Raw genomic sequence first — 64,250 nt, 5'->3', positions numbered from 1 at the left:
TGCCTGGATGTGTGTGAAATTTTTTTTGGCAGTATGGAAGCTTTTTGGTGCCAATATGGCAAGCCAAACATGCCTAAATCTGCAGAAGTTTTTCCTCTCTCACTACCCCTGCACTTTCACTGCACGTGGGGAGTTCTGACTCGGGGTGGAGCTGCGCTTAGTGACTGACCGTGATTAGTCACAACGCTGGCCCTCGGTCAGGCGATGTCCACACTGGTGGTCCAGAAGCGCCTCAAAACCAGCCCGCTCAGAGTCCGTTTCCCCCCAGCAAAAGGAAGGGAAATGACCCTGAGAGAAGCGACCCAGAGTATGTGACGTTCTGCTCTTCGGGAGTGCGTGTCATCACCACTCCTTCCCCCGGGAGGGCCGGGTGGAGAATTTTGTTTCTGTTCCGCCGCTGGTCATCCAGTCAGCGGTACCCAAAGTTTGAGCAGTCCACTTCCTCTAAGTCGCTCACGGGCCCCAGCGCTCAGATGGCAGTGAAGCCTTCGGCCTCGTCACTCTCGTCTCTCGCTGGGTGAGGCGGAAACCAGGACTCGATGCCCCCGGGCCTCGCTCCTCGTTTCCCCTCACGGTCGAGACTGGCAGTAAAATAAGACCAGTCTCCTCCGTCCGAGAGGGTCAGAATGGCAGTGCGCGCCGCCCCCGAGCTGCGCCGCTCTCGTTCCCCTCTCCCCAGCTCTCAGATAGCAGTGGCGCCACCCCGGTCACGTCACTCCTGTCTGCCGCTGGGCGGGAAGGTACGGAGACCAGCAGTCTTCACCCGTGTGCGTCCAGTGGATGCTCCTATCTTGTGGAAAGAGATCGACGCCCTGCTGGCGAAGGACGCGATCGAGCCGGGCCCTCCAGCCGATATGAGGTCAGGGTTTTACAGCCCTTACTTCATTGTACCTAAGAAAGGCGGTGGGTTATGGTCAATCCTGGACCTGCGAGTATTGAATCGGGCCCTGCACAAGCTCCCGTTCAAAATGCTCACGCAGAAACGCATTTTCGAATGCATTCGTCCCCGGGATTGGTTTGCAGCGATCGACCTGAAGGACGCGTACTTTCATGTCTCGATTCTTCCCCGACACAGACCATTTCTTCGGTTTGCTTTCGAGGGTCGAGCATATCAGTACAAGGTCCTACCCTTCGGGCTGGCTCTGTTGCCCGTGTCTTCACGAAAGTCGCGGAGGCGGCCATTGTTCCCATGAGAGAACAAGGCATTCGCATTCTCAACTATCTCGACGACTGGCTCGTTCTGGCGCACTCGCGAGATGTGTTGTGCGATCACATGGACATGGTGCTCCGGCACCTCAGTCAGTTGGGGCTTCAGGTCAACTGGGACAAGAGCAAACTCTCCCCTGTGCAGAGGATCTCTTATCTCGGTATGGAACTGGACTCGGTCACCCAGACTGCGCGCCTCACGGAGGAACACGTCCAGTCAGTGCTCAACTGCCTCAAATCTTTTCGAGGCAAGTTAGTGGTCCCACTGAAACAGTTTCAGAGGCTCCTGGGCCATATGGCAGCCACAGCCGCAGTAACGCCGCTCGGCCTGTTGCATTTGAGACCGCTCCAGCACTGGCTTCACGATCGAGTCCCGAGGTGGGTGTGGCAGAGCGGCACATTCCGGGTCAAAGTCACCCTGCACTGTCGCCAAACCTTCACCCCTTGGTCGGATCCTGTGTTTCTACGGGCCGGAGTGCCCCTAGTCCAGGTTTCCAGGCATGCTGTGGTATTCACAGATGCTTCTACAAAGGGCTGGGGGGCCACGTACAAAGGGCATGCAGTCTCGGGTCTGTGGACGGGGCCCCAACTGCATTGGCACATCAACTGCCTAGAGTTGCAAGCAGTACGCTTAGCCTTGTGTCGCCTCAAGGGCCTTCTCAAACACAAGCACGTACTGGACAGCACTGCGACCGTTGCGTACATCAACCGACAAGGTGGTCTACGCTCCCGTCGTATGTCGCGACTCGCCTCCCACCTTCTCTTATGGAGTCAGAAGCATCTGAGGTCGCTTCGTGCCGTTCATGTCCCTGGGGAGCTCAATCATGTGGCCGACGAGCTTTCACGTCAGCCTCCCCTTCCGGGAGAATGGCGACTCCATCCCCAGGTGGTTCAGCTGATTTGGTGAATCTTCGGAGCCGCACAGGTAGACCTGTTTGCCTCTCCGGACACGACCCATTGCCAGTGGTATTACTCCCTGACCAAAGGAACTCTCGGCACGGATGCCCTGGCACACAGCTGGCCCCGGGACCTACGCAAATATGCGTTTCCCCCAGTGAGCCTTCTTGCACAGAACCTGTGCAAGGTCAGGGAGGACGAGGAGCAGGTCCTTTTGGTGGCCCCGTATTGGCCAACCCGGACTTGGTTCCCAGAACTCATGCTCCTCGCGACAGCCCCTCCTTGGCCGATTCCTCTGAGGAGGGACTTACTTTCTCAGAGAAGGGGCACCCTAGTGCACCCGCGTCCAGACCTTTGGAAACTCCATATCTGGTCCCTGGACGGGACGCGGAGGTTCTAGATGGCCTGCCACAGGCAGTGGTAGATACCATCTCTTCAGCTAGAGCCCCCTCTACGAGGCGCCTCTACGCTCTGAAGTGGAACCTGTTCGTCGGCTGGTGTTCTTCCCACGGGGAGAACCCACGAACTTGCCCGGTCAGAGTCGTGCTCTCCTTCCTACAAGAGGGGTTGGAGCGAAGGCTGTCTCCCTCCACTCTCAAAGTGTATGTTGCCGTAATAGCCGCACATCATGATGTAGTTGACGGTAAGTCCGTGGGGAAGCACGACCTGGTCATCAGATTCCTCCAATTCCAGATTTGCACCCTGTACCCTCTTGGGGCGTAACTTTAGTGCTTAGAGCGCTCCAAAGTCCTCCTTTTGAGCCTTTGACGACGGTTGAGCTTAATATCCTGTCCATTAAGACAGCGCTCCTGTTAGCATTGGTTTCTTTCAAGAGGGTAGGGGATCTGCAGGCTTTTTCGGTCGACGAATCGTGCCTAGAGTTCGGGCCTGGCCTTTCTCATGTTATAATGAGACCCCGGCTCGGATATGTGCCCAAGGTTCCTACCACTCCCTTCGCGGACCAGGTAGTGAACCTGCAAGCGCTGCCCCAGTTTAAAGGGAGAAGGTTACATAATAAACATACTTTTTAACATCAGACAATACATTTAGATGTTAAACCCACTATTGTTTTATACAGAATTTGTTCTAGTTTATACCAGTGGTTCTTATGGAATTAGTTTCACTCAACACTAAGCAGGATAATGCACCCTGCCACACTGCTGTAATGGTTATGTTCTGTTTAGTTCAGTTTCTGTCATGTCTGTATTAGTCGTTAGTTACTATGGTGTCTGATTGGTTTATCTATGTCTAGCTGTGCCTGCTTAGTGTCCACATTTGATATGTGCATTATACTCCCTGTTCTGTTCAGTCCTTGTCGGTTATTGTTTGTGTTGAACGTGTTTGTGACACACATTTGAGTTTGCTACTTCATTAAAGACTGTATTTCAAATCATCTTCTTCGTCATGCGCGTTCTACAGCCACAGATGTGTGACAACTGCAAAAATTGTTCAGGAATGGTCAACATAAATCAATGTATGTGGCATGTAATGCAGAAAAGCTAAAAGAAAATCCAGCAAAAAAATAAAAAAAATCTTTTTAAAAGGGTCATAACCAAACACATAAACCCCTTTGTTTCGAATTGTACCATCTGGATGAAAATTTTTAGCATGGTAATGGATATGACAAAGTTAATGTCTTTTGTTTAGGCAGAGCTGCTACACTGCTGCTGTTGATTATTTCTGTTGTTGGTGCTTATTGCTGCTGCTGCTGCAGAGCAAGCACAGGAACTTGGCTACTGCCAACAAACATGGACATGCTGCTGCAGCACAAATACCATATATAAAATTACTCATTGTAGATCTATATTGGTGGAGCAGAGAAACAGTATTTTAATTCAGTTAGAACACATTACACAAGCCATTTGTGAAACTTGAAATGTGTATTTTCATTTCAGCCTTATAGTATATAATGTATAAAAATGATATAAAAACTTGATTAAACACATGTACAGTATATTTATGTGAAGGTATATCCCATATATGATTATGTGATATATATCATGTATATATATATAAAATCAGATGAAAAAACAACAAAACAAATATAGCACATTTTACATAAATTGTGCCAAAAACAAAATGTGATAATGTGCGTTCAAAAATGACCAAAGAGCTTGTTATAAACGCATCACAGTAGAAGAAAAAAGCACCACAACAACATATTTTTTTTTCTTATATATAGACATACTTGGCTCTTTGTCTACACTAAGTAATGAGTTCATATTACACTACTCAGATTTTCACATTGTTAGCATATAAAATGTGTAAAGTACAACTGAGTGCTCACAAACAAAGTATATAAACTCAAAGGAAAAGCAAGGAAAATATTTTAGGCTTACTGCCAGAGATAATACAGAAACAATAACATGTGTTTTAAAGTGGACTTTGTTTCTTATCATTATTATCATGAATGATCACAGCTGTTTGTAGAAATGAGTGTGTTCACAGTCTGGTGTCGTCTTGTGTCAGAAACTTGGCCTGTTTGAGTAGTTGCATTATGGCAATCTGAGAATCTCCACATTTACTCGGTATTCACCTTCTGTCTTTACTCTCTAAGGACCATTTGTGTGTTGCAGGGTCCACTTGAGTTGCTAACCATCTGTTTGGCATCTTTCATTTCTTGGGAACTTTCACTTTTGATCTGGTTGTTCATTTTCTCATTCTGTTTCTGGGTTGATTTTATCCTACGAAGCACCATAAAAGACAGGAAGAAACAGACGAAGCCACCGAATATAAAGAATATCTGGAGTCCCAGGAATCTGTGAACCAAAAAGTATTAACAATTGTAAGTTTACCTTGCTAAAAAAACAGCTTAAGTTGGTGTGATGATATATTAACCGAATAAGGCTGGTCTAGTTTAATGGGGCACAAACTGGGCAGGCAGATAGACAATTGTCCAGCCTCAGCCAGACTGGGAGTCTAGATAGACCAGCACAAACTTTATATAAATATAAATATATATATATATAAATAAAATAAAAGCCATACTAATAACTACAGTATCAGGCTCATTACTTTTCATAGCAGTGTAATTGTAAATTTTACCTGTGTCTGAAAAGGTCTAAATCGTAGTAATGACATGATGTTGTCTTATTGCATTTATTTCCCCACAGAATGCACGCGGTATCGATTGCGCGGCCATACAAAACTGGTGCTGGGAGAAATGCTGTCAGGAAATAAAATTTAATTGTTAATATATACTTGCAATTAATATAACAGTATATAATAAATAATCAAATATAATCACTGTGACAGTCTTTACCATACACACATTCATGACTAAAAAACTAAAATATTGTCTTAACACACCTCTTCCTGTTAATGATATGTTGGCTGTTGAGTTATTAGGCTACACTTTTTTTTTTTAAGATATCACTGCAACTTTCACAATACTGGGAAAACTTGTTATATAAACAAAGACAGATAACACTAAGCTAAACAGGGCAGGTCTGAATATGCCCATAAAAAATGTATGTCGAAAAACATCACTTTTTATGTTATCATAGTAGATAGTGTTTGTGCAGTCCAGACTTAAACCTGTATTAACTTCATAAGCACAATGGCTTAACACACTTGTGAACTGCTGCACCAAGGCTCTGATTACTACTTGTTGCTTTTGTTCACTTAAACTCAGAGCGCCATAACAAAAAATATGACATGTCTGTTCTGCATGATTGACTTTTCTTTCTTACCGAGTACTCTAAACAGCATGAATTGAATTCCCAAGGCAAAAGACTTGTCTTCGGGAGTCACAGTCCTGAACAAAAGCCAACAAACCATATTTAGTCAAAACATCAGTTAATAACACTTTATTTAATTAGTCCACTTCAGAAATCCTACTTACTTTGCAACTACAGTACATGTCAACTTGCAGTCATTACAATTAGTAGTAAGTATTAGTAGACTGTCTGCTTAATATCTGCCAACACTTTATTTTGATGGTCCCCAAATGGACATTCACGAGTTCACACTTACAAATAAGTCAGATAAAATAACAGGTATATGTATTTGGCATGCTGTCCGAGGAGAGGGCTCTGAACTCGGTATTTGGCCCAAACCCAGAGTACTCCCCCCGAATATCCTGGCTGTGGTAGAAGCTTCGTCCCATGCGGATAGACGTGGTAATTAGTGATGATGAGTTGATTGGATAGATTATTTGAACAAGCTCCTCCCGAACTTTGTTAATGAAACATCATTTATATTGACTATAAGCAACTTTGCTAGAACATACATTTATTCTACTAAGAATTACAAAACCCTCCATAAGGATTACAATTTAGCATTGTAAGACTAATCGTCATTGAGTCCTTTGATCTCCAAGATTTACTAACAGCTTGCGCCAGTGCAAACCCTCTTTTTGCAGTAAAAACTACTGTCAGGATTTACTAAAAACATGCAGTGAAAAATTTGCATTAAAAAGGCGGCGACAGGGTTATTTTTGCAGCTGACTTTATTGCATATGCATTTGTTTTCCTTGTATTTGCGACATTATTTACTGCCCCAAAAAAGCATGTCTTAAACCAGACGCTAATTTGTGCTGCTCTTGGTAGATTGTGTTGTTCATTATGGAAATAATTCGGCTGCATCTGTGTTCTTTAATTTGTGGGTCTTTAGTAGATCACATGCAGAACATTCCAGTCCCATCTGTGCTTTTTTGGAATTGCGCTCCCACGCTAGTTTGCCGTTTAGTAAATATGGCCGCAAAATCTGAGTGGGACTAAAAAGTGTTTGAACAAAAACATCTGGGTCTAACCTCTAGAGTGGTTACAGAATCCCTCAAATAGTCTGCGATGTAAAACCAGGGTGCCGGCTGACGGAGTCCCTGGACAAGGCAAATGGCCTTTTTGAAAAAAGACAGTAATAATTCCTAATGGCTGTACACCTCTTTAACTCTCATGTTCCTTACCCTAGGCCCAAGGCCCAGATAGGTTAATCTTCTAGACAGGCGGTATGATATAGTCATGCGTCGGAATCTGCCCTTTCCTTTGACTCCCTACTTCAAACTTCTCTAGATGGGTTCTAGGTTGGGGGAGCTGTTGTAATTTTCCCAAACCTAACCTAACAGTCTAAAGGGAGTTAGTTGACATGTAGTTACCAATTAATGAGAGTAAGTTGACATGTTGTTGCAAGTTACTTATAGTTAGTCGAATGTCTAAAGTGGACTACTGAATTAAAGTGTAACCCATCAGTTTATACATAAATTTACAACATTTTGCATATGAATATGTGACCCTGGATCACAAAACCAGTCACAAGTCGCACGGGTATATTTGTGGCAATTGCCAACAATACATTGTATGGGTCAAAATGATCATGTTCCATGAAGATATTTTGTAAATTTCCTACCGTAAATATATAAAACATTTATTTTTGTGAGTGAATGCAGCACAATCGAGCACATAAATGGACAACTTTAAAGACGATTTTTTTAATGTTTTGATTTTTTTGCACCCTCAGATTCCAGATCTTTAAATAATTGTATCTCGGCCAAATATTGTCCTTTCCTAACAAACCATATATCAATTGAAAGCTTATTTATTCAGCTTTCAGATTATGGATACATCTCAATTTAAAAAAAAATAACCCATGTTTGTGGTCCAGGGTCACATATGACGTCACTTCCATTTCATGAATACCAGAGTATGAGCTATTTGAAATCTTCTTTAACATATCCATTGAGGCTTTTTCTGAAAGTAAGGGCTGTTAAAGAGCCTGAAGTCTGTTACTACGCTGATGGCAGTTTTTCGTGATGCTGGCAGGGCCTGCACAGGCAGGTTTTCACTATGCTAGAATGATACTATGACGTATTATAGCTGAAGGGCAGAGGTGCATGATAAATGATGTATCTGCCTTTAAAAAACAAAATTAATGAACACATTAGTCATTGCAGAGATTAAAAGGTCAAACAAAGTTTTGATTAAGTGCTCACAACTTCATTTTGATTGAAAAGATTCTGTATTTTAGAAACTTACACTATTCTTACAGTTTTTTTTTTTTTGCAATGAAAAACAACAACAACAACAACTTCAGTTAATGTGAATTGCAATTTTGATTTCATGCATAATTATTGCACTAAATGAAATAATGTTAATAAATTGCAGTTAATGGAGTTCATTGCTCTAATAGAATTTCAATAAAAGCATTACTAGCTTTATAGAATATTTTTTTTTTAGTATGCCGTAGCCTGTAGGTAGCAACTATGCAAGTATTGCACTACAACAAGCTACAACCTGTTAAGCGAGTTCACCTCGTCACTCTTCCTTTTAAACAAAACATGTGCCACCATGTATGTTGCCATTCATTTTTGAAAGTAGCAACATTAATTCCATTAATGTTCCTCACATAAATGTATTTTTATTTGATTTTCTAAATTTAAATGACATGACATTATCACTCACTACACCTAAAACTACCTGTCTTAAGACTATATTGCAATTCTTCATGAAGAGTATCAATATAAAACATATTATACTTAAACATACATATAAAACAATATAAAACATATCAGTACAATGTTATAACCAAACACTCTTGGAAAGTCAGACCTGATTCTCATATTTTAAATAATTTTAAGTAATTGTCCTCATATTTTTTGTAACACACCATTGATATGTCAACAAAAATGTTTTGGATTTTTAGACATTTTTTCTCACTATGTCTTTGTCAGATATTGATGATGCATATAGGTTAATCCTATTTTTCAACCCTTTTTTTATAATCATGAAGATTCACCTCTTTTTCAAATAAGCAAATATTTCAACATAAAGTGATGCTAGATGTTAACTTTCAATACTGATCATATTTACATGCTTACATGAAAATAAAGGGAAATACCTGAGGATCATCATAAAGGATGTAGTATGTGAAAGTGAAGCCACAAAGCATGTGATGGAGGACAGGATCATGAAGGGAATTAGGCGATTAATACAACTATTTTCACATGGTCCTGGCAACGCAAAGCCTGGAGGACCAGTTGCTGCCACACATCCACAATCTGTGTAGTTCTGTGGGAGATATTAGAAGATTCAATGTCAGATATTGAAAAGTGAAATTTAGTAGTTTTACTAGGTTACTGATGCCATTGATTTAGAACTATTGTAACCATTTCTGTTATTCTCATATTTGCAGGGAACTTTGGAACAAAGTTAGTTAGTAAAGTCATAAAGTAATAAACAGGCAGCTTTGTTTCTGCTGCATTATAAATGTGACACAGATGTTAAACAGATTTCAACCTATAAATCCAGCAACACTATCAAAGGAGGTTTGCCGTAAAACATTTATCTAAAGCCTATATCCAGGCTTGTGAGTTATCAGGAGGAAACTTTGTTTGTTTTGAGAGCAATTAAAAGGAGAACGTATGCAGGAAGTGTTTGGGCTTTTTCATTCTATTTAAAAAAATATGTCATGAAACTCTTTGCCACACACATTCTTAAAGGGATACTTCACCTCTGGGAAGATGAATGTGTATTTAAAATAGGTCATTTAAGTAGAAGAAATGTGAAGAAATTTTTGAATTTGGAGCTTTCTAGACTGAGAAAAGCCAGAAAATGTATTTTTGGCTTATGTGGATGAAAGACAACAACTCCCAGAATGCACTTGCTTTGCTGCCTTAGGAGGCCACGCCTACCGGTAAGAGTGCGTCAGTGCGGCGAGTGCGCAGTTGAAAACAACAAGGCTAGCTAGCCTACGTGAGGAGTTTGCCAGGGATTTACATATCGCCCAAAATGTCCGGGATTCGGCTTTTGCGTTCTACAGTCGCCATTCTTTCATTATGTTTACTGTGGCGAGCAGGACGAGGCTGACGGCCGCGGGAGAACGGCGCGAAGCCGGTGGCGTCATCACTGAGACGCGCTGGGTCTCCCATCTCTCACGGAGGAGCGGGAATTTTCTTAGCAATGGTAAAACACACATCAACCGATCACTTGTTTAGCGTTCATGTAAACACTACATTCAGATTCACCAATCAGAATGAATTCAGTTAGATTGTAACAAAAGGTGTGCATGTAAACAATGAATGGCGACCGCAGAAAGCAAATCCCGAATCCCGGACATTTTGAACGGTCTCGCCCGCCAGACAAGTCCGGGAAAAGGAGGACGGATACTTACTCAGCTTTCTCCTAATATTCAGCCTTTTCCATAGAACAAGAGCCTGCTAGCTTAGCTTCCAAAGAAAGACGGCTGACACTGTGTACATTCTGTGAGTGAGATCCCACCCTCTATGGGCGGGCTGAAAACATGCGGAACAACGCCATCTACTGGCTGTAGTCTTTAGCCTCTGGACAGAAAATCCTCCGAAGACGCAAAATGACGATTTTTGCGTCATCGGAGGATTTTTTCCAGACAAAAAATACATAAATCTCTTGTCTCAGGGGGATATGAGGGTGGAAAGCATGGTAATTCGAAAATACTACAGGTTTTCTACTAATACAAAGCTTAATGCTAAATCCTGAAGTATCCCTTTAAGTAAACATTTTACAGATTGAAAATGTCCAACAATTTGATCCAAACATGATATTTTTGAGACACAGAGGTAGATTGTTTAAGGATTCTTCTGTGTTTTCCAAAAGCAAAACACGAATATAATCTAATGGTGTGTACGCTAATATTAGTCTCTCTGTTTATCCCGAAGTTTCCCGCTGTTTGCGCAGAGAGAACTTAAGGGTTTTCTGTTAGAACGGTGTCATGTTAGCGTTCCCTAAGTTAATAGCTAATGATTGTTGCGACGGAAGTGAATCAATCAAAACTAACTTTAGCTGGACAATACCTTTATTCTAGAGCTGCTTTAAAGCCAAAACAATCTCTGTTACTTTAATTTTCTATTCTCACTGTAATCTATATTGTTAAAAGCGCTATATAAATGAAGGTGACTTGACTTGACTAATGACCATCCTGTTATGATCTGGACACATATTCCTATATAAACACTGTCCCTTTTTCTGGCTGCTACTGTCACGATCCCACACACGAGAAACAGGGAGATCCAATAACGGTAAGTATTTATTAAAGGGAAATCCAAAATCCGTAGTCAAGTCCAGGCATGGGTCAAAATCCGAATAGGCAATCCAAAACGAGACACAAACAAGAACAGGCAGGAAACAGAATACCGAAGTGGCTGTGAAAAATACAAGGACTCCGTGACACATACTAAAACAGACAGGGTTATATACACAGGGAAACTAACAATGAAACAGGGAACAGCTGAAACAATGATGACGGAGAGCTGAGTGTAATTAACAGTGATTGGTACAGACAAGGATTGTGGGGAATGTAGTTCAATATGTGGATGACACCGTGGGGAAGAGGACCTCAAGTGGATACCAGAAAAACACAAACCAGACACTGTGACATAACCCCCACTCTACGGAGCGGCTACCAGACGCTCCAAGACAAAAAAGACAAAACAAGAGTCCAGGCGGGAGGTGGAATGGTGGAGGCTCAGGGGGAGGGATGGGGGGCCAGGTCCATGAAGGGGAACAGGAACAGTGAGTGACAGTTTAACCGACAACCAGAGTGAAACAGACAGTCCATCGGGCGGCCAGGGCGGAGCAGACAGTCCATCGGGAGGCCAGGGTGGAGACCTCCCCTCAGGTGGCCACGGCAGAGACGACCCCTCGGGCAGCCAGGGCGGAGACTTTCCCTCGGGCGGCCACGGCGGAGACGACCCTTCGGGCGGCCACGGCGGAGACGACCCTTCGGGCGGCCTCGGCGGAGACGACCCCTCGGGCGGCCTCGGCGGAGACGACCCCTCGGGCGGCCTCGGCGGAGACGACCCCTCGGGCGGCCACGCCGGTGAAAACCCCTCGGGCGGCCACGGCGGAGAAGACCCTTCGGGCGGCCACGGCGGAGACGACCCTTCGGCCTGCCACGGCGGAGACGACCCTTCGGGCGGCCACGGCGGAGACGACCCTTCGGGCGGCCACGGCGGAGAAGACCCCTCGGGCGGCCATGGCACAGGAACAGACACCGACTCAGGAACTGGAACAGACTTCACCGGCTCAGGAACAGAAACAGACACCACCGGCTCTGGAGCAGGCACCACCGGCTCAGGAACACACTCCACCGGCTCAGGAACAGAAACAGACACCACCGGCTCTGGAACTGGAGCAGGCACCACCGGTTCAGACACCACCGGCTCAGGAACACACTCCACCGGCTCAGGAACACACTCCACCGGCTCAGGAACAGACACCACCGGCTCAGGAACAGACACCACCGGCTCAGGAACAGACACCACCGGCTCAGGAACAGACACCACCGGCTCAGGAACAGACACCACCGGCTCAGGAACAGACACCACCGGCTCAGGAACTGGCTCCACCGGATCAGGAACTGGCTCCACCGGATCAGGAACTGGCTCCACCGGATCAGGAACTGGCTCCACCGGATCAGGAACTGGCTCCACCGGCTCAGGAACAGACTCCACCGGCTCAGACACCACCGGCTCAGGAACACACTCCACCGGCTCAGGAACAGACACCACCGGCTCAGGAACTGGCTCCACCGGCTCAGGAACAGACACCACCGGCTCAGGAACAGACACCACCGGCTCAGGAACAGACTCCACCGGCTCAGCGGTGGCCATCTTGTCCGAACACACAGGTTTGGCAGACGTGACGTGAACAGACTCGGCGATGACCATTTTATCCGCAGACTCTGGATCCGTCTCGGCGGTGGCCATCCTGTCCGAAGACAAAGGCTCGGCAGACGTGACGTGAACAGGCTCGGCGGCAGGAATCTTGTCCAAAGACACAGGTTCGGCAGACATGACGTGAACAGTCTCTGTGGCGGCCATCTTGTCTGAAGACACAGGCTCGGCAGACGTGACGTGAAGATTCCTGGGTGTTTCTAGGATGTTAAATAGCGTTGAAAAATAATCAAACAACGTTTTAGTGGCCATCTCTTCAGGGGACACAGGCTCTGCGGCGGCCATCTTGTCCGAAGACACAGGCTCGGCAGACGTGACATGACCGGTCTCTGGATCGGCAGACGTGACGCGAACAGTCTCTGGATCGGCAGACGTGTTCTTCCTCCCCCTTCTCCGTCCGTGACGGTGAGATGGTGGTTCCGGTCCGTCCCTCACGAGCCCAGGGTCGAATGGGGGCCATGGTGGAGAGTGATGTTGGGCCTCCACTCGACCACCTCCTCCTCTGCGACCTCCCCGGGTCCCACGAAAAATGACAAGGTGGGTTCCCTTAAAATACTCTCTCCTCTCCAGTTCAGTGGCTGGGGAAAAAAAGTTAGAACTCACACCGCTGGATCTCTGCATGACGGAGTCCTTCTGTCACGATCCCACACACGAGAAACAGGGAGATCCAATAACGGTAAGTATTTATTAAAGGGAAATCCAAAATCAGTAGTCAAGTCCAGGCATGGGTCAAAATCCGAATAGGCAATCCAAAACGAGACACAAACAAGAACAGGCAGGAAACAGAATACCGAAGTGGCTGTGAAAAATACAAGGACTCCGTGACACATACTAAAACAGACAGGGTTATATACACAGGGAAACTAACAATGAAACAGGGAACAGCTGAAACAATGATGACGGAGAGCTGAGTGTAATTAACAGTGATTGGTACAGACAAGGATTGTGGGGAATGTAGTTCAATATGTGGATGACACCGTGGGGAAGAGGACCTCAAGTGGATACCAGAAAAACACAAACCAGACACTGTGACAGCTACCCAGGGCTGGACTGGCCATAGGGCATACCGGGCATTTGCCCGGTGGGCCGACGTGCTTTTTGGGCCGGCCACCGATACATCTCATACTCATACAAATTATTATTATTATTATTATTTTTTTTTTTAAACGGCCCATAAAATGTGTACATCGGCGGCCCATTCGTTTTGTTTTGTTTTGCTTAATTGGTGGCGCTGGGTTTGTGCCGGTGTGTAATGCATTGGTCCAAAAAAAAATCAGTGTTAAGTTTTTTTTTCTTACAGACAAGCCCACGAAACGCGTAGATCAGCGGCCCATTGGTTCTTTTCTTGAGTGACACTGGGCTGGCCCAATCACAACTCTAAACAAGTGAGCGAGCGTGCAGCAGTGTCAGTGTGTATCTGTCAAAATAGTCAGCAAGATGGAGAAGAAACGCAAGGAATGTGCAGAGAAATAGTGTGAAAACAATAGAAACAGGCCCTTAAAGCAGACGCTTTATGTGTCAAAATATATGTTTTCTGACCTTCCTGTGCTGTGATGATGATAGTGAGGACGGAGGATCAGGAGAGAGATGAGTGAGTGTAGAATCCGCGGTAAGCAGAACTACTTTCAAAACACTTAAGCTATGCCATGATCAAGTGTAGGAACCCATAACCCAGTTACAGATTATTTCCACATCTGCATAATTAACGATTACCGCAATTCACTAGAAATTTTATGAGAGGCGTTTGTAAACCATGTTTTCCGCCAAAATAAAAGCTTGATGCAATTTGCGTCAAAATAAAAGATCATGTGCTTATCTCTTTCAAGTATAGAAATTGGTAGAAAACTAATTATGAAAGTTTCCTTTATTTTTTTAGTGCATTTGTTTTACAAAATATGGCTATTACTGTCATTGGATTAATATTATAACGTCTCGGTTACGTATGTAACCCTCGTTCCCTGAGTAGGGAACGGAGACGTTACGTCGGATGACGACGAATGGGGTTTCGCTTAGAAATCCTATCATCTTCGAGTATTAAAACACGAGCCAATGGCAATGAAATGCCATGGGTCTGCGGAATTTGCATAGCGTAACTCCGCCCCATGCAGGGGGTATATAAGGAAGTGCGCGAGCAACATGCAGACTATGTCTTCGCTGAGGAGCCGAGACTGAACTCAGGCGTTCCAGCGGTACAGCGGAAGTGGCAGGGAGACGTAACGTCTCCGTTCCCTACTCAGGGAACGAGGGTTACATACGTAACCGAGACGTTCCCTTTCGTTGTCACTCCGAGTTACGTCGGATGACGACGAATGGGGTTCCCAGTGTAATCACGCCACCTCTCGACTGTCTTCCAGTGCCCTGCGTAAGTCTGAGCTCCCTGTCGTGAGACTAGCACGGACGAAGGACTCCTACTTAACACAGGAATACCAAGGTACACTGGGAAGCATATCCAGTAGAAATATGCAATCATGCCCAGCCCGAAGGGGGGGACTTAAGAATACACATATGACCCGAAGGAACTGCATAAGGAGAATCACTGTGGTGTCCAGCCGCAGGTGGAATATTTCAACCCCAGGTGTGGCAAGGTGGCTTGCCAAGGGAAAGACACATGCTCAAGGAGGCTTACAGTGGAATACACATGTGGGGGTCGCCCGGAGGGGAACCATGCACATGGAGGCACCTAGCCAACGCGAAAGCTGCCGGTGGCATAACTCTGGCGTTGACGTCGTCAGTGCTGGAGGAGACTCAGGGCTTATTAGGCTCACCTGAGGAAATATCGCACGTATCCCGTCCGTGGAGAGGAATGGCGAGCAAGCGAAGACACCTGAGCAGAATCTAGTACCGGCTAGTTGAAGCGAGTACATGAGAAGAAACTGGCTCTACTCGGAGATAGTAAAATCTCGCAAATGTGTTAGGTGTCGCCCAGCCTGCAGCTCTGCAGATGTCTGATAGCGAGGCGCCATGCGCTAGAGCCCAAGAGGATGCCACACTCCGAGTGGAGTGGGCCGTCACACCAAGGGGGCACGGTCGACCTTGCTGCTGGTAAGCCAAAGCAATGGCGTCCACTATCCTAGTGAGACAACCTTTGTTTGGAGAGAGCCTTTCCCTTCAGCTTCCCACCATGACAGACAAAGAGCTGGTCTGAGGTCCTGAAAACACTGCGTTCTGTCTACATAAGCACGAAGGGCGCGTACTGGACAGAGCAGTGCCAAGGCTGGGTCTGCCTCCTCCAAGGGCAGCGCTTGCAGGTTCACTACCTGATCTCGAAAGGGTGTGGTAGGAACCTTGGGCACATATCCAAGCCGGGGTCTCAGGATCACGTGAGAGTTAGCCGGCCCGAATTCCAGGCACGCTTCGTCAACCGAAAATGCCTGCAGGTCCCCTACCCTCTTGATGGAGGCCAATGCAACCAGGAGCGCTGTCTTCATTGACAGGAACTTAAGCTCCACTGATTGCAAAGGCTCAAATGGAGCACTCTGCAGGGCAGTCAGAACCACTGAGAGGTCCCAAGAGGGTACGAGGGGAGGGCGAGGAGGATTTAGTCTCCTCGCTCCCCTCAGGAACCTGATGATCAGGTCATGCTTCCCCAGAGACTTACCTTCAACTGCATCGTGATGTGCGGCAATGGCGGCAACATACACTTTCAGGGTGGAGGGAGACAGCCTTCGCTCCAACCCTTCTTGCAGGAAGGAAAGCACGACACTGATCGGGCATTTCGTGGGTTCTTGCTGTTTGGAAGAACACCAGTTGACGAAGAGGTTCCACTTCAACGCATAGGCATGTCTCGTGGACGATGCTCTAGCGGAAGTGATGGTAGCCACCACCGCTGGTGGTAGGGTACTCAAACCTGCCTCGTCCCGTCCAGAAGCCACACGTGGAGGTTCCAAAGACCGGGACGAGGGTGCCAAAGGGTGCCCCGTCCCTGAGAAAGGAGGTCCTTCCTCAGAGGAATTGGCCAGGGAGGTGCTGTCGCAAGGAGTATGAGTTCTGAGAACCAGGTGTGGCTGGGCCAGTATGGGGCAACCAATATAACCTGCTCCTTGTCCTCCCTGATCTTGCGCAGGGTCCGCGCAAGAAGGCTCACTGGGGGAAACGCATACTTGCGTAGGCCCCTCGGCCAGCTGTGCGCCAGTGCATCCGTGCCGAGCGTGCCCTCGGTCAGGGAATAAAACAGGTCGCAATGGGACGAGTCGTGGGAGGCAAACAGGTCTACCTGTGCGTCGCCGAACTGATCCCAAATCAGCTGAACCGTCCGGGGATGGAGTCGCCATTCTCCAGCGAGAGGCTGAACTCGAGACAGCTCGTCGGCCGCCTGGTTCAGGTGTCCCGGGATATAAATGGCTCGAAGCGACCTCAGATGCTTCTGACTCCATATAAGGAGGTGGCGGGCGAGTTGCGACATACGGCGGGAGAGTAGACCACCTTGATGGTTGATGTACGCTACTGTTGCGGTATTGTCTGATCGGATTAGTACGTGCTGACCCCTGAGCAACGCATGGAAACGGTGCAGGGCGAGACGTACAGCCAGCAACTCGAGGCAATTGACATGCCAAAGGCGCTGGGGTCCTGTCCAGGAGCCCGCGGCAGCATGTCCATTGCACATGGCGCCCCAGCCCGTGGTGGAGGCATCTGTTGAGACAACAACATGCCGGGAAACTCGTTCCAGGGGCACTCCGGCCCGTAGAAAGCTGAGGTTCGACCACGGGGTGAAGGTCTGACGGCAGGCCGGAGTCACTGGGACCCGGAGCTTGCCGTGTTGCCATGCCCACCTCGGGACTCGATCGCGAAGCCAAAGCTGAAGCGGTCTCATATGAAGCAATCCGAGCGGCGTTACTGCGGCTGCGGATGGCATATGCCCCAGGAGCCTCTGAAAAAGTTTCAGTGGGACCGCACTCTTGCCCTCGAACTGGCGAAGACAAGTCAGCAGTGACTGCGCGCGCTCGCTCGTAAGCTGCGCGCACATGGCGACCGAGTCGATTTCCATACCGAGAAAAGAGATCCTCTGCACTGGGCAGAGTTTGCTCTTCTCCCAGTTGACCCGAAGGCCCAGACGAGCCAGGTGCCGGAGCACAAGATCCCTGTGTTCGCAAACCTGGTCTCGAGAGTGAGCTAGGATCAGCCAGTCGTCGAGATAGTTCAGGATGCGAACCCCGTGTTCCCGGAGGGGAACAAGGGCTGCCTCGACGACCTTCGTGAAGACGCGAGGAGACAGGGCTAGCCCGAAAGGGAGAACCGCGTACTGTATGCCTGTCCCTCGAAAGCAAACCGTAGAAACGGTCTGTGTCGAGGAAAAATGGAGACATGGGAGTAGGCGTCCTTCAGGTCGATCGCTGCAAACCAATCCTGCGGCCGCACGCATTCGAAAATGCGTTTGGCCGTGAGCAACTTGAACGGCATCCTCTTTTTTGAAGGGAGCGGTTCAAGACGCGCAGGTCCAGGATTGGTCGTAACCCACCGGATTCTTCGGTACAATAAAGTAGGGGCTGTAAAACCCAGACTTCATTTCGGCTGGAGGGACAGTCTCGATCGCACCCTTCGCCAGTAGGGTAGCGACCTCCGCTCTCATGACAGGGGCATAGCCACCGGCCATAGTGAGTGGATTCCCCTGAGGTGGGGAGGAGACCACGCGAACTGAATCACGTAGCCGAGCCTGATGGTTCTCCGACCCGGCGGGACAGTCCGGAAAGCTCTAGCCAGGCCTCCAGAAACTGCGCCAGCGGGGTTATTCGAACCACAGACGTACCGTCGGGGGTGCAGCGAGGCGGAATGACCGGCCCAGGCGTGGGTGGCATAGCGGCCCGGTGCGGGGGCACGGCCATAAACCGCGTCCTGCCAGAGGAGGCCAGGGGAGGACCAGCGTCCCACGGGGGCGTGCTCTGGCAGGGGTCTGGCGACAGAGGGGGATGAGAGGAGCGTGGCCCGTGGGCGGCGCGTGCTGTCATCCACAGCCTCTTGGGGCTCAGAGAAAGAGCATTAGTTCTTTTGTAGAGATCTTCACCCAGCCCTCAAGTGGGGGAAGGAGTGGTCCTGCTACCAGCTCCTGAAGAACTGAGCCCTAACTCCAAGCTGCCTGTCTCAGGTTTTGTGCTGCTCAGCCAGGTGTTAGCCGGCTAAGGGGCAGAGACAGGCGGTGCCAGCCTCCAGCGACCCCCTTGTGCTCAGGCCAGTGAAGGCTCGAGGGGAGGAGCCGCAAGGAGGCGGCGTCGGCGGGAAGCAGACTAAGCAGACCACACCGACAGATGACCGTCAGTGCAGAAGCCTCAGTCTGCTTGTGGATTGATCGAAGACTGTTGGGCGCAGTCCTCAACCACCCCGCCGACCAGGCAGCCCGCCTCAAGGTGCTGCTTAGGCTGGCGTGGCAGTCTAAGGGGCGGAGACGGGCAGCACCGCCCTCCTGCGGCTTCCTCCTGCTCAGGTCCGTTTGCAGGCCAGAGGGGAGCAGCCGCATGGATGGGGGCTTGGCGGGAAGCAGACTGAGGAGGCCGCACGGATGGATGACCATCGGTGCCGGACCCGAGTCTGCTTCAGGTGGTCGAAGCCACACCGCCAAAGAGCTCAGCCTGGGACATGGGGGAGCTGAGAAAATGAATTCTCAGACCCTGCCACATCAACCTGGCTAAGCCCATGTCTGGACCACATAGTGGACATCACCTGACCCAGGATCACGCAGGTACCGATGTCGCCCGAGAGCGAGGTCAGTAGTGTGCGTGGCGGAACAACCAGGCCGGGCATGGGAGGCATAGCGTCCCAGCATAGGGGCGTGGTTAGAATTTCCGCGTTCTGCCAGGGTTGGCCAGGGAAGGACTAGCGTTCCACTGCGGCCGGTTCGACAGAACTCCCGGGACAGCACTGCATCGAAGGCGCAGGCGACACACAGCACTGCATGACCGTGCCACTATAGTGACAGGGAACATACAGACCATGATCGCCGTGCGATCGAAGCAGCGAAGGCGGAGGACACCCGCGGGCCGCGAAAGTCACGTGGAGTTTCGCGCAGCGCAGGTGTCCTGATGCACGTCCGGGAGAAGCTTACAGCGCTCGGGGGGAGGGCGGGGCCACTCCAGCCGATGCTTTCAGCTGCCCGGGAAAGCATGGCTGACAGCTCTGGATCGGTCCCGGCAACGATGGCACTCCCGTGGGAGGCAACGCAGTCGAAACTTCATTTCCAGAGGAATCAAGCCCGCCTTGTGATGCTGTGAGTGCATGGTCTGCGATGTGGAGGGGGGTGTGGCCCGAGGAATTGACTCGTCGGTTGTTGTGCCACACCAAACCCTCAGATCACCCTGGCCACCAGCCAAAGTATCCCTTCTCGAGGAAGAGATAAATTGGGGTGTGGCAGAGGGGACTCTACTCACATGGAGATCATTGAGTCTTGATCTATAAACATCGCGATGGTCATGTTCCCGCAATGAAAACATGACTCATCAACGAGCGCTGCCAAGCGTGATTAAGCCCAACACGCAAAACAGCGCTCGCGACCGTTAGGCAGATGACTGACGCACACACATCCAGAAAATACACGGGCGAACCGTCTTGAAAAAGACGTGCCGCGTGCAGCTCTTTTAGAGAGTGGAAAAGCTCAGCAGAGTGCTGAAGCACCCAGGGAGAAACACACTCACTGTCGGCAGATTACTGCACAAATCAGCAGCAGGAAATGCGATCTCGCTGGAAGCGCCGTCACACCAACACACTGAAGAGCCGCTCGTCTCGAAGAGATTTGAGATGACACTCAAAAGGCTTGTGGAGTGAAGTACTGAACTTGGCTCCGAAGCGAAAACATAGTCTGCATGTTGCTCGCGCACTTCCTTATATACCCCCTGCATGGGGCGGAGTTACGCTATGCAAATTCCGCAGACCCATGGCATTTCATTGCCATTGGCTCGTGTTTTAATACTCGAAGATGATAGGATTTCTAAGCGAAACCCCATTCGTCGTCATCCGACGTAACTCGGAGTGACAACGAAAGGGAACTATTATTATGTAGGCTAGTAGGTGTAATGTAAATAGACACTGTAACTAAAAGAGGTTTCAGTTTTCTTTGTTTAATTTGCACACTGAATATGGGTTGGAGCTTTTCATTTTGAACTCTCAAAGTGCACCAGATTGATGAATTTAACATTAAAATGCACAAAATTTTCTCACGGGGGGGCATGCCCCCGAACCCCCCTACAAGGACCGAGGTCTACCCACCACAGTTTTACCAAAAATCCTGTAAGAAACACTTGTATTGCTATGCCAATGCAGCTTATAGCATGTTTTAGGATTCACCACTGTGGAGTAGGCTATAGTTCAACTGTATTAATAAATGTCACATTTTTACTTGTTTCTATACTCACTCATTCCATGGCATTAGTATTTTTAAGGAATAGGAGTTGGTATGCATATATTTAAGGGCGTGCAAAGATGGATGGTGTTTATGATCATATAGTGGGCTGGGCCGGTCTGGGCCAAAATGCCCGGGCCGATTTTTTGTCCCAGTCCAGCCCTGCTGCTACCATGTTATTTTTATTGTGGATCTATTTTCTCAGTGGGCAGAGGCTGTTACTTAACTTGTATAGAGGTTGCTGATCATGTTTTCGGAAGGCTGAGACAGTTATTTCCCCACTGTGTTGTTTATAGTAATGTATCTGCATCCTCATCTCTGCAGTCTGCCGGCGTGTTCTACATTCACTTCCAACAGAGTTGTCGGTATGCACTTAAAATTGGTTGGTCTGGCCTGTCTAAATGTTTAAAGTGTTGTAGGTCTGGGGATGTTTTTTTTTTGTGTGTGTATACTGGATTACAGACTGACAGACTGATGCTACAATCATTTTGGTTGATGAAAATTATGTAATATTCATCTCAATGGCAAAAAGTGTTCCAATCTACCTTTTCTTTTATGGTTTCATGACATATGTTTTTTGATCTAATATATAGGAAACCTCCTGTATGGCATCAACTTCAGATACATTCACTCCTACGTTTTACACATCAATCTTTTTGAACATTTAAAACCATTAAATAGTTCCTCCTACTGTAATTCTTAACCCTTATTTTGGTTGTAATTCACTCCCATAATGACATATGTGGTCCTGTCAGTGGCATTTATAATGTGTTCCAAAGAAGAAAAAAAAACAAACACGTTTGTAACAAAATGAGTTTAAATATAAATGACGACAGAATGTTCTTTTTTGGGGATCATGTTAAACCTCCATTGGGTTCAGTAATTTATTACTAAAACTATTTCACTTCCTTAAATGAGTTCAGGACATGCACTGTTTTTTCAGAGCTCCTGCTATCAGCCCCCCTTTTGTGCTATTAAGAAAGTACCATGCAGTTCCAGGAATGGAAGTAAAAACAACTTACCAAAACTTTATTTGTATTGGATAATACTATCTTACATCCTGCATGACAGGGAGAGCGAAACTCCACTCCGTTTGAGCCACACACGGGATTGAAGGCTTCTTTAGAACAGGAACATGCATTGCTGCACGGCTCAGAGTCAAATCTGGGGGAAAAAGGAAGCATAATAAAGCACAAATATAATGGATTTAACAGGGTGCCTTTCCACAGGATGTTAAGCATTTGAAGAGCATTAACATTTGCACATGAAGAAACAAAAATACTGCTGTAAATCCATTAAGGAATGTATGAGAAAGTGACAATGCAGATTTTAACCTGCAGTGCAGAACTTTGTAATGGCAAACAGCTGTCAGAGGGTTTACACAGATAAAGATGCTGAAGTCATGCTATTTAAACAGGAATCAAAGGGCTTAATCACTTAGACTTTGGCAACCGCTAATCAGATATCTTATCCATTTGTTCAAATATGTATGCAATAAGAAAATGTAGAAGAAAATTCTATTGCTCAATAGTTTTCTACTTAATTCGTAGCTAGGGTTCTATCAAATTTGACTGAAGTATCAACTTTGTCTAATAAATATTTACTATGTTTCCTTAGGAGAAATAAAAACAGAAATAGACCATTGATGGCAATATATAGTAAGCGTACAGAGCTGTAATATGAATGCTGATGGCATAGCTCTGATTTCTCTTTCATACAGTGAAAGAGTTATTTAATTGAGTTATGGCATAATAGCACTAAAAATGCATAATATTTAAAGCATGTAAGGACCAAACACAACTCACACATTGATTCCAGAAATGTTTTGTGTGGGGCAGCCAATGAACAGAAGAGGAATTGCAAACATAATGCTAACGAAAACTGCTACCGTACACATCGCTGCTGAGGACCTGACATTCAGACCCAACCTGCGTAGTATAACCCCTCCAGCCATTATGCCTAACATGGCTGAAGGAATATTTATGCCACCTGTGAAAAAAAACAAAAAAAAAACAACGTATGAAACATTTTATGCATAAAGATTTTCTTTTAAAATATTAAAATATATTTATTATGTGGCATGCACATAAGCGAGTAATATTCATTGATGTTTTTCTCTATGTAATGCTTCAGGATTGACTGAGAGTTTAGGTGGGTCCCTGGTATGGTACAGGTTGAAAAACTTTGCACTAAGGTACAATAAGGTCAGGCATTCCAATAATAATCCCACTGAACAATAAATAGTGAAAGATGTTACTCTCAGACAAAAAGCTTCAATCTTCCCTTGCTTATTTCCCTGGACTTTGCCTTTGAATCAGAATTTGTTAGAGTGACATATTGTATTGTGTGTGGATTAGTAGCAGTAAAGGTTTTGAATGAGTAATTTGTACCTTTGAACAATACGATATGCTTTCACTGGCCTCAAACACACACCACATAATGATATATGGTTTTGGGTGGAGCAAAATATTTTTTTCTTGCGTGAACACCTTAAAAAAAGGTGTGCTAAATTTCTTTCAATAACTTACCCATCATAATATTAGAAAAGGAGGCAGTTTGTGCAAACTGCTTCTCTACGAATTTGCCCATGAAAGTGGCAAGTCCCGCAACCATGGCAGCAAGATTCACCTGAGCCAACACTACCAACAAATAAATTGGGTTCCGCAGAGTCCTCCTGATGATTTTGGGGAAGCCTGAGGAAAGATAAGAGACACCAAACTGTTTGAAAGTATCTGAAGAACATTTCTACATTAAAGCACAAAAAGAACATCCATGAAGACAAAAACATTATATTTTGGTAGATAAATGAAACAGCATGGTTTCATGAAAACAGTATCCAAGAATCTTTAATATTTTGATAAGTCAGTGGTTGTGATTTGGCTTTGTTTTAGAACCCATTTTTACATTGGACATCAAGTGAAGTCAGCATAATTTATCCTACAGTAATCTCCTTAAAAATCAAACACTAAAATTACAATATTAATATTACCAGGAAAGTTATTTTCAGACATATTACACAAGTTCCAAAATATTGTAGAGTTTGATTGGACGCACAACTTTTAACAATAAAACATTATGGAACAGTTTTTTTGTGTGCAGCCCACCCATTGAGAAGAAATGTGCTACGTTCATGATATACAATTGTTACAGGAACAGAACATTTGAATTATTAATTTGTAGATGAGGTTTCACTTGATGGTCTCTTTAATACATTCTGTTGACTATAAGTAACGTTACACCTACATGTCTACTAACACTCATAAGAGTGTCAGTAGAGTATTAGTACTGTAGACTGGTAGGGTTAGAATAAGTTGACATGTACTTCCAAAGTTACTTATAGTCAGTATAATGTCTGTAATGGGACCATCACAATAAAGATTTAGCAGACAGTCTACTAATGCTCTAATGAGAGTTAGTTGACATGTAGTTGCAAAGTTACTTATCAACAGAATGTTCAAAAGGGACCATCAAAATAAAGTGTTACAGTAGTTGAGAGTCATAATCTGGCTTCTAACATCTGGTTCTGAGTAAGTAGGTCAAAGTGCATAGCATAAAGTTTATTTGCTTCACTTAGCGTGTTCTAAAGTAGGCCATAAACCTGCATCTTACTCACTAACCACTTAGAATCCAGTTTGACCAGATGCTGAATATGATGAGATTTTGTGGGTGAGTTGTGGAATTATCTCTGAACTGGCTGTTAAAACAATGCAGACAGCATGCAAATAAACAACATTACCAGCAAGCGCAATTTAATTTCCCCAGGTTGATTTTTGTTATTTGAACTTGGAAGTACTTCATTTGTGACTAATAAAATCGCTGACAGGTAAAATGGCAAACACACTTTTTAGGAACTCAGTGAGAGAAACCTCTTCCATCGTGTCAGTTCCAGGCTTCTTGTCTTCCATAATTTTCTCTGTTGATGGCTCTGCAGGAGTTTCTTCGATTTCCTGAGGAGATAGAAATCTAAATTTGCCTTTGAAATACCAACTGATATGATCAAGACTGTAGTGAAAAACTCTGGAATATGAAGTAGCGATGCACATACTGCAAACTGGTTTACACAAGCAAACCATCTTAACCTGTTTAAGATTTTATGAAGCCTGTTTATAAATATTTTAAAATTTGAGGTTTTGCTTCCAATATTAGAACATGCTCATTTACAGAGTTCAGAAAAAGAGCATTTAGTGCAAGAACATTCCTGTTGAACACACACTTTGTTTTTTATGCGAGGTTAGCATGTTGAGCAAGAGGGGCAAGAACAGGCTGAGACAAGCTCCTTTTGTACTCAAGTTTCTTTCCTTGTTTGTATTTTTTTTATATACACATGCTCTTTGAGACCCTAGTCGGCTTCAGGAACAAAGGCAGAATCTTAAATTACAGCAGAAACACTCACATTCATCTGCTTTATATCAGAATTTACAAAATAATTTCCAGAATCAAAAAGGCCAAAGATGGGATTTGTGATATACGTCACCTCTCTGGATATCTTCTTAGGGAAAAACAGATATGGCAAAGAAGTCAGGAGAAGGAGGGTGGCAGCTATCAAGAATCCCAACCACCAAGCTCCAACCCATCTGGGGTCATCATTTTTCATAAGTATTTTATCTGAAAAGTGGAAATAACAGCTGATTCATCATAGATTTCCCACATACGAGAGACATGAAGCCAAACTTACAATGATACATCAAGCAACACTGCTAAAGATGTTTAATCTTGAGGTCAAACTTTCTTTTTAAAATCAGTATAGCTTGTCAAAAGGCACTCGTCTAAACATGTTTAGTACAGTTGCTAAAGTATTTAATTATAATGACATCTAATGCTGTTTAAGTGCAGTAAAGTGTGTAAATGTGACTTTACATTTATGAAAGTGTAGACATGGCATATTAGACTCACCTGAAGAAATCTTCTCAACATCAACAAAGAAACGAAGGAGGACAGATGACATCAAGTAGCCAAATGCCGGCCCGATCACAGTAACTGCGAAAAGTATGCCTGTAAAAAAAGATAAAGTTGGATTATTTCTTGAATGAAACAGTGTATTTTGGGAATTGATGATTAAACAAAACTCAATATTTAATCAAACCAAGGTAGAAGGGTGAACTCCTCTTTTCTGCATAATCATCTATGTAGGAAATCCCAAAAGGTTGTATGGGGACACCGCCAATGCCCAGCAGTAACTGGCCCAGTAAAAATATTGGATACACTACAGTGTCAGTCTTGTTTGTATAGCATTTCTGATTAGATTCTTCGTCAGGGGAAGTGTTCTGTGATTGGCAAAGACCCGAGCTGTTGTCTTTGGTGTCTGTGCAACAAATACAAACAGGTTAAATACAATCAGTTATTAAGTACATCCAGTTGTTAACTACAAAAATGGCTAATTTAAAAGAAAAATGTTTACTCACTGCTATTAAAGCCTGTGTAATTGTACTCTCCACCAATGAAGTGAGGTAGTGCTATAAGGAACACCCCCATGCTAGCGATCATTGCTCCGATTCCAATACATCTCGGCCGATGTACGCGACTCCCAAAGAAACTCACAAACACGATGAGAACCGTGTTCCCCACCTTTGCTTAAAAACAACAAAACTTACATTGCATGATCTGATATAACAGTTAAAAATTATAGTTATAATATTAGTCCTTGCAGATGCAGTACCATTTCATATTAAGACTTTGTGCCTGAACTTGTAACTTTAAAAATGAAATAATTGCTAACCAGGTGCTAACAGATGTCAGAAACAACTTGAAAAGAAGGTATTTGCCTTCAGGCCATTCATGATATCGTGTTAGCACCATTGAAATATAACATTTTATCCTTGCCTCATTGAAGGCTGCTAGTAGTCCTGACATCTGACTGGAAAATCCATATCGTCTCTCAATAGTGGTTATGGAGCCCTTCAGATAACCAGACACCAGGAGCTGAGCAAGCTGTAGCATCCCATGACACAGTACAAAAAACTGACACACAAAGAAAAAAAGTGATACAAATGTAAATTCCTTTGGTATGCATTCTGTAAATATAAAAATAAATCCAAAAACAGCACAAACATTTCGGAGTCACTAAGCAAAGTATCAATATAGTTTTTTGGCTATGTTAGTGTCGTTATTTATATGACTTTTAGCCATTTAATAATCATCACTCTGATTGTTGAACAGCTATTTCAGAGCATTTGGTAATGGGATAAACATAAGAAGAAGAAGAAGAAAAAAAGAACAATATAAGGATGTGCAGTGAATATAAGGAAATTAATATCGTCCAGGCCAAATCTATGAAGACTAGTAAAGCCAGGAAACTTAACTCAGCTACGCCTCTAATAAAATAGCGCATTGTAAAAAGAAGCTTCCATTGCTACATCTTGCTACAACATTTCCAATATCTAATACTGCTGAACTTCTAACAGTGTTTACATTGTTTTTAAAACACTTCCAGAAACAAACTACCGAACCTGTAGACAGGCAAATCATATCACAGTGCAGGTAGATGCCCAGCGTCATGTTAAATTAATTGATTGTCACCAGTGTTTGGGGTAATGCATCACAAAGTAGCATGAGTTACTTAATCAGATTACTTTTTTCAAGTAACTAGTAAAATAAAACACTACTTAAATTACAAACAAGAGATCCGAGTAACTTTTTTCAAATAGTAACACAAGTTACTTTGTTTCCCCATTTCTTGTCCCCATTTTGAAAGAAATCGAGAGTAAGTGCAGAGGCGATGTGTGAGCTGTGTGAACATGATTCTTATTGTAGTTCTTGACTGAATGTGAGCATTTACTCATTTCACTTGCACAAAATGTTTCAGTATTTCTAAAAATGAATAAAAACAATGAAACGCAAACTCAGTATACACACATATACACACACACATACATATATATGTGTGTATATACTGTATATACAGTGTATATACAGTATATACACACACAAATATTTACTGCTGACCTTCAATGATCCAATTCAACCATACTAATAAGCACAAATAATTTTAGATAAACCACATTTGTGGGTTTTTTTTTTTTTTCGAAAGCAAGAGTGTTGAACTTTCTTCTCCTGCGTTCTATTCTACTGCGATCCTGAATGGCAGCACAGCTGAAAGGTTTGTTTGGAAACACCGTTGTCGTGTAAATTAACGACCAGAACGCATTAAAAGTTTTCTGTTTTCAGTTGAAAACGGTGTCGTGTAAGCGGCCCCTAAGTTAATAACAAATGATTTTTACAATGGAAATGAATCAATCAAAAACTTACTTAAGATAGAAAGAGCTGCTGTACAGCCAAAACAATATTTGTTGCATTAATTTCCTATTATCACTGTAAAGCTGCTTTGAAACAATCTGTATTGTAAAAAGCGCTATTAAAGTGAAGGTGACTTGACTTGACTTGAGCTGCACCATCTAATGTACAAGCGCAAATATACGTGTAAACATAAGGCATTACTTTCCATCAAAGTAACTAATAAACTAAAGTAATTAAATCGATTTTGCCGCACTGACCAACAGAAAGCTGCTTGGTTTGACAGTGTGAGCTGTGCTTCATACATCGCTAAACTATTGTCGATAGTCATTAGACAACGGACGTTTTTGCCTGCCAAATTTCACTGAAATTATGCTAATTTGACCGCACTTTTAGAGGGTGCTGTTTTCTTCATGAATAAAATATCATATGTTAAATATGGTTATCAAAAGATGTGTCAGTGGGTAGACTAAGCTGTAGCCTTTTTTTCCCTTAAAGGGTTAGTTCACCCAAAAAATTTTATTCTGTCAGTAATTTGTTCCAACCCCGTAAGACTTTCGTTCATCTTCGGAACACAAATTAAGATATTTTTGATGAAATGGTAAGGCTCTTTTACGTTTTCTCGTGGGTTTCTCACGATTCGGACATCCAGGAAATGCACAATTTAGAACCATTTTAAACACTAGCCTACATCGAGACCCATCTTCTCAGTTCTTGCGCATGCATCGTGACGCTCTGGTGAACTCACTCAGAGGCCCACACAGAAGAAAATGAATAGCTTAATAAAGTTGTTATGTTTGGGATTTTTTGTGCACAAAAAGTATTCTTGTCGCTTGATAAACTTATGGTTGAGCCACTGTAGTCACTTGGACTATTTTAACAATGTCTTTACTAACTTTTCTGCGCTGGCAGATGCAATTACCTTGCAGCCTATATATGAAGGAGTGAGAGAGCTCTCAGATTTCATCAAATATATCTTAATTTGTGTTCCGAAGATGAACGAAAGTCTTACGGGGTTGGAACAACATGAGGGTGAGTAACTACTGACAGAATTACATTTTTTTGGGTGAACTATCCCTTTAAATCATATTGGTCTGGTTAATATTATCTTTTCCTAAGGTGGGGCAAGTTGTGTCACTGGACACCTTTATTTTAGAAGTCATATTTGTATGTAATTAGGGATATTTACATTTTGAATCTTACCTTGATATTGTTAAAGAGACCCATTGATCTGCGACGTCTCGTTGTCTCGACAGCTGTCATTTCGTGTTTTTACAAGATACAACACATTCTGGAGAAATAAAACCATAACTATTAAAGGTATATTTTGCCTTCCTTAGCAAAACAAATATGGATTTCTTTACAACTTGATTTTTTATCTCTCATTTTAATCTAGAAATGTGGAAAGTTACAATCAGTTACAAGTTGTTTTCCGCAAGCTATTTAAAATGAACAGGAAATGCTTGTGTAACCTAACTTGGTACATGTAGTTGATGCTGTTTTTTTTTTTGTTTTTTTTTATGTTTCAGACAGCTGCTCACAAGAAAGCAGCCGTTTTGTCCCCGTTTTTTTCTTGGGAACTTGGTGAGCAGAACTTCATATGATGTCACTGTTGCGCAAGACTTAGGCTACTCCAAGTACTTGGCAGTTAGTGCTTTGTGCTGGTTTTAATTTAGCACTTTCAATTCAGCTCCAGAACAGAAGTATTGAGGAGAGTGTGCCTAATATCATCCATACTTGTTCTATTACATTATACACATTATTGAATATACTCAGGATAAGAATATATGAACTGAGATTAATTGATTAAATTTAAAGAATACTTTAATTTCTACTGTAAGTATAAAAACAAATATCTATAGCAAAATAATATATATTTAATTTATATCCTCAACATTTCTATGTCCACATCTTGATAAGTCTGACTAAGAGTTGTCCTTTACTGCCCCAGAGTTCATGAATTAATGAAAGTGTACTTACAGCTTGCTGAGACTGAAGAGTTGGAGATATAGTCTAGCTACTTTCACTTTAGGACGTTAAGTGGGCTACAAGAAGTTGCTGAGCTGGGCGGGCTTTCAGGATTGTGAAATCTCAAAAAGCATTTGGACGTGATTTCATGTGAAGTGTAAAAAGAAGGTGAAAGAAAGAAAGAAAGAAAGAAAGAAAGAAAGAAAGAAAGAAAGAAAGAAAGAAAGAAAGAAAGAAAGAAAGAAAGAAAGAAAGAAAGAAAGAAAGAAAGAAAGAAAGAAAGAACAAATAATGACAAGACAAACCTCTCAAACGAGCATCGATCACGCATTGATCAGATGACGATTGTTAACCGACAACATGCGGTAGCTAGCATAGACAGTATAAGAAGCTAGTCATATTAGGTAGCTAGTCGTTCTGTCCGTATTCCTAACTTTTTTCTTGAATTTCCTAACATAACCAGCAGATGGAGACAAAGTACACTTTTAAAACCAAACTCACTTTTATGAAATAACCCCATTTACAACAAAATACCAAACTACCTGTTCGATTTTAGATCATATTTAGGCCTGGATTTTCTTCTGATATTGGTGGAAATTCTGGAAACAGTCTACATATGAGATCAGCTGATTTTATTGCTCACTCTACATAATTTGTTCCTAAAAATATGAAAGACAAGACAATTGGTAATACGAGACCAGTTTTAACTGGTCATTCAAATTAGTGTGGGGAATTGTGTTATTTTAGGAACGGTTCATATATATTTTTGCAACTGGTGTTTTTTTACTTGCTAGGACCCCACTGAATACAAAACAACCTGTTTCCAATTTTTTTCTTCATTTTTAGTGCCAAAATTCAAGATGGCAGACAATATATGCAGAAAAATCACAGAAAATATAAAATACATAATCTTTTCACTTCTATGAAGGCTTTAAAATGGTAAACTTTTTGATGAATGTATTCCTAATAAGGCAGACAAGTGAGACCCAGACTATTTTAAAAATATGAATTGGATCATTTGCCAAAAAAATGGGCAAAAAAAAAGAAAAAAAAGGAAAAAATTAAGAAAAAAATGAAATTTTCAAAATTGGTGCATGTCTTCTCAGTATGGCAAGCCGTTTTAACTTTTATTCATTTCCAGGATATGAATTCTTGATATCAACAATTAAATTTTCACTAGTTAAAACAATAGTTATTGATATCAGAAATTAGATTTCTACTAGTAACAATGGCAATTTTTGATATCAGGAATTAAATTTCCACTAGTAACAATGCTAATTCTTGATATCAGCATTTACATTTTCACTAGTTAATAACCCCTCTGGGCTTCTTCGGTCAAAAACGGATGAAAACTTTTACATTTTGAATTTTGAATTTTAAATTTTTTTTTTTTGTTGTATTAGCTATGTGAACACACAAAAAAATCATGGACATGATTCGGATATGTTAAAGGGTCGTAAAAAAAAAAAGTCACACTTAGCTTCCTCCCGGTCAAAAATGACAGACATAGCAAATGAATGGGAATTACGAAAAAATACGAAAACTCAGAGAAACTTTTGGTGGTACAAACTACAAATCAGCCACTGTGCAGAAAAAAAGTGCACAGCAATAAAGGGGTGACACTCTAAAACATCAAGAGTGCAAATATGACACCCCCCCCCACACACACACACACACAAACACACACACCCACACCCACACACACAAACACACAACAAATTATGCTCCAAACTATATAAAAACTATATAATCATAACTCCAAAACTGTAGCAAGGAGAGTCAAAAGGTAGGTATCATTTGAAAGAACTCTTTTGAATTTTTTTGAAAATATAAATTAGATTACATTTGGACATTGTCCTGCCGAGAAACGGCTGATAAAATACAAATATATATATATAATTTTTATTATGATTTTGCATATCTTTCTTATTTGTCATGGAATAATTTAGGAAGGAAATAAGGTAGGAGGAAAATTATTTTTTAGTGAAGTCCCCTTACATGTTAGCTGCATCTGGATAAAAAATAAATAATTTTTGGATAAAGGAATCAAAAGTTACAGCATTTGGAAAAGAGATAGCCTTTTTGTAGGCTTTTTGTCTTTGACACCCCCTCATGGGCAATTTTTTTCTCCATGAAGAATATCTTGTCATAAAAGCAAAAGATTATGTTAATTTTGGGCTCATTTTAATTGTAATAATATGCTGTAAAAATGAAGTGCCATTTTCAATGATCTGTGAATGTTTCATGAGCTGTATGATGTTTTTGACACATTGCAGTACATTATTTTATAGATTATGAAAAAAAAAAGAAATTCTATTTATCAGCAAATAACTCAGCATACTTAAGAGTTTTTCAAAGTGGATAATTCACTGTAAAGTCCAGACTCTAAGTTTTCAAATGACATCAACTTTGTGTTAATCAAGGCAAGATTTTTGAAAAATATGGTATGAATATTTTCGCAGCTAGGTGGCGCCTGCTGGCGGTATACACTCGGTTTTAGAGGGATTACTCAGCACTCGTTAGGAGTTAATAAATGTAATTAGATGCATTAAAAAGCTGAGATCCTAAGCTTTAAAATGATGAATTATGAATATAATAGAAATATAATTTTTGATATCAAGAATTCCATTGTTACTAGTAAAAATGGCAATTACTGATATCAATAATTAAATTGTCACTAGTTGAAATGTCTATTCTTGATATTAACAATTGAATTGCTACTAGTAAAAATTTTCATTTTTGATATCTGAAAATGTATTTCTGATATCAATATAATTTCAGATATCTAAAATGGCTTTCTTACTAGTAACAATCACATTCATGATATCAGAATTTAACATTGTCACTAGTGACAATGGAATTATTGATATCAAAAATGAACATTGTTACTAGTAGCAATTCAAATGTTGATATCAAGAATAGACATTTCAACTAGTGACAATTGAATTCTTGATATCAAGAATCGAGAAGCACGCGTCAGAGAGAGCTTAAAAGTGATTGATGTTGGTCTCGGGTCGGGTTCGGGCTGAAAAAATTGCAGGCGTTGTCGGGCTGGGGTCGGGTAGGCCTTGAACACCACGGGCCAGGGCCGGGTTAGGGCTGGAGTTTTTGGCCCGTGCAGGGCTCTAGGCCTGTGGTATCGCAACCTGTGAGTGCATGGAACCCTGGTAATGCTACTGCACGCTCTGGGCCAAGAGCCATGTAAATAGGTTGGAGTTGTATCTTTCGTCGACGATCTCCAGTGCCCATATTAATGAGACTGTCTTTGTTGAGGTCTGGTACCCTGCTTAGAGCAAGCACCAAGACATCTGTGTCACATGTGTAGATATGTGGGGTTTTGCCTAAATTGCCTAAAACTTACTGCTACTGCATACATGATCAGTAGAGTGTCTGCCTCTTCTTGTGAGCTCCTCATGCAGAAAAAAGCATGGCAGAAAAAAGCCAACCTCATTCTCTACCTTGCTCATAAAGCTGTTGAACTATGTAAACTGTCAATTACAGTTCACACACACAAAGGTGTTATGGCCTCAAAAGTTAACATGGTGAGCATGAGGAGCTCACAAGAAGAGGCGGACACTCTACTGATCATGTACGCAGTAGCATTACCAGGGTTCCATGCACTCACAGGTTGCGATACCACAGGCCATATCCGTGGGAAAAGAAAAGGTTTCGGTGGAACATGTTTAAAACTCTAAAACCCAACCAGGGAGTGGGAAAACTATGTCCCACTTCAGGAGCAGTTACAGAGCACATTCTGAGAGCACACTGGCAAGCAAATGTTTAGGCACAAGATACAGTGCCTGCTCCAAAGATTCTTGATGCACTATCACTGGGATGGAGGCAAATTGATGATGGGCAATGGGCTCCTGTCCTGTCAAAACTTCCACCAGCACCAGAGGCTGTTGTGGAGCTTGTGAAGTGCCCTTGTCTTGCCAGTCAATGCAGTAGAAGGTGTTCTTGCAAGAGCAACAACTTACCATGCACGCAACTTTGCAGGTGTGAGGGCTCTGAGGAGACATGCATCAATATTGAAAAGTCAGACAGTGACAGTGACAGTGATGAGGATAAATACTTGAGTGACAATGGCTGACTGTTTTGTTGAACTCTTCAATAATGAAACAAAATGCAGATTTTTTTTTTAATTTTTTCCAATTTTGCTATTTTTTTCACCCAATTTTTTGGCAAATGATCCAATAAATATTTTGAAAATAGTCTGTCTCACTTGTCTGCCTTATTAGGAATACATTCATCAAAAGTTTACCATTTTAAAGCCTTCATAGAAGGGAAAAGATTATATATTTTATTTTATTGTCTGCATATTGTCTGCCATCTTGAATTTTGGCACTAAAAATGAAGAAAAAAATTGGAAACAGGTTGTTTTGTATTCAGTGGGGTCCTAGCAAGTAAAAAAACACCAGTTGCCCAGGCTGGAAAAATAATTTCCCTCTTCCTGCAAAAGCTCAAAAGTTTCATTTTGTTTATCGTTTCCTAGTAACAAAGGCTGGCTATCTTTCCCATCTTTCCCATTGGCTTCATGTAATCCATTCTCCCCAATAATTTTCCATGTCATCTGATTGTTAACAGAATTATTGTGGTGAGCGCAGAACATTATTTTAATTAAAATGATTATTAGGTTATATGAAGGAAACTTTTAATCAGTCAATGCGTTTTTCCGGGTATAAATAGCATAATGGTGGTTACACCCATCATTGGTTGATAATCATGATAATTCATGTTACCCATGGTCATATTTATTACCCAAGTTAATTAGAAAATGTATGTATATAATGATATAACTAACATATATCCATTTGAAATGTTTAAAAAGGCGATTATTTGCAATTTTTGGTGATATATCCGCCATCTTGGATTTTGGGCCTGTGCAGCCCGGGAAAAAATCGGAAACAGGTAGTTTTGCAAACTATAGGGTCTGAAGAAGTAAAAAAACATAATTTGCAAAAATCTATATGAAATGTTCCAAACACTTTATTTTGCTACATATGGCCCTGCACTAAATGGCATGATTACAGAAAAGTCTTTCAGGAGCTATATTACTTCTAAAGGCATCTATTAGAATGCTGCATATTTGTTTAAGGTATTGCCATACATTTTTTTCTAGCTATCTAGAACTAGGCCTACATGTTATTTTATCATGTTCATCACAAAAAAAAAAAAAATAATAATATTAAGATTAACTTTACTATACCAGTTATTCAACTGTATTCATGGTTTATATATACAGGGTTATATACTTGCTTTCTCTCTCTTTTTATAGTTGCATGGTATTATGTAACCAAAGAACATGGGAGCAAGGACAGAAATTAACCAGGGAAGTGACCAAATAGGTACGCATATTTAAATTGTGGTGGCAGAAAAATGCTCTCATTTGATATGCATTTCATAATATTCTGTTAGTGCTATTTGTTTAGTGCATCTACACAGGTATCTACACGGGAACTGTCCCAAATGGCTTCATTTGAGTCCGCACTTTCGTGACATAATGCTAATTTGACTGTCGGGCAAGTGTACTTCGGAGTTCGCTTCAGTGCGGGCTCGGAAAAAGTGAGCATCGAGGGCGCATATCACCGCAAAGAGGGTGCTCGCAATCACCCTTCTGAAACTTAAAATGAGAAATGGGACAGGCTTGGCTGAAGCCCTCCTAAAAAGGGCCAAGTGACGCCTTTGTGACGAGCTGCTCATAACATTTACCACAAAGCACAACGCATGATGGGCAGTCAAAACCATATGCAGAGATTAAAGTTGATTCAGCCACTTACTCTTAATTTTTCGCTGCCACACCAGCTGCCCGTACCCGGTACGTACGTTTTAACAGCTAGTGAAGTGATATCGAAGAACCATAGCAAAGAACACATTCTTAACCTACCAGAGAAATGGTACAGCCCAATGGGGAGTGAGGGTTTGAAAATCGTATTTCATTAGATTAGGCTATTTCCTGAATTGTTGGTATGTGATGGTAATACTGCATTTAAATACATACAATTTTGGATAGTTTTTTCATCAGTAGTACCCCCCAAACTATTTTTTTCATCCCTTTTGGGAGGGTGCAAGTCTCATCTAGGGGGGTCAGAGACTTGCGGAGACTGGAGATGTTATGACTTGATGTTTAATACTTGATTTATCTTCATTAATCCGTAATTTCAATTGACGTGATTATTTTCCAATATAAATCTTTTGTCAAGGACATTTTAGCATGGATCACATTGCGAGTAGTACAGGTGATAGCCTACAATATTTAAATTTAAAAAAAAAAAAAAAAAAAAAAAAAAAATAATTGATACAATTTTTTCAAATTCTGGCACGCTTGGGAAACTAGCCTTGTATAAAAGAAGACTTTTTTTTTAACAACAACCGAATTTGTCAACATATCTGATCTCTTAAAGGTAAATAATGGGCGATATTGACATCATTTAATGATTCATCAGATTATAGTAAAAGGCAATGTTTAATTATTTATAATATTTCTATTACATATCCTTTCAACATTTCATCTGAATATCAATTGTTCACTACCTGTCTAGCGATTGTGTTTATGTTGACATAATAAATAAAGGTTTTTTTTTTTTTTTTTTTTATCTTCTAGCGTGTGTCATTATATATTGAGTTGGCTCGTGTGTTTATGTTTCACGAATCGGGAATGTGACATCATTCATTTCTGTTAAGGGAGCATAGTGAGCATCAATGCTCCCTGGTTTTTGTGGTGCAATGTGGGATTTTTCAGGGAGTGAATATTTCAGTGCACTGAAAGAATGTTGTGATTGAGACAGCTCTTAAAATGGCCAACTCCCTGATCAGTGCCCTGACCACTGAACTAGCAGAGTGAGATGCACCAGTCCAGATGTTTTCATGTTTCCTATGCAGTATGGAACTTTTGTCTCTGTCACCATCTGTGGTTGAAACATAAAATTGCAAGTGGCTTGGAGGATTTTTTACATTTTTTTTTTAATTTGGAACAAAATCTTTCATAGTGCACCTTTAAACAACTGGCTTGTATGTGACGTACTAAAGCCTAAACAAATTATTAAAATATTATTTAAAATATTATTAATGTTATCTTTATTATTTATTTATACAATAAGTGTATTTATGTTGAGCTTCTCACAATAATATAGTTCCACATGTACATAATGATTATGAAAACCCGTCAACGTAAACCCTACCCCTAAACCTAAACCTATACCCATCACAGAAAACTTTCTTCATTTTGACATTTGGAAAAATATATGTGTATCTCATTAAGCATGATTTATAAGCTGTTTTCCTCAAGGGGACCAAAAATATTTTGGGGATATACTATCCTTGTGGGGACATTTGGTCCACACAATAGGTTTACCATGACCACACACTATATATACATTTTTTAAACCCAACATGTACAACCCAGAGGTTAAAGCAGGAGATGGATTATTTTATTGGATACGTGCATCAATATAACATGTTATATTTAACAACTCTTTACAGCTCCACAATTTTTATTTCATTTTCTTTAATAAAACAAATTCTTATTTGAACATTTAAAGAAAAAAATATCCTGGGAACAAGTAGAAAAAAGTTGTTTACTAATTACTAAGACTTGATTTTCCTGCGTAGAAAGTAACGTCTCGGTTACGGATGTAACCCTCGTTCCCTGAGTGGGAACGGAGACGTTACGTCGGATGACGACGATTGGGGTTTCACTTAGAAGCCTATCACCTTCGAATATATAAAACGAGCCAATGGCAATGAAATGCCATGGGTCTGCGGAATTTGCATAGCGTAACTCCGCCCGCCGCAGGGGGTATATAAGGAAGTACGCTGGCAGAATGCAGATATGTCTTCGCTGAGGAGTCGAGACTGGACCCAGGCGTTTTTCAGCGATACAGCGGAAGTGGCAGGAAGACGTAACGTCTCCGTTCCCACTCAGGGAACGAGGGTTACATCCGTAACCGAGACGTTCCCTTTCGTGGTCACTCCAAGTTACGTCGGATGACGACGATTGGGGTTCCAGTCTAATCACGCCACCTCGGCTGTCTTCTAGTGCCCTGCGTAAGTCTGAGCTCCCTGTTGTGAGACTAGCACAAATGAAGGAGTCCTACTTAGCACAGGGATACCAAGGTACACTGGGAAGCATATCTCAGAGAGAGAGATATGCAATCATGCCCAGCCATTGATGGGGGGGACTTAGAATACACATATGACCCGGAGGGAAGCATATGGAATAACACTGGGGTGTCCAGCCGCAGGTGGAATATTTAAACCCCAGGGGGGGCAAGGTGGCTTGCCAAGGGAAAGACACACGCTCCCAAGAGACTTACAGTGGAATACACATGTGGGGGTCGCCCAGAGGGGGACCATGCACATGGAGGCACCTAGTCAAGCGCAAAAGCTGCATTATGGCAAAATGGCATAAGTCAGGCGTTGACGTAACCAGTGCTGGAGGAACTCAGAGCTTATCAGACTCACCTGAGAAGAAAGTCGCACGTATCCCGTCCGTGGAGAGGAATGGCGAGCAAGCGAAGACACCTGAGCAGAATCTAGCACCGGCTGGTTGAAGCGAGTACATGAGAAGAAACTGGCTCTACTCGGAGATTATAGAATCTCGCGAATGTGTTGGGTGTCGCCCAGCCTGCAGCTCTACAAATGTCTGTTAGCGAGGCGCCATGCGCTAGAGCCCAAGAGGAAGCCACACTACGAGTGGAGTGGGCTTTCACACCAAGGGGGCATTGACAACCTTGCTGCTGGTATGCCAAAGCAATGGTATCCACTATCCAGTGAGATAGCCTTTGCTTTGAGAGAGCCTTTCCCTTCAGCTTCCCACCATAACAGACAAAGAGCTGGTCTGAGGTCCTGAAACACCGCGTCCTGTCTACGTAAGCACGAAGGGCGCGTAGTGGACAGAGCAGTGCCAAGGCTGGGTCTGCCTCCTCCAAGGGCAGCGCTTGCAGGTTCACTACCTGGTCTCGAAAGGGTGTGGTAGGAACCTTGGGCACATATCCAAGCCGGGGTCTCAGGATCACGTGAGAGTTAGCCGGCCCGAATTCCAGGCACGCTTCGTCAACCGAAAATGCCTGCAGGTCCCCTACCCTCTTGATGGAGGCCAGTGCAACCAGGAGCGCTGTCTTCATAGACAGGAACTTAAGCTCTACTGATTGCAAAGGCTCAAATGGAGCACTCTGCAGGGCAGTTAGAACCACTGAGAGGTCCCAAGAGGGTACGAGGGGAGGACGAGGAGGATTCAGTCTTCTCGCTCCCCTCAGGAACCTGACGATCAGGTCGTGCTTCCCCAGAGACTTACCATCAACTGCTTCGTGATGTGCGCCAATGGCGGCAACATACACCTTCAGGGTGGAGGGAGACAGCCTTCGCTCCAACCCATCTTGCAGGAAGGAAAGCACGACACTGATGGGGCATTTCGTGGGTTCTTGATGTTTAGAAGAACACCAGTTGACGAAGAGGTTCCACTTCAACGCATAGAGATGTCTCGTGGACGATGCTCTAGCGGAAGTGATGGTAGCCACCACCGCAGGTGGTAGGGTACTCAAACCTGCCTCGTCCCATCCAGGAGCCACACATGGAGGTTCCAAAGATCGGGACGAGGGTGCCAAAGGGTGCCCCGTCCCTGAGAAAGGAGGTCCTTCCTCAGAGGAATTGGCCAGGGAGGTGCTGTCGCGAGGAGTACTAGTTCGGAGAACCAGGTCCGGTTGTGCCAATACGGGGCAACCAAAATGACCTGCTCCTCGTCCTCCCTGATCTTGCGCAAAGTCTGCGCAAGAAGGCTCACTGGGGGAAACGCATACTTGCGTAGGCCCCGCGGCCAGCTGTGCGCCAGTGCATCCGTGCCGAGCGTGCCCTCGGTCAGGGAATAATACAGGTCGCAATGGGACGAGTCGCGGGAGGCAAACAGGTCTACCTGTGCGTCGCCAAACTGATCCCAAATCAGCTGGACCATCTGGGGATGGAGTCTCGAGACAGCTCGTCGGCCGCCTGGTTCAGGTGTCCCGGGATATAAATGGCTCGAAGCAACCTCAGATGCTTCTGACTCCATATGAGGAGGTGGCGAGCTCCTCATATGGAGGTACATATGAGGATACATGTGATACATGTGCAGCAGAGAAAATGTCTGAGACAGAGGCTGCGAATTCTAATCTCTATCCCCCGCCGAAAACAAAGTTAAAATCTGCAGTGTGGGAATACTTTGGTTGTTTGAAAAACGAACGCGGGATTTTCCTTGAAGATGGATATCCAGTCGTGTCCAGAAATATGGACGAAGAGTGGCTGCAAAAGGAGGAAATATGTCGAACATGTTCTCCCTATTATTCGCGAACACCATCCCTCCCTGCAGATAAATTTATAAATGGTAAATTTACCATTTATAACTTAAGGCCATATTATTTCCGTGTTGCTGAGGAAATTTACAATATAACAGATGTCACGTAAAATGCTCGATTTAATAGATAGATGAATACATCTAAAATATAGCTGCGCAATTAATCAAATCGCTATATGAGTGTGTCTATTAATATACAGCGGAAAAAAACTGCTATACTGTAAAACTATATTCTGCTTGTTCTGCGTGTCTGTGTGAATGAGCAGCGCCATTTTGCCTAGTACACTCAAGTATGGGTGACGCTCATGGTGTTTAAAGCGTCTGCCGTCTCACTCACTATATGAGGACGTGAACACATGAACATATCCAGAGCTGCTCTGCTTTTATTTAAAAGAATCATCATCAAATACACTCTGACTGAAACTCATAGGTGTTTAGTACAACCTGTCAAAATAAAAGTTCGATTTAGCTGAAAGAAATATGTTACTATTGTACAATATAATAACTTAAACTAGCTTAAAGTTATAACAACAATAATAATAAAGTTTATTTAAACATTAAGAAATACAGTGTTTTATCTGTTTTAATTTAGTAAACAGTGTTGTGCAGAGTATGCAGACAAACAAAAGTTGTTACATTTCATCTGATTGCATTTTCAATAATATATTTGTATTAAATCATAGAATCCAGACAAATTATATCAGACAAGTTACCCAGAATTTCTGAAGAAATAAAATACATTTCATAAGACTCTACTATCTTATAATTATCTTAAATAATAATTAATAAATTAAGAATAAAAATAAGTTAAGGTTTTATGAAATCAATTGATTAGACGTGTTTGTTCAAATGGGAATTTATTTTTTCTTTTTTTCTTATTTTTTCAAAAGGTAGACTCATACAAAAAAGTTTTTTGTTTTTTTTATTAAAAAGTTTGTTTTAATAAACCATATGTTCAACCAAAAAAACCCTATCTGTTTTCATTCATTTAAGGGCCATTGTAGCAGATGATTAAAATAATAATAATGATTGTTTATTACCGTATATCATGAAACCGTGATATTTTCTGAGACGATTATCATACCGTGAAAATCTCATACCGTTACAACCCTAGACAGGGCTAGCCCGAAAGGGAGAACCGCGTACTGGTATGCCTGCCCCTCGAAAGCAAACCGTAGGAACGGTCTGTGTCGAGGTAAAATGGAGACATGGAAGTAGGCGTCCTTCAGGTCGATCGCTGCAAACCAATCCTGCGGCCGTACACACTGGAGGATGTGTTTGGCCGTTAGCATCTTGAACGGCAGCCTGTGAAGGGAGCGGTTCAAGACACGCAGGTCGAAGATTGGCCGTAACCCACCGGACTTCTTGGGTACAATGAAGTAAGGGCTGTAGAAGCCGGACTCCATCTCGGCTGGAGGGACAATCTCGATTGCACCCTTCGCCAGTAGGGTGGCGACCTCCGCTCTCATGACAGGGGCATTGCCACCGACCATAGTGAAGCGGACTCCCCTGAAGCGGGGAGGAGATATCGCGAACTGAATCGCGTAGCCGAGTCTGATGGTTCTCGCGACCCAGCGGGACAGTCTGGGAAGCTCTAGCCAGGCCTCCAGAAAGTGCACCAGCGGGGTCATACGAACCACAGACGTACCGTCGGTGGGGCAGCGAGGCGGAATGACCGGCACCGGCGAGGGTGGCATAGCGGCCCTGTGCGGGGGCACGGTCATTAACCGCATCCTGCCAGAGGAGGCCAGGGGAGGGCGCGCGTCCCACGGGGGCGTGCTCTGGCAGGGGTCTGGCGACAGAGGGGGATGAGAGGAGCGTGGCCCGTGGGCGGCGCGTGCTGTCATCCCGCACCTCTGGAACAGAGGAGGGCGGCAGTGGCGGGACCCGAGGGTGGCGCACACTGTGGCCCTCGGGCTCTGTTGGCTCAGGATTGGGGGATTCGATTCTGTCTTTAACCACATTAGGGTACTGCTCGTTGTTGGACGAGCAGCGGGGAGTGGAGAACAAAAGATTCTCCCCCGGCCCTCCACCGGGGGAAGGAGTGGCCCTGCTATCAGCTCCTGAACAGAAAAGAATGCCAATCCTGAGCTGCCCGTCTCAGGAGCGCCGCTTAGCCTGGCGTTTAGCGGGCTGCGGGGCTGGAGAGGGCTGTGGCGCCTTCCTTCGGCTTCCTCCACGACGCAGCCCAGATGAAGGCTGCTGCTGGGGACGTGCCGGAGGGGCGGGTGCCGCGGGAGGGCGCCCTCCGCGGCGAGCAGGCTGAGGATTCTGTGCCGACGGCTGAGCAGCGGAGCGTCGGGGCAGAATGTGCTTAATCGCCTCAGTCTGCTTCTGGGCAGTCGAGAACTGTTGGGCAAAGTCCTCGACTGCACCGCCGAAAAGGCCGGCCTGGGATATGGGAGCGTCAAGCAGACGAGTCCGCTCGGGCTCACGCATATCGGCCAGGTTCAGCCAGAGATGTCGCTCCTGGACCACAGCTGTGGACATCACCAAACCCAGGGAGCGCGCGGTCACCTTCGTCGCCCGGAGAGCGAGGTCGGTGGCGGCACGCAGCTCATCGAAGAGCCCTGGGTCTGTCCTACCCTCGTGCATGTCACGAAGCATCTTGGCCTGGTAGACCTGTAAGATGGCCATGACATGCAAAGAGGCAGCTGCCTGTCCCGCCGCTCTATAGGATTTCGCCACCATGGTAGACGAGAATCTACAGGCTTTGGACGGGTGCTTAGGATCACCACGTGATGAAGCGCTTGCCGGACACAGCTGCATCGCGACAGAACGTTCAACCGTGGGAATCCCAGTGTACCCACAAGCATCAGCTCTATCGAGGGGAGGAAAGGCGGAGAAAGCCGACGAACGATCGCGGGAGGACATGGGAGCCTTCCAGGACCGCGTGACTTCCTCATGCACTTCCGGGAAGAATGGTATTGGGGTTGGGCGGCGACGGGTGTCAGCGGCCGCTCCCAAAAACCAATCATCCAGCCGCGAGCGCACTGGATCGGGTGGCGGGGACCACTCTAATCCAATGGCCGCGGCTGCCCGGGAAAGCATGGCAGTCAGCTCGGGATCAGACTCGGGCAATGCCGAATCCTCACTTCCCGAGGACTCACGCCCACCTTGTGATGCAGCGATCGACATCGTATCCTCTTCTGGAGCGCCAAACGAATAGCGCGGGGCCTCCGTAGAGGGACCAGCGGTTTCGGTTTGGACACTCGCGGGTACCGATGCTGAAGAGGGGTGTGTGGACCGTGGACGTGTCGGCGGTATGTCCCACACAGTCACCCTCAGGTCACCCTGGCCACCAGCCGAAGTACAGCCTCTCGGGGAGACCGTAGATCGGGGTGTGGATGAGGGGACTCTCGCTCTGACAAGCTCATTAAATCTCGACCGCAGCATGGAGATGGTCATGTTCCCGCAATGGGAACATGAGTCATCCACAAATGCTGCTTTAGCGTGATCGACGCCCAAACACGCTAAACAGAGATTGTACACATCAGAAAAGAATATGTCGCGACCGCAACCAGAAGTGCACGGGCGAGGCATCTTTAAAAAGACGTGCCGCGTGCAATGCTCTTTTTGTGAGAGGAAAAACTCTGCGGATGTTGAAGCGAACAGGGAGAAACACACTATCTGTCAGATCACTGAGCAGATCAGCAGGGTAGTGAGCACTCGCTGAAATCGCCGTCACACCAACACCGGAGAGTTCGCTCGTCTCGAAGGGAATGAGAAGATTAACTCAGAATATTTGGCTTGCAGGAGTGGAGAAGTTCTCGGCTCCGAAGCGAAAACATATCTGCATTCTGCCAGCGTACTTCCTTATATACCCCCTGCGGCGGGCGGAGTTACGCTATGCAAATTCCGCAGACCCATGGCATTTCATTGCCATTGGCTCGTTTTATATACTCGAAGGTGATAGGCTTCTAAGCAAAACCCCAATCGTCGTCATCCGACGTAACTCGGAGTGACCACGAAAGGGAACTACTTGCACATTATCAATATGATGCAACACTTGAGGATGGTTGTATAGCACCAGAAAGCATCAACACCTGCCAAGGCAACTGTGATCGATGGGAACTGTGAAATAAACATTTTAGGATGACAAAGGTCAATGTAAAACTTCAATATATAATGTGTTCGTTATTTTCAAGAAAAAAATATATATATATAAATAAATTATAAAATGAATATATTTGAGTAGTTAATAATCAAAAACAAAACATTACTGCTACTCCACTCCTGACTAGACTTGTACACTGTAAAAAGATGGATGCAAATGTTACTGGGAGCTGGATGACAGGAAGTTAACATGTTTACAGTATTATTACAGAATTTTCATGTATTTGTACTGAGTTTAGCTTCGTTTATACTTGAACAAAATATATTTTCTACCTGTAAGACAACACACTCACGTACTTTTATTTTTGAGTAAATTCACTTTAATTATTGTTTGAATCATTCAGATCCCTTAATAGTCTCACTTTATATTATGTGTCTTTAACTTTAACTAACATTTAAATTAATAATTTGATATTGCACTTATTGTGTACATACATGTTTTACATTGTACTTATATTTAAACAAATAAATAAAAAAATAAATACCTGCATGTAGTTACAGCTGTAATTAATTTCTGTAATTAAGGTGATGTGGTATGACAACTGATTTCCCCATTGACAGAAAGATGCTTGCCTTTCTAAGAGTCATGTTGTGAACAATGTTTGTTGATACAAAGTAATTGGAGCACCTTCAGGACTATAGTTGCATCACCCGGAACCAATTGTTATTGTCCACATTACACAGTATATTGTTGAAACAGATGAAGATTATGTCTTAATTAGACAATAGTTGTATTGAATCCACAGAGGGGCAATGAAACTGTTGCATTTCCGTTAATGAGCTCTAAAATAGTTTGCTTTTAAGGGACATATTGAAATGTCAAATAATAATTAATCCTCTGGGAGCTAATTGACAAGCCAATAAATGTTTATCACACAAATCTGCTAATGAAGCAAGCTGATAATGAAGTCCCGAGACGTTCCAGATTCCTCATGGCTCTAATTCATAATGGGGCAGTTTATTATTCTTTCCCTTCCAAAACAGCTCCAAATAAATTATGCAACACCTGAATATCGGCCTCTGTTTGATTTTTCATTATGAAACATTGCCTTCAACATCAATATTAAATAATTGTCAATACATATAATTGAAAGTTGTATGCCTTGAATATAGTATAAAAATAAGCACAATTACATTTATAATTACATTGTTGACCCTTCCCTTAACCCTTAACTCACCCTTAAACCTAACCAGACCACCAAACATGTCCCTACCTTACCCGTATCCCATCTCAACAGCAGCAACAGTGTTTTGCAATAAAATGTAAACAATAAGTACATTCTTATTTTTTGTAAGAAATGTACTTTAATGTACATTACTTGCAATGGTATACAATTTTGTGAATGCCTTCTCAGTGATTAAAACCTTTCCGGAATTCACACCTGTCCTTGTTATGATTTTTATTATAAATGAAATGCAGAACATTAGTTCTACCAGAAAGACTCGGGAGAATTAATACTGTGACAATGAACATTTATTTAAGAGCTCAGCAAACAATCAAATTCTTTTGGCGTAGAATTCTTTGGTCCGTAACTCGCATTCCGAGGGTACGGAATCTGCATATCCTGCCTGAAGACGAAGGCAGGGGCGCAGCCAACCCCCTGCGAAGTAAGGAAGGGGGCCATCTGGTGGTGGTGGGGTGGAAGGAGGAAGAGGACATCCTGGCGTCTTCAGGATGGAGGGGAGAGCCCGTCTGGAGGTGTTGGGGAGGATGGAGGGGAGGACCCAACATGGTGGTGTTGGGGGGGATGGAGGAAAGGTCCCATCTTAGTGGTGGTTGGGGAGGATGGAGGTGGTTGAAGCGATAGCATCTGCGAACTCAGACCTGAGTAAGTACCACCCTTTTATACTGGGCTATTAAGATATGATTGGATAGATGAGAAGGTAATAAGTGACGAGAACGATTGAGTCTTCCTGGCAGAACTTGCGCTAGGCTTCATTTATCTTAAGTGTGAATCGTATGTATTATTAGGCCTACTGTATATTCAAAGATGTTCCTTATACCTCTATAGGAAAACACCTGTAGACAGACTTTGGGTGATTCAGATCCAAAGTATAAATCATTCAAGAATCAGTGGTCATAAGTTTCAATGATTTGGAAACTGTAATCTGGACCTCTAAGTTTTGAAAAGTTCAATTCATATTACTGACTCGTATTAATGAAAATGTAATTAAAGTGATGTATCTGTCAGCTGATTACCTCATAGACAAAAAGATGCTCGCCTTTCTAAGGTTCATGTTGTAAACAATGTTAGTTTGTTAAACCTTCAGGACTGTTACATAACCCCGAACCAATTGTTATTGTTCACATTACACAGTTTATTGTTAAAAACAGATGATCAACAGAGTTAGAAAATATATTTGGGATACTTTTTTTGAGTTAGGGTTAAAAACAGTGTAACAATAATTACAATAACTTGTAATGGTTCATCACATGAATTCGGCCATGAAGTTACCCACCTCATGACACTATCACAAATGTAAATATAATGCTACATCATGTGTTGGTTGTGCCTAAAGTGTCAAATATTTATTTAAGGTGACCCATGAAATGTGACCCAATTCCGATTTTTTGCTCACGTGACACAGATCGGACTGTGTTCTATGACTGTGTAAACAGGAAAAAAAACACATGCATTCGGATATTTCGAGATCGGTTTCAGGTCTCATTCATATGTGGAAATAAATCATATAGGCCTATAAATCAGATATGTTCCATTGTGACTGTGATGTAAACAGGCAGATCGGATTTTCTGAGGCATTAGGCAAACGTTGACACAACATATCAAAGGTTGGCTTGCTCATCCTAAAATTTCGGACCAACTGCTCCTCGTTAAAGCCAATATTTAAACAGAATATGCTTCCACCAATCCTGGGATCTCTCTCGCACACAATAACTGAAGAATATGCGCAGGCTGCAATGATGGCACTTTTCGGAGAATCATGGTGATTTGGCTAGCATCAAGCATATTTCAAGTTCGTCCATCTGTGCAAGAGAATTTAATCCTTTAAGAATGCGCGATGTTTCAGATAGTATGACAAATGTAAACACATGAATCGGATACAGTTGAACGTGTAAACGGACGGTAAATTGGGCATCAAGACCTGCAGTGTATACAAGGTCTTATTTTCAGAACAATAACAATTTAACTTTTTACCACTCTCCGTGCCTCCCCTGGCATGCTCTGGCGACATCCCACACTTTGAAAACCCCTACATTAAAGGGATGGTTTGGAGTAAAATCAACCTAGGGTCCTTTGCACCATGACCTCGAGCCAAACTTCTGTAAAATCTACCAAAAGTTAATGAAGATTAATATGCAGAACTGATATGTCCCTTAACAAAAGTCGAACTTTGCAATGCTTTGCAGAGTTTGAAGAATGTATGGAAGTAAAATAATGTCAAATGTTTTTGAAATAAAAAAGCCTGTTGAATTGCACTACTTGAAAAAAAGAGGCATTGCATTAACCATGCTTGCATTTTAATGCATTGTAGATTTTTAGGGCTTGCATTTTTATGGGCTGAAATTCAACATGGTGGAATATTTGTGCTGTGAATATTTCAATTAAAAACATTTCAAACACATTTTCATTATTAAAAATTCAATAATCCATATTCACCTTTCATATTTCACTTCCAAAATATTCAAACTGTTTAAAAATACAACCTATAATATTCAACAGGCAATTTTCGTTCCATTTTATTTCGCTTTGCAAAATCGCTTCCACAAATTCAGTGGTTCAAATTCGACAGTAAATTCAACATTGACATCCAGGAACTGCAGGAAAAGCAGTAGATTGCCGAGCATACTCTCCATCTGCTGTTAGTCAACCTCACCAGCAGGAGGTGCAAAAGCGTGTGTTGTTGACGAAGACCAGAGCAACAGTTAGAGCAAGCCATTCATTCATAAAACTCATTTATAGCAATGTAAGTGTATTTGTGATTATTATGACGGCGGTTTTATGTTAAATTCAGTGTCTTCACGGTTACTTTTCCTGTGTAGCCTACATGCATCTTTCTCTACCGTGAACAAGATTATAATGTTATTCCCTGATGCGGATAGGTCTACAGATCCTATGTTACATTTTTGAGGTTGACATATATTTCTCTTGGTTGTTTAGTTGCCTTAACTTTATATTGCATGCAGGCTATTAGGGTTTCCCTCAATAGGCTACTTCGGGATTCCCCTGCTGAACATATAAAACGCTTAATGTAGCTTAATGGACTAATTACAGTGATATAAAAGACCAAACTCGCAGGCAAGCAGATGGACTCAGAATAACGCGCAAAGCTTAATGCTGAGCGTTTCCCAGTGATAGACTGGGACTGGCATAAAGTTGGCTTGACGTTGGACATTCGCACATTTAGGGACCGTCTCTAAAGTGTATACGACATTGGTATACACGTTTCTAACTTCGATAGCATTTGAATATAACGACTTACAGTCATAAAACCAACTAGAAAGTGTTCATGTAGTGTCAGGCATAATGCGCACCCTTTGGATTTTTGATATTTATTCAAATATAAGTGTGCTATTGAAGTTAGAAACGTGTATGCCAATGTTGTATGCAACTTTAGAGACGGTCCCTAAATGTGCGAATGTCCAATGTCAAGTCAATTTTACATTTAGTCATTTGACTTCAGTCAATATTAGGTAGTTATCATGTTTTTCACTTTAGAATACTGATCCAAATAATTAGTAGTACCTTTAGAATGATGTAGTAATACTTGAGTCATTACCAGTGTTGGGAGTAACGCGTTACAAAAGTAATGTATTACAGTAACTTATTACTTTTTGTTGTAACGCAGTAGTGTAAGGCATTACTAATCAATTTTCAGTAATATTTTACTCTGTACATGTTCAGTAACGCTTGCATTACAACACACTTTTAGGCCAAAATTTAATTGTTCAAAAAAAAAAAAAAAAAAAAAAAAACGGGGGAAAAAACAGCCAGACCGCGAGACATTAACGAATGAAAAATGCCTATAAGTTATTACATGTTCGTGGTCAGTCAATAGCCGCGTGTGGTGTCCAAGTTTGTAAATAACGACTAAATGACAGCTTCTGATATTTACTCGCTTTATTTCATTCATCTCCCTCTTGCTGGTGTACCTTTGTATTGTGTGACAAAGTCCAGTAAAAGCGTGTTTAGGACAGGTTTAGCAGGAGTGCCGCGAGGCATGATTTCAGTCTCTGTGCTCGCGCTGGCCAGTGGAAAAGTGGCTAATGAGAATATGGTAGAAGAAGACTGTACATTCGCGAGATGGACGTATGCGCATTACTCTGTTTGTTCTGTGTTTTCTTTCTAACCAGAGAGCAGTATGTTTTCTTTCGTTTTGAATTGTTCTGTTTAAAAGTAGACATGTCTGACTGTGAGGCAAGTGCGCTGAGTTTCGGTTCATTTATGAGACACGCTTCAGTTCACGTGCCCTGATTATCTCGTCTACTATATTTACTTCTTTTCTTATTTATTAAATCCAAGCAATTGGTTGATGAAACATTGATTAAAATTAAGATACAATTAATACAAAACGAAATTCACTTTAAAGAAAGGCTTTGTTCTTTCTGTTTGAGGTCTCTGTGAAAGCTTTAAAGCAGTCTTTTAGTGCCGCTTTCAGAGCGCTCACGTCCATAACTGAGAACTGACACGACCATTGTTTTTTCCTCATAAATGCGAACACGAAAAATAAAATAAAATAAAATGAATATATTATGTTCTGTGGAGAGCCAACCCTTCTTCATCCGGTGGGTAGTATTAATTTTGGTTTGCTTAGCGTAATTCACAGAATTACTAAAAAATATTTTGCTACCTAAAAGTTAAAGATTTTTTTGTGTCACGCATGCATGCATGTCTATTTCCCTCATATTAAATATAAAATGCATGTGTGTAGATTTATATTTTTCTAATATCTGGTCTCCTTTATTAAGGGAGTAGCCTATGGATATATAAACAGTCATTTCAATATATTGGTATTAAATGCATTTTCTGAGAATTTATATTTCACATTTTTACAGCAAATGTCACGTCCATCCATAACGCTGGAATTGCTCAATTTTAAAGAATTTATTCTCAACTAGTTTTTTGGTGTAGGTCCGTATTTTATAATGTTAATTTCAAATAATACTAATAGTAATTCAAAGATGTGGTAGCTTTGGATCTGGACGGGAAGGATAACTCTGGGAATTGGAAGGGGATGTTCTGCCTTCTCACACCGCGCACCGTGACACAGGTTCGTGCATCTGAGTGTCGCGGTTTCATATCGCATATCTTTACAGCCCTAGTCATTTTAGAATGTTAAGTTCTACTTCTGTAGTTGTTTTGGTGAAAGTAACTCAAAAGTAATACAGGAGTAATGTAACGCATTACAATTCTGAGACAGTAATATTGTAAGGTAAAGAATTACTTTTAAATAACAGTAACAAGTAATGTATAATGTATTACAGTTTGGAAGTAACTTGCACAACACTGGTCATTACTAGTGAGTTACCATTACCTTTTATTATAAATTATGCATTATTCATGTTAATTATGAACCTGTAGATAGTAGTTCTCTGGGAGGTATGAAAAAAATAGTAGTTATTGATTAGCTAATAGTGAACTACTACATTCATCTGAGCGCTATTACTTACTAATTTGTTAATCAGAGTTTCTTGTTAGTTAATAGTAGTTACTAGAATGTTAATAATTCGTTACTCGTTTGTTCCTGTGTAATTATTCATTAATGAAGGAACAGTATTCTAAAGTGTTACCGTATTTGTTATTATGCATGTCTGAGCGTTTCTGGTTATCCTTGCCTACCCGTGTCTCTGACCCTTGCTATCTCTAACTCTCTCTGATTGTCTGCAGACTACCAATTGACCCTGTTTCTGGATTCTGATTGTTCTGCTGCCTGCCTAGTGACCCAAAGCCTGTCTCTGGATTCTAATTGTTCTGCTGCCTGCCTAGTGACCCAAAGCCTGTTTCTGGATTCTGATTGTTCTGCTGCCTGCCTAGTGACCCAAAGCCTGTTTCTGGATTCTGATTGTTCTGCTGCCTGCCTACTGACCCAAAGCCTGTTTCTGGAATCTGATTGTTCTGCTGCCTGCCTACTGACCCAAAGCCTGTTTCTGGATTCTGATTGTTCTGCTGCCTGCCTAGTGACCCAAAGCCTGTTTCTGGATTCTGATTGTTCTGCTGCCTGCCTACTGACCCAAAGCCTGTTTCTGGAATCTGATTGTTCTGCTGCCTGCCTACTGACCCAAAGCCCGTTTCTGGAATCTGATTGTTCTGCTGCCTGCCTACTGACCCAAAGCCTGTTTCTGGATTCTGATTGTTCTGCTGCCTGCCTAGTGACCCAAAGCCTGTTTCTGGATTCTGATTGTTCTGCTGCCTGCCTAGTGACCCAAAGCCTGTTTCTTGATTCCGTTGCCTGCTGCCTGCCTACTGACACAAAGCCTGTTTCTAGATTCTGATTGTTCTGCTGCCTGCCTAGTGACCCAAAGCCTGTTTCTGGATTCTGATTGTTCTGCTGCCTGCCTACTGACCCAAAGCCTGTTTCTGGAATCTGATTGTTCTGCTGCCTGCCTACTGACCCAAAGCCTGTTTCTGGATTCTGATTGTTCTGCTGCCTGCCTAGTGACCCAAAGCCTGTTTCTGGATTCTGATTGTTCTGCTGCCTGCCTAGTGACCCAAAGCCTGTTTCTTGATTCCGTTGCCTGCTGCCTGCCTACTGACACAAAGCCTGTTTCTAGATTCTGATTGTTCTGCTGCCTGCCTAGTGACCCAAAGCCTGTTTCTGGATTCTGATTGTTCTGCTTCCTGCCTACTGACCCAAAGCCTGTTTCTGGATTCTGATTGTTCTGCTGTCTGCCTAGTGACCCAAAGCCTGTTTCTGGATTCTGATTGTTCTGCTGCCTGCCTACTGACCCAAATCCTGTTTCTGGATTCTGATTGTTCTGCTGCCTGCCTACTGACCCAAAGACTGTTTCTGGATTCCGCTGCCTGCTGCCTGCCTCTGACCTCCAGCCTGGTTCTCGACTCGCCTCTGTTTGATCCCTGAAACTGTCTATGCAGATACTGACCTTTGCCTGGAGTTTCTGTTTAATAAATTGTTGCAAATGGATCTGTCTCTGCCTTCTGATTCACAACAGATTTATTATATATGGATTAGAGCTACTTTTGTTTGTTTTGTGCATATTAAATCTGCAGATGCGCTGTGAGTAGTGACTGGCTTTCTATTTGGACTGGTAGATCACACTGATAAATCTAAAATTAGATCTTTGTTCAAAAATGATTGGGCTCCCCTGACCTAGAAGTTCCTGCCCTACAGGCTAGACTGTTATCAGTCTAAACGAAATATCTGCAGTTCTGCTCGACTCAGTTCCAACCAGACTGCGTATTATGCTTTAGCATTCTTGTACAGAGTGGACTGTGCTCAGTCCAGTTGTCATTCTACAGTTCAGGCTGACTAAGGTATATCCTGACTGTTATACTGTGTTAAGCACCTATTCATTCTACAGTTCAGGCTGACTAAGGTCTATCCTGACTGTTATACTGTGTTAAGTACCTATTCGTTCATTAGGCAACTATGCTGCCTTCTGTTATTCTCATTAGGCCCACTTCTTGTCGGCCTTGATATTACCCACCTATCATGTGTGTAAATGTAAATTAATACAAAATTAAGGATAATTTTTGGCTTCAGTATTCTCGAGAAAAGGGATTTTCCCGTAGCGTAAGCTATCTTACGCAACACTCGTTCCCTCTTCTAGAGAGAAACGAGGTTACGTTAGTAACCGAGACGATTCTATTTATTTTGCGTTGGCATGAAGCTGCAGCTTCACAATACATGAATTAAACTTAAGAATAACAGTAAAATGCTGCAAATATTTTTTTCTTACACTTGAAAGGCGATTTACACCTTTACAAATCTTCTCTTGTGCATGCAAATTGAATTTACGCTTGCAATCTTATGTACATTTTCACAAATCTTACCCTGCGCATGCGATTCTTTATGACATCATATTACCTTCATAAAACACACCAAATTATAAAGTTTCACTCTATGATGGTTAAATTCACATGTGTGCCGAACTGTGGGGCCTGGTCCTTACAGATCACGGATCAACTGCGATCCGTTCTACCCCTAAGTCCAAGTATAAAATGGTTTGGACCAACCTGTTGACTTTTATTTGTTTAGTCCTCGTCTAGTTTACTGTGTGTGTGTCCCAGCACTCTCAGTGCTGGGTTGTGTCAGGAAGGGCATCTGATGTAAAACCTGAGGCAAATCGTGTGTGTGTGTGTGTGTGTGTTCTCGTCTACCTAAGTGGGGACCTTGGTGTCGTTACACACTCACCAACAGGGGACCGCTGAGCCAAGTGGGGACATTTTTCAAGTCCCCTGTTGGTCATGCTTTTAAACATGTTGAAATCAGCTAAAAAACACTCTGGTGAATTGTTTACATTTTTGACCAAGTGGTGACCTACGTGTGTGTGTTTAAGTCCTTACTCAGCAGCGCTCCTGTAGGCTGGAGCAGGAACTGCAATGGCCCATTAAAAAACGTCGTTCACACTTCTCTATTGTTTGAATGGCTTGCTGTCCTAGAGAGGCTCTGAGACTGTAGAGCTGCTGTTTAACTGGCTGCTTAGTTGAAGAACTTTCAGTAACAATAACTCCACGCTATTAATCATTAGTTAAGCATTAGTAAACAGTTAATTAATTCATAAAGCATTAATAGACATTACTAATCAGTTTATAAATACAGCTATAAATGCTTTATTCTTATTTTAAAAGCATATCTATAATGTGTTTAATAATTGTATTTTCATACTTTATTAATGAACAATTTATCATTTCTAAATGAAATATAGCATTATTTACAAACCAGTTGTTTAGGAGTTGTCAGTGGTTCATAAGATCACTTAGAAAGTGTAAGTAAATGATTAATAAACTATTTCAATGTACCTTCATACATCTTATTATTCAGACTATAGTAATAGTTACTTAATGTGTTACTAAATGGTTTATTAACATGTATTTATACTGTAATTCATGATTAATTCAGGTAGTTATAAAGCATTTAGTAGTGGTCAGTTAACTATTTTTGTAAGCTCATCTAAAGTGAGGACTAGTTATGTATTGTAAAGCATTTATAAAGGAGATTTAAAGGGTCAGTTAAAATATTTGTATGTTCTGTATCACTGTGTTGTGTTTGTTTCCTTTTTCTGTTTAGAAGATAGCTGAGTCATTAAATCTCCTTTATAAATGCTTTACAAGGCATAACTAGTCCTCACTTTAGATGAGCTCACAAAAAAGGGGTAACTGACCACTACTAAATGCTTTATAACTACCTGAATTTACTACATTTAAAGTACGAAAACACAATTATTAAACACATTAAAGATATGCTTCTAAACAAAGAATAAATAAAGTATTTGAAGAGTTCAGATGCAAATGCCTCTAAGTGCCATCTGAAATTTTCTTCTAGAATGATCATTTTTTATCAAGCTCGTATATTTAAGTTCAGTAATTTAACTTAAATGACAACTAATAGGTAATTTTCATTGCCATTTAAGTGAAATTACTGAACTTAAATATATGAGCTTGATAAAAATTATTATTTTAGAAGAAAATTTCAGATGGTACTTAGAGGCTTTTGCATCTGAACTCTTCATTTATACAAGAATAAAGCATTTATAGCTTTATCTATAAACTGCTTATTAATGTCTATGCTTTATAAATTACGAATTAACTGTTTATTAATGCTTAACTAATGATTAATAGCATGCAGTTATTATAAAGTGTTACTGAACTTTCAAGTATTTTCAAACATGCCCAAACATATATATATATATATATATATATATATATATATATATATATATATATATATATATATATATATATATATATATATATATATATATATGCAACAGTTCAAAAGCATGTCATTCATGAAAATCATCCATAATATAATTTTTCTTAATTAACACTCTCTCTTCATAGATACTTTCTATGCTTGGTAATGCAGTCCCTAACAATTTACTTGCCATTGTTATGTGCCATTGCACACACACACATACATGTCTTTATTACTAACAGAGCACTATCGCTCTACACTGGCCAAAAGGGAACTCTCTGACCGATGTCTACCTATCCAACAGGGGACTCCCATCAAGGTTATTGTAGTCTGGCATTTTTAAATTAGTTTTTATTTTAATATCATTTTCAAATTTCCAAAGTTTAGTTTTAGTTAGTTTCATTAATGGTTTTGTTAGTTTTAGTTTAGTTTTTATTTTGTGAACACATAATTTTATATATTTAGTTTCAGTCTTAGCTTTAGTAGTTTAGCAGAGTTAACAGAACACTTCCAGTTAAAGACAATTAATTTCAGCAAAGTTTAATGTTTGCAGTTTACAGTTAACTCTTGTGAAAACCTCTTAATAATAAAAATAAAATAATAGTTTGAGGATGAACAAAAAACCAAACATATGCAACTAAAAAGTACAAATTATTCATTCATACTCATTCATATTAAAAATTAAATCTTGTTAAACATGGTGTATAAGAAAAGGGAGGAAAAAATATGCGTATGATTATTATGATTATTCTTTAAGGTTATTTCTATGATTAATCCTTTCAAACATTATTCTTGTATTGATACATTTATGCTTTTTGTCTATTGCATCGTTTAAAATCATATACTCATAGTTATACTCATATTCAAATGTTCTATTCAGACCAGACATTTAGTATAGGCCTACTTCTACTCTGACAAATGTAGCCTACGTCTATTTCTGGGCTAGAAATGCTATTTGTTTTTTCCGTTTTCTGCTCAGTGTGGTATCTAATCTAATATGTGTGGTTTAGTTTCACATGAGATGGTTATCTTACCTGGAATTAATGTACAGCTGTATTTGCATAAAGTCTAGTCATGATAGAAATATTTAATTGGCTATTTCTGCTTCTTAGGGCTGGTTCACACAGAAAGCGGTTTTGCTTGGAAAAACGAAAAAGACGCGGGCAGTGGAATGGGAAAAAAGTGCAAGGTCTCGAGACATGCCTTTTAAAAGTTTAACTTATTTTAACTTGTGCCGTGTTTTTAGAACGTTGTGTCATGCGCGAAACGATGCAAAAGACGCGAGACTCGAGCGCAACGGTCATACACTGAAAAATAAAGGGTAACACTTTATTTTGATAGTCCGTTTGTTGAGACTTTACTAGTTATTAGTAGCCATTCAGTAGCTTGTCAACAGTGCATCAGTTGACATTCAACAACACTGTTTCAACTGACAAGTAACATCAGGGCCGGCCCGCGGCATAGGCGGTATAGGCAAATGCTAAGGGCGCCACTCATAGGGGCGCCAGAATGAGTGAACGAGTGAATTTTTTTTTTTTTTTTACTTTTTTTTTTTAATAATAGGCTACTATTGTAAAACCATTAATTCGAAATACTACCAAATAAAGCAAAAAAAAAAAAAAAAAAAAAAAAAAGTCCGGCTCTTCAATCTTCCCCCGCCCATCGAGTGCTTGAAGTGCGTCAGAAACAGAGCGCGCGCGCGATCAGTTGTTGGTAATTTGTTGTGTAGCAGTGCCCGACGCCGCATCCAATGTAGACAGCACTGCTTTTGTTAACACACAGCTCGTAGAAACGGGCCTGGCAGCTCGCGCCAGTTCTAGACACGGTGAAAGTTTCCTGATTGTGACGGAATTTACATGACACATTATAAATGAGCATAGTCTGCGATAGATACAGTGCCAAAAAGAAGAGAAGAGGATAAAGACAGAGGTAAAGTGATGTAGTGAATGAACAATTTATTGCATAGGAGTAAGATACTATAATTTCATGGCAGTTATTTTTACCTTAAACTAAATGTTAGCAGTTGTTCTGAGTTCTGAGTCCCCAGACTGTGATTTTGTAACAATCATGTCAGTTTTAAGACGCTTTTTTTATTATCACTTTTTTATTAATGTTTTACTCTACAGTTGTGCAGTTTTGGGGGGATACACTACAGGCCAAAAGTTTGGACACATCGTCCCCTTGGAATTATAAGGTTCTATCTGCGTTCTGAGCAGTTTTGAGATATTGAGCTTCAAAGATTTTGCATTACATATAGGAAAATGTATATGAGGAACAAGTTTCTTTCAAACATGAAAATAACAGGGACCCTAAATGTATTCTAAATATACAATATCAAAATCCTCTCAAATTTGTAAATGAGGATTTTTGGAATGGGTCAAATGCAGATAGAACCTTCTAATTCTAAAAAAACACCTTTTGCTTAGAATTATAAGGTTCTATCTGCCAAAACATTATTTGAACACTAAATATAAAATTATTAATGTTGTAACAATGTCTCAACATGTGTTAGAAAGTAAAATTTGATCCTTTCTATGACATTTATTTCATATTTTTAGCACTTCCATGTATTTAGGACATTTCAAATTAAGCAAGGTAGGTCTAAATATTTTGTCCAGTGCAGATAAACTGTCACCGTCCCGTATACGGGACGCCTAAGTTTACTTCACTATATTACTATTAAATCCTAATTTAATCATGACAAACTATATATTGTTGGAAAGGTCTAAGACTCCTTAATAGATATTTCAGCACTGTTTTTTGTTACAATTTATGCAGGAACAGTAATAAATGAATTTATGACAAGAGCGCACCTCAAAAAATCTTCATCATAACAGGAGTTTTGACCATTATAACAAAAAGTCAACGCACACACTTTTAATAATTGAAACTTTGGTTTTCATGCTAAAAGTTTATAATAAAACATTTAAACTAGTATTTGTCAATAAAAAAAATATAAAATAATATTATCTTCTAAAAAGTATAATATATATATTATCCTCTAAAATATAATATTATCTTTTTTTAATCGCCTTTTTTTATTACATTACATATTTTAGTAGTTATCATAAATTAGGTATCATTTGAAAGCTTACGATCTCAGAATTCATCCTGTGAAAACTGTTTTGAGATTGGACCTTGTGTTACCATAGAAACGGTACTCTAAATTATTTTATCAGGCTCCTCCCCTTTTGGGCATCATTATGTTTCATAATTTATGATCAAAATATTTTCTAATCTTGACAAAACACATATTGTCAGAAAGGTCTGAGTCTCAAGGTTCCATATTTTGTGACAGAAGTGATATTTGGACAGAAATGTATTATTTTGTTATGGTAGAATGCATACAGTAAAATTCAAAGGAATTCAATGGCACCCGGTGGCTATTTTTGGTAATACGCCTAAACAAAATCTCATGGGAACTTCAATTTTTGTGATATCAACTTCGAATTTGGAACACAACTTGGTTAGATATATGACTTTGATTTTATAGTAATTTTTTTGTAAAAAATATTTTATAAAATATATATTTTATATAAAATAAAAATATAAAATAAATTATATTTGATTTAATGTAAATTTAAACTTCCATAACTTTTTCATACTTTAATTTTTTAAGTGCTTTCACTTCAGCAATAATCTGCTATTTTTTTCCTTTACAACAAGACCAAACTTAGGTATATACTACAAAGCATTCTTGAATTACAAACATTTAAGCTTGAATAGTGCATTTTAATGTCCATTTTCAAAAAGGGGGGTGACAGTTAAGGGGTTAATTTTTGGTACCAATTTGGTGGGTAATTAAACACATTATTGCAGAAATTGTTACTTTAATCTTTCTTTTGTTTAGACAAAAAGCAGCTACTGTAATACATCTGAGCAGGACTTTATTCCACCTAAAGTGGGCCAGGTAAAATGGCTTTCTCTCTAGACATCAGTATGGCTGAAATAACATACTAACGTTTATTGTTGTAATTAAGACCCCATCAATTAAATTGTTGACTATTTCACCTTTAAGGCTTAATATTGTAAAAATTAAGACATTTTAAGACTTTAAAAACTGCAAGAAAACAGACATGCATCAGCAAATTAATTCATAAAGTTTAATAATCATTGAAAAATGATTCACTGACTATATAATCACAAAAAAGGTCTCATTTTTTCATTTTTTCAAGGTCTCAAATAAATTTTTAAAACACAGAACTATAATACTCTCTGTGAATAATTTTTTAAAACACAGACTTATACTCTCTATGACTCATTTTTTGATTGGTCCTCTTCTGTCCATTCGAAGTGCTAATTGGCTCACGCAGATAGAACCTTATAGAGCCAAGTTAGAGTTCGACTTTGTAGATAGAACCTTTTTGTTTTTTCAATAAAAAGTCCCAAAATGTACACAACTTTAAAAAAAACATCACATAATGTAAATAAGTTGTCACAGAATAAGAATATGTGAATAACTCAATTTTGACAAAAATGTCAGATAGAACCTTATTCCAAGGGGACGACATTACTATTTTTAATGTTTTTGAAAGAAGTTTCTTCTGCTCATCAAGCCTGCATTTATTTGATCAAAAATACAGAAAAAAATGTAATATTGTGATATATTATTACAATTTAAAATAATTTGTTTTCAATTTATTATACTTTAAATTATCATTTATTTCTGTGATGCAAAGCTGAACTTTCAGGACCATTACTCCACAGTCTTCAGTGTCACATGTGACATCCGGTCTATCACATGATCCTTTAGAAATCATTCTAATATGATGATTTATTATGAGTGTTGGAAACAGTTCTGCTGTAATGTGTGTGTGTGTGTGTGTGTGTGTGTGTGTTTATATATATATATATATATATATATATATATATATGCTAAATCATGAACACAATGACAGGGTGAAATGGGCTGTGATGCATGGGGCGCCAGGTAAAATCTTGCCTAGGGCAGCAAATTGGTCAGGGCCGGCCCTGAGTAACATACGTTCAACTGACTGCCTATAGACTATAAGGTACAATTCAAGTGTTAATCTACAGATTTTACAACAAAGTGCCTGTTGACTGTCAATATTATTTTGCAACAGGTTATTAACCAATTGTCGACTAACTTTCAATTGTCAACTTACTTTCTGTAGATTGAGTACCAACAACTCAAGATCAATCTGTCAGTTAAATGTCAACAGTCATGTCAGCATATGAAGTATATGATACTGTATATCCAACTCAAGGGGTCTCATGTGCATCAAATTAATGATTATTTTAGCTGATTTAAAGCTGTTTTAAAAGTTGTTAACCATTTGTAGATAATCTGTTGATAGTCAACTAAAGATTACATCTGTTGCTTGTCAACAAATAAATTGTTTATGATCAGTAGACTATTAATAGACATTCTCAACTAAGCGTTAGTAGATATATTTTAGAACTATCTAATTAAAGTGAAAAACAGTTTATATCAGTAGAAAATCTATAACCTATCAACAGATTAATATATTGATTATGATCAGTTGACTATTAGACATTATCCACTAAGTGTTAGTAGATATCTTTTAGGACTATCTAATTAAAGTGAAAAACAGTTGATATCAGTAGAAAGTCTATAACCTATCAACAGATTAATATACAGTGACGTGCGGTCTGGGTAGGCAAACTAGGCACTGCCTACCCTGCCAAAATTCAAAAATAAAATTGTTTATTAAATAATAAACTTGTATTTGTATTTTTACTGTTTATTCTTGTGATTTATATATGCAATATGTGTGTTATGATGACAAATGTAGCAGTTACGCATAATCAAATAAAAAACAAATCGTAGAATAAGCAGTGCTTTTACTGTCCATTCATTGCAGACGGCAAGCGAAAAACCCATGTTGCGCATGCGCACTTCGATCCTGTATTCTTTAACATGTACGTAAAAAAGCACAACTCTGCTGTGCCTTTGGACGTAAATATGGTATGCCCGTAACATCTCCGTAACATATCAGACATGGACCAATTAAAATCGAGATATTACTGGACATTTGCGCAGCTAACGTCATTAACGTTACACCACAGCTAGCCTACATGCCTAATCCCCGCGCCAAATTCAAAGCCAAAATGACAGCACCGGAGTTAAAAGGCCGTCATCACAGAGTTTAATGTTTTAAATTGAGAACCAGAGACTTTGCAAACTGAAGGCCCGTAAAGACGAGTTTTACAAAGCTGTGATCGACGTCTTCACGAGGAAAGGGCGGCGGATGAATTTTATGTAGGCTACAAATAATCTACCGATTGGTGAGTCAAAAACTATTTTGGGCTTAATATTGAATTGATAAATATGGTTGAATTAATGCAAGCCATTTGCCTTCATATTCAATTGAGCAGTGTGTGATTTTACTTTTACTTTTGGCCGTTGTGCAACAATAAGGATTAATAATGGTTGCATTCTAATGCTGGAGTGGACATAAACTACTGTTACCGTGTGTGCCTGTGTGCTGCGCTTGTGTGTGTGTGACGTGCGTGTATGTGTGTGTGTGTGTGTGTGTGTGTGAGACGTGTGTGTGTGTGACAGAGAGAGAGAGAGAGATACATCCTGATTTGTACATTTCTTGATATGCCGCGCTTGTGCGTAACGTTTACTGTTATTATGTATTATTAGCCTAAACAATAAATCAGGTAATCTGGCTTTCATAACTCAGTGCCTAGCCTCTTTAAGACATCACCGCACATCACTGTTAATATATTGTTTATAATCAGTTGACTATTAATAGACATATCCATTAAGTGTTAGTAGATATCTTTTAGGACTATCTAATTAAAATGAAAGACAGTTTATATCAGTAGAAAGTCTATAACCTATCAACAGATTGTAAACATACTTTTTTTTGTACGTTTGGATAGATGCTGAAACGTATGATACAGACGTGTCTGCAACGTAGAATTATTACGAATTCACAGCTACAAAACGTTTACGAATCATAAAGATATCTGTATCATTTCCCTTATACTGTTTTATAGATAAATGTAAGTTCCCTTAACCCTACTCCTAAACCTAAATATAATTTACTCATTTTATACAGAATATAAAAAGAATAAAACACTTTATGGACAGAGATGTGTAGGAAAATGCCAGTTTTATTTATAGCATTAAAATATATTTTGAGCCACTAACATTAATCCTACTCCTGCCCCTAAACCTACCCATAACCATTTCTTAAAACTATGCAGGCTAAAATTATGAAGAAAAACAACAGATGAGTAATCATAATAATTTATTGCGAAAATGTAAATTGGTACCAAAAGTCGCTCAAATGACGATGTGTTGCAGTCCTCTCTGGCAGTATATAATAGTTTTGTATAAGAGACAGAGCAGAATTTAAGTTATTAATCCATGAAAATGTTAACCCAGCTTCCCTCTGCGTGAAGACGGCGCGCGCGCACACGCTTCTGCATTTCAATGTTGTTTCAACTGAAACACGGCATGCTGCAATCTGTGACGAAGCAGGCGAGAGCCAATGAGCGTTTGATATCACTGCCGTAAAACATGTCGTAACGCTTCTTTAGGGCGCAATTTTTGATTTTAAATTCATCACGAGCGCGGGATTTGACATTTACGGTCGCTGCTGAGAATGGAAATGGAGATGGAGATCGCTGGATGTGGATGAAGGGCTGAATTTGGATCTGTTTCTTGCTTGCGTATGGATTATAAAGATTTGGATTACATCTAACGTTATGTTAGCTAATAAAAATTATTTATTTTGTTAATTTATATTGTGTTTTGGTGTATTATGGTTCTATAGGAGAAAACGCCTTTTGTGTCTCACCGTAACGTTAAATAAACTAAATGTTACAAAATGGTTAAACGATTAAAGAAGGTATTGTTAAGGGTTTAAAGTTAAACTATAGTCTTGTCTGTTAATCCTCCGAAGCGAGTTTGCAGCAGGAACAGAGATTATTTCTTAAATGAGTAACTGTTAGGCCTATAACGCTAAACTGCATTTAATAAATGCGATTTTCTGTAAAACTTACTGTCATGAAAGGCTAAATGTATTAATTAATAATTATTGTTATTTGTTGTTTATAACTTTTGATCTTGGCCTCTGGCATTTGAAATGATGTAGACTATTGAGAGTTTTCTCATTTGGAATGCTCAATATAATTTTTTTTCACATAATCAGATGGTTCAGATGTGATCGTGATATCCTAGTAAATAATGGGTTGTATTATTTTTTTATTATTTTATTTTTATTTAATAAAAGTGATTTTTTTCTCTGATGTGCTGGCCATAGTGTTTGTTCTACTTCAGTCAGGTTAGGTATGCAATCTGTTGATAGGTTATAGACTTTCTACTGATATAAACTGTCTTTCACTTTAATTAGATAGTCCTAAAAGATATCTACTAACACTTAGTGGATAATGTCTATTAATAGTCAACTGATCATAAACAATATATTAATCTGTTGATAGGTTATAGACTTTCTACTGATATAATCTGTTTTTCACTTTAATTAGATAGTCCTAAAATATATCTACTAACGCTTAGTTGAGAATGTCTATTAATAGTCTACTGATCATAAACAATTTATTTGTTGACAAGCAACAGATCTAATCTTTAGTTGACTATCAACAGATTATCTACAAATGGTTAACAATTTTTAAAACAGCTTTAAATCAGCTAAAATAATCATTAGTTTGATGCACATCAGACCCCTTGAGTAGGATATACAGTA

General features: G+C 41.2%; 1 protein-coding gene across 1 annotated transcript; it reads right to left on the bottom strand.

The window, feature by feature from the left end:
- Positions 1–3,910: 3,910 nt before the first annotated feature.
- Positions 3,911–30,716, bottom strand: slco2b1 (solute carrier organic anion transporter family, member 2B1). The gene is made up of 15 exons (XM_081390025.1): positions 30,282–30,716; positions 29,505–29,592; positions 26,892–27,029; positions 26,474–26,636; positions 26,155–26,373; positions 25,965–26,063; positions 25,546–25,676; positions 24,913–25,018; positions 23,600–23,764; positions 22,877–23,060; positions 22,094–22,235; positions 8,938–9,107; positions 5,796–5,860; positions 5,149–5,269; positions 3,911–4,862 (listed from the first exon to the last, which is right to left on the bottom strand). The coding sequence occupies exons 2-15, from the start codon at positions 29,562–29,564 to the stop codon at positions 4,649–4,651; spliced, it is 1,977 nt and encodes a 658-aa protein (XP_081246151.1). The 5' UTR covers positions 29,565–29,592; positions 30,282–30,716; the 3' UTR covers positions 3,911–4,648.
- Positions 30,717–64,250: the final 33,534 nt, after the last annotated feature.

Source organism: Scardinius erythrophthalmus, assembly GCF_964197995.2.
Source record: "Scardinius erythrophthalmus genome assembly, chromosome: 17".
NCBI lineage: Eukaryota > Metazoa > Chordata > Actinopteri > Cypriniformes > Leuciscidae > Scardinius > Scardinius erythrophthalmus.
The sequence above is the reverse complement of the archived record's forward strand: the minus strand, read 5'-3'. Positions and strand labels throughout refer to the sequence as shown.

Bases quoted from the DNA above. Each gene is read 5' to 3' on its own strand.
- slco2b1 (XM_081390025.1), bottom strand. From the start codon at position 29,564: ATGACAGCTGTCGAGACAACGAGACGTCGCAGATCAATGGGTCTCTTT. The intron at 9,108-22,093 runs GTAAGTTGTTTT...TATCTCCCACAG, and splicing joins CCAATACAAATAAAGTTTTG to AACTACACAGATTGTGGATG. The intron at 5,861-8,937 runs GTATTTCCCTTT...GCTTTTGTTCAG, and splicing joins TCCTTTATGATGATCCTCAG to GACTGTGACTCCCGAAGACA.